General features: G+C 37.2%; 1 non-coding gene and 1 pseudogene across 1 annotated transcript; both read left to right on the top strand.

Annotated features, from left to right (window-relative positions):
* Positions 1-26,370: 26,370 nt before the first annotated feature.
* Positions 26,371-26,501, top strand: LOC136327412 (small nucleolar RNA SNORA63). The gene has a single exon (XR_010729634.1). It is a non-coding gene; the product is annotated as a small nucleolar RNA SNORA63 (small nucleolar RNA).
* A 10,240-nt stretch (positions 26,502-36,741) lies between these two features.
* Positions 36,742-69,538, top strand: LOC136322595 (E3 ubiquitin-protein ligase ZNF598-like; annotated as a pseudogene).
* Positions 69,539-72,089: the final 2,551 nt, after the last annotated feature.

The raw sequence follows: 72,089 nt of genomic DNA, 5'->3' as shown, positions 1-72,089 counted from the left end.
TGCACTCAGCACAGGGCATGAAGCAATATTTATTAAATTTTTATTTTAATGATGTTGTATTATTTATGAGTCTTTAGTAGATATGTTCCACAGAGGGTCTCACAGAGCAATGCAACATAAAAGTCTCATAAATGATTAGGGTTGGAGGTATAACTATGGGAACCAAAAAATCATTTTTATAGTTTCTGTTCTCCATCTTAGCTTCTAAGAGATACGTTCCTCAACCTAAAATTATCAGACACATATTTTGGCCTATTGGGGACCCATAAATGACAAAACAGAGGACATAAAACAAGGCAGTATATTTTTCATCTCTATCAATCCTTGAAACACTGCCTCTAGAAGGCAGGGGAAATTTCTAGGGAGCACATCAGATTGCCACAAGTGCTGTGATATTCATAGAGCTGTAGCAGTTCATTTCCAACATGATGCCTTCCAGGTTTGAAAGATAAATGAGAAGATAATTCTGTGGAACACTGCACGGGTGTTTCTCAATGTGTGGTGTGTGTGTGTGTGTGTGTGTTTCACTGTTACAAATATGCCTGTGACACACAGCCTTGCACAGAGCCTAGAAGTGGTCCTTCCTCCATACACACTTACTGACTGATGATTTAAAACTTCAATCCCAAACCTTAGAAAACAAAATTTTTTTACTTTATCTCCTTTTACTTCAAGTCACCACCCTCTGTTTCCATTTATTCCTACCAATTTTTTTAAATGAGTTTCTGCTTTAACCCTGCACTTTATATTCACGCTTTTACTGTTGTAAAACTCTCCTCTTCAGGTTCACTAATGAGTCAGCTGACACAATATTTGGAATATTTACTCTCTGCAGAGCATTTTATAGTGAGTTAATGAAGTAGACCATTTTGAACCTTGCATGTATCATTAACCTCTTGGAAGCACTTAACATGATCCATCCTTAAATAGAAACACATAGGATTTTTGGTTTTAACAAAAATGTAGGGTACATTCTCCTTCCTGTTTCTCTTTCCTCTCTTTTCTTTGCTGCCCAATCTTTTACTCTGACTCTATTTAGTACACCAGCTTTTTAAAAGCTGGCATGTGTTCTTTTTCTCCAACATATGACTTCTCCATGGTCATCTCATACTCTTGAAGAACACAGCTGCATTTACATCTACACAGAAAATTTATCAAAAGCTCCTCTACTCTTTTGTTTATACTTCATATATTTTTTTCACCTTTAAGTGCATACAAACCATTCAGATGGAATAATAAGAATTAAAACCTAAGTATCAGCTACACATTGTGACAGCACTGGAAATTGCAACATAAAAACAAAACAAAAACAACTCATCTTGGATTTTTCCCATCACATTACCTTACTGTACTCTAAAAAAATATGTATTATTACCTTTATTTATACTTTTCTTGTATTATATCTGTTACTGCATGGTGCTTTTCAATGTTGTGATTTTTGATGTTTACAGTAAGGTACATGATTCTCCAACACATTTAAAATCCTTGACCTTTTCTTTTATTGTAGTAAAAGATATATAACATGATATCTACTCTCTTAATACACTTTTAGAATACACTATTATTAACCATAAGCTTAATGTTATGCAACAGATCTGTAGACTGTATCTTGCATGAATTAAACATTATATCAACTGAACAGCAACTCCCCCCTTCCCTCTCCCTTCAGCCCCTGACCACTCCCATTTTACTTTCTGTTTCTATGAGATGACTATTTTAGATATATCAAGTAAGAGGATCATGCAGTATTTGTCCTTCTGTGACTAGCTAATTTCTCTTATACCAATGTCCTCTAGGTTCACTCATGTCATAGCATGTGACAGGAATTTCCTTGTTTTTAAGGCTAAATAACATTTTGTATATAATATCAATCACATTCTCCTTATTAATTTGTCGACCGATAGATACCTTAGGCTGCTTTTACTTTTTGGTGACTGTGAATAATGCCATAATTAACAGGGGAGTGAAAATATCTCCCTGAGATCCTGATTTCAATTCTTTTGGAAAAATTCCTAGAAGTACAACTGCTGGATCAAGTGGCAGTTCTATTTTTAATTTTTTGAAGTACCTTCAAACTGTTTTCCAAAGTAGCTACACCAGAAAGTACAGGCTACAAAGGTGAAAATAGACAAGTAAAACTATATCAAATTTAAGAACTTCGTGGCCCTGGCCGGTTGGCTCAGCGGTAGAGCGTCGGCCTGGTGTGCAGGGGACCCAGGTTCGATTCCCGGCCAGGGCACATAGGAGAAACGCCCATTTGCTTCTCCACCTCCCCCTCCTTCCTCTCTGTCTCTCTCTTCCCCTCCCGCAGCGAGGCTCCATTGGAGCAAAGATGGCCCGGCGCTGGGGATGGCTCCTTGGCCTTTGCCCCAGGCGCTAGAGTGGCTCTTGTCGCGGCAGAGCAATGCCCTGGAGGGGCAGAGCATCACCCCCTGGTGGGCAGAGCGTTGCCCCTGGTGGGCGTGCCGGGTGGATCCTGGTCGGGCGCATGCGGGAGTCTGTCTGACTGTCTCTCCCCGTTTTCAGCTTCAGAAAAATACAAAAAACAAACAAACAAACAAAAAAAAACTTCTGAACAGCCTAAGAAGCAATCAGAATGGCCTGACCAGGTGGTGACACAGTGGATAGAGTGTCAGACTGGGACACGGAGGACTCATGTTCGAAACCCCATGATCAACAGCTTGAGCGCAGGCTCATCTGGTTTGAGCAAGGCTCACCAACTTGAGCCCAAGGTCACTGGCTTGAGCAAGGGTCACTTGGTCTTCTGTAGCCCCCCCCCCAGTGAAGGCACATGTGAGAAAGAAAGCAATGAGAAACTAAGGTGCTGCAACAAAGAATTGATGCTACTCATCTCTCTCCCTTTCAGCTTGTCTGTCTCTATCTGTCCCTCTTTCTGTCTCCCCCGTTTCTATCACACACACACAAAAAGAAGCAATCAGAGTGAAAATGCAACCTACAGAATATATCTTTTTTAGAAATATATTTTTGAGAAAATATCTGCAAAACATACATTCTATAAAATTAATACAGTATGTCCTTAAAGTCGTGGTGCACTTTTGACCCATCACAGGAAAGCAACAAAAGATGATAGAAATGTGAAATCTGCACCAAATAAAAGAAACCAGTTTCTGTATGATGATGTGGCAGCATATGCACATGCGCAGATGATGACATAACACCGTGTATACAGCGGAGCAGCCCACGGCCATGCCAGTCGAGATGTGGATGTTACAGAGGAAAGTTCAGTGTGTTCTGTAGCTCGCTAAATTTGAATCCATGACCAAAGTGCAGTGTGAATATCGGCGCATTTATAACGAAGCACCACCACATAGGAATAACATTACTTGGTGGGATAAGCAGTGGAAGGAAACAGGCAGTTTGGTGGAGAAACCCCGTTCTGGTAGGCCATCAGTCAGTGACGAGTCTGTAGAGGCTATACGGGATAGCTACCTAAGGAGCCCTAAAAAATCTGTGCGTGAGCCCACATCGAACTGCACTGAATAGGTATGAAACTGGGAGAGTTTCCCTTTTATTTGGTGCAGATTTCACATTTCTATCGTCTTTTGTTGCTTTCCTGTGACTGGTCAAAAGTGCACCATGACTTTATGGACACACTGTATATAAATTGATAAGGAATTTCTACGACTCTAGAGCAAACACACACACAACCATCAAAAAATAAAAAACTAATTTTTAAAATGGGTAAAAGAGTTGAATATATATTTTTCAAAAGAAGACATGCAAGGCCCTGGCTGGTTGGCTCACTGGTAGAGCATCAGGCCAGCATGTGAAAGTCCTGGGTTTGATTCCCAACCAGGGCACACAGGAGAAGCACCCATATGCTTCTCTACCCTTCCTCCTTTTTTTTCCTCTCCATCTCTCTCTTCCTCTTCTGCAGCCAATGCTTCATTGAACCAAAGTTGGCCCAGCCGCTAAAGATGGCTCCATGGTCTCCGCCTCAGGGGCTAGAATGGCTCTGGTTGCAACAGAGCAATGCCCAAGATGGGCAGAGCATCATCCGTTAGTGAGCTTGCCAGGTGGATCCCGGTCAGGCACATGCAAGAGTCTGTCTCTCTGCCTCCTTGCTTCTCACTTTAGAAAAATACAAAAAAATAAAAATAAAAAAGAAGACATGCAAATGACCAGTAAGTATATGATAAGATATTCAATATTACTAATCATCAAAGAAATGCAAATCACAACCACAATAACTTATCACCTCTTATCTGTTAGGATGACCATTATAAAAAAAAATACAAAAAGATAATGTGTTGGCAAAGGAATGGAGAAGCTAGAAACCATGTGAACTACTGACGGAAGTTTTAACACTCTTTACTTCTAAAAACAAACACCATTATCATCCTCAAGATGTTGTGACATCCAAATACAATTCTTCTTTTCCAAATACATCCCAGAGAAATGAAGAATATGGAGAAAGACAGATGGTTTCAATTAGAGGAAAAAAACAGGAGCATTAAATTTAACAAAAACTCACTTTGGCTAATTGATGGAAAAATGCCTTCCAACAGTACACCTTGGGGCAGGTATTCATTGGCAGGTTATTATAATAGTCCAGGTACATGATGATGTGGTTGTCTAAACCCAGGTAAAAAATTTTAAAAGTGAAAGGTTTAAGAAGCATGAGGAATTTAAAGTCAACATATATGATTTAGATGTGCTGTGGACCTAAAGGAGATGGTGGAATAAGTTTGATTCCAGATTTCTGGCTTGGGTATGGGTAAAGAGACCACTCTTAGACTTAGAAACATCAATTTTGGTAGAGCAGATCCTAGCTGAGTGGGAAACAGACATACTATCTCTACTCCATGATAATTTTTACTTTTTCCATTTATTGAACTAGTTTTATGAAGTTCCTAGAATTTCTCTCTTTGACATAGATGGAATCATCCATTGAACCTTTAAAACATAAAAATGCCAGACAAATTAGAGCTTGAGAATGCAGATGAAGCTGTCTTTCAGGTGCATATTTAAAGAAAAGAAGGAGGAGGAGGGAAAAAGATGAAGAGCAGAAGAGAAGAACAGAAGGGAAAAGAAGACGAGGGGAGAAGGAAGGAGCAAAGGAAGAAGAGAGGGAATATATAATAAATAAGTGAATTCAGGAACACTGAACTTAAGAACATTTTACTTCACATTTGCTTTTAAAAATACATAAATTAATGTTTTCATTTTTGCCAATTTTTAAGTGAATCTCACATTTTTATATCCATTCATCCTTTTATGGACACTTGGGTTGTTTCCATGTCTTGGCTATTGTTAATATTTTATTTTTATTTTTATATCCTTTTATTTAATAAAGATGGATAAATAATATATTTGCTATGTAACACAAAAAGAAGTTCTTTTTGAATGATGAATAGCAAAATAATCATTACACTCAACCTTAGTTCTATATTTTAGTGATTTTCAAGGGAGGGAGGTGTTTAAGGTGGCAGGAATGTGGATACTGTATAGCCACTTTTTTTTTTTTTTTTTTTTTGCCTGCCTCATAAGATGTTCCCACTGAGGTCAAAATGGGCTTTTGAAAAGTGGTCTTAGTGTTACCATAGAGAGAGAGTTCCAGTCTCCTCCACTGATCAAGATGGCTCCAGGGGTGGATCATACAAGAAAGCGACAAAAACTAGAAACATGAATGGACAGGGTCCAGCGCATGAAGAGCTAGCAAATTACTGGGTAAGAAAAAACCCTGTTCTCCCTATTCCTTTAAGAGCCACAGTGTTGTGCAGAAAGAGGAAATGGTCTTTGAGACGGGAGTCTACCGTTTTACCAGGTCAAGGCACCTAAATAAACCTTTTTCCTTTTGCACCAGCATCTATCATGATGTTGACTTTTGTTGGGGAAGGCAGCCAATCCTGCATTTGTGATTTCAGTGACACCAGCAGTTTAGCTTCCTGTCAGTAATTAAAACTGCAACTGTGGTTGATAATAAACCACAGTTTGCAATCCACACATTCTTTAAATAAAATATGTCAAACAGTAAAGATACATTGTTGAAATGGAAATGTGATATGTCCTGAAATCTATTTTGAAAGCATGATCAAAATGAATTCTGGATGATCTAATAAAACACATGGTTTTTATTGACAAAAAATCTTTTTTTTTTTAATTCTTGAATTCATGTGTGAATATGGAAATGATATGTAAAAACACTATTTGCTATATAACACAAGGTGTATTTAATATGAGTTCATTTATAATAATAAATTATATAAGAATCATCAAATCAATATAGCAGTTTCATATACCAGATATATCTACAATATAAATATCTATATATTCATATATACTGCTCACAAAAATTAGGGGATATTTCAAAATAAATATGAAGCTATAAAATATCCCCTAATTTTTGTGAGCAGTATATATAGAAATAATACAGATTAAGTTCAACTATTTGTGTTAAAGCCTACATTAATTCTTCTGGGAAACAACAATATCATTAAAGCAGAGTGAAATGCGGATGAGCCTTCATTCCTTTCTTGGAAAGTATATGCTCAGAAAATATTCATTATTTAACTTAACATACAGTAGTTGTTACATCAAGAGTAATTAATTCTGCAGGTAAAAGATATTTATCTTTGAGAACAAAGTGATATAAAATCAAAGCAAATATTTGTTCCCAACTTTCCAAGTATTGTAATATTCGTATTAAACAATTGTGCCTATGATAAATAAAATCTAGAAAGAGATTTGGGGTTTTTAAAATTTTTAATAATTTCAACTTGCCAAAATTAAAAATATATAATAAAAAAGTGAGTTCAGGCCCTGGCCGGTTGGCTCAGTGGTAGAGCGTCGGCCTGGCGTGCAGAAGTCCCGGGTTCGATTCCCGGCCAGGGCACACAGGAGAAGCGCCCATCTGCTTCTCCACCCCTCCCCCTCTTCTTCCTCTCTGTCTCTCTCTTCCCCTCCCGCAGCCAAGGCTCCATTGGAGCAAAGATGGCCCGGGCGCTGGGGATGGCTCCTTGGCCTCTGCCCCAGGCGCTAGAGTGGCTCTGGTCATGGCAGAGCGACGCCCCGGAGGGGCAGAGCGTCGCCCCTGGTGGGCAGAGCGTCGCCCCTGGTGGGCGTGCCGGGTGGATCTCGGTCGGGCGCATGCGGGAGTCTGTCTGACTGTCTATCCCCGTTTCCAGCTTCAGAAAAATACAAAAAATAAAATAAAATAAAATAAAGTGAGTTCAGAAACATTGGACTTAAGAACATTTGATTTCAGTTTTGCTTTTAAAAATATATAAATTAATATATTTCATTTTTGCCAATTTTTAAGTCAATCTCATATTTTTATGCCCATTCCTCCTTTTACAGACACTTCTTTCCATGTCTTGGCTATTGTAAATATATATTTTTAAATTTTTTATTTGTTTTTAGTTAATAAAGATGGGTAAATATTTGCCATGTAACAGAAGGCAAAGAAGTGCATTTAGAATGAATAGCAAAATAATCATTATGCTCAACCTCAATCCTATATTTTAGTGATATTCAAATCTGACTTAAATTAGAATCAACTTTGAGTTTCAGTTTTTGTTTGATTTCCTCTCTCTTTTTTTTAATACCACCCTTGGTCCAGGCTGCCTCCCAATTAAATAAAAATATTTGAGGTGGAATCAGGTACTGGTAGATTTAAAACACTCCTCATATGATTCTACTTTTCCTTTAAGGTTAGTAACTATTGGTGCATGTGATCACCTAGATGCAGCAAAATCACAGATTGGTGGAAGGACAAACACTGGAGAAAAAAAAAGTATGAGAAGGCCTCTTTCCCACTATTTTATTTTCCAGACATCTATACTTTAAAAATAATACACAAATACAAATCCACAATTAATGGATGATTCTAGTGGGTGAATAGAATTATTGAACATGATTCTAACAGGGTATACAGTGCATGAATTATAGTCTACTTTTACTTTACACCAGCATGTATTGACAAAAGTATACGTACTTGCCCTGTATGATCTGTAAGAGATGCTCTATTTTCCACTCATAATTGTATTGAATAGCATAGCGCTTGAGTCCAGACAATTATTAATATAGTTTCAAATATAAAACAAAACTTTAGTAATCTAAGAACAATCCAGATTAATTTAAGAAAAAGTTAATTTTCCTTCTTTCAAGAACCTGTAGTAAATAGACATTATCCATGTGTTAAATAATGAAGATTCACTTGGTTTTGATATAACAAAACAAAAATTAATCACCTGTAATATTTAAAGCTTATATGTAGTCAAACTTTGTGCTAAATCTGTATACAATCTATTTTTCATGTATTGCACAGAAATACATTATAAATTTCTGCATGTTTTACTTTATTATTTTTTATTTTATGAACAAAATAGTTTCTAAAATTACTAATTCTGTAGAATGGGAATTTCATACTATGTAAGTGCCAGAAATCTCATCTTAAGGATTCCATTAAGATCTCAGAAACTGAAGTAGAATGGCTACTCGACAACAGATTTACATGCTATTTCATTTATTCATAAATGTATATATACCTAAGTATATGAGGCATTTTGCTATGATAGAATTTTCTCTATGTGTTCAATTTAAAAGTCTCCCAATAGAGATTTATCAACTATTACTACATATTCATGGTATTGCTCAATGAACATTATGGACATTGTCATTTTATACTTACTAGAGCTTACAAAGGCCATATGGAATGTTGAACTATGAATAAAAACCAAAGCTTGAGTTTCAGGTAAGTGCTGATAAAACCAGTTTTCCAGATTGAGCTCATTCTACTGTGTTCTTGGAGAGGCTAACACTTTAGCATTGTTAAAGTTGGTAAATGGAAACAGAGTTGGAATTTTCCTTCCAGAATCCAGATACTCAAAATGGCTTTTAAAGGAAATTATATTAGAAATAGCCCTGCAATTCAGGCAGTGTCAAAGTGCTTTCTGGCGCTACCAGTAGGATGATCTCTCCTGTCAGAACAAGCAAGAGAGCTTTGAAATTCCACAGACCATCAGAGATACTCTAAATTGCTCTTGATGGTCCTCTAGAAGGTGTATCTACTTTTAGAACTTGAACTTCCACTACTGACATCTACCTTGAGAAAAGGATGATAGAATTCACCAAGTACCAGTACCATTTCATAATCGTACAGTTATTTACCTTAGAATATGTAGTCGGTAGTCAATGCTATTTTACATGCTACTACTGAATGAAAATGCAGATCACTCTGGAAGAGGGTCCTAGTCTGTGACGATATCTTCCATAATATGTTTGCACAAAATTACATTTTACTTTAAAATTCTCAATCCAACCATTTGTAATTCCTTGTTGTTGTTGTTTTTTCTTTTTACAAGTGAGAAGAGGAGAGATGGAGAAACAGATTCCCGCTGTGCCCCAACCAGGATCCACCCAGCAACCCCAGCCTGGGGCCGATGCTCTGCTCATCTGATGCCATGCTTATAACGGAATTATTGCTAGCACCTGAGGGGAGGCTCCACAGAGCCATCCTCAGTGCCCTGCCCCATGCACTTGAACCAATCAAGCCATGGCTGACAGAGGGGAAGAGAAAGAGAGGGAGAGAAGGGGATGGTAGAGGGGTGGAGAAGCATATAGTCGCTTCTCCTCTGTGCCCTGACCAGGAACCAAACACAGGACTTCCACATGCCAGGTGGATGCTTTACCACTGAGCCAACCATCCAGGGCTGTAATTCTTATAAAAAAAACTGAACCAGGCATGAAAGCCAGCTTGTGGCAAAATAAAGTTATGTAAAAATGCAGGGCTGTAATTCTTATAAAAAACTGAACCAGGCATGAAAGCCAGCTTGTGGCAAAATAAAGTTATGTAAAAACGCGTCCCATCATGCATCGAATCTGCCCATCACGGTATCATTAATAGGAGCTAAATGAATGCTTCTTCACCTGGAACATCAGCCTAGTCGTTTTAAATTTAAATACTTGCTATTGGCTACCTGCAGTAGATTTAACTTACATAATATTGTGTTTTATGTGGTCTCATAGGGACCTTTGTCTTGTTTTTCACTCAAATATACAGTCTATTATTGATACCTTTCTGTTGTTCAGTTTTAGCTACCAAAATAATTTTGATCAATGGAACTTAAAAAAAAAATAGGCCATAAAAATCAATGGTTGTTAGGAATGTTTCTGTCATTTTCAAAACTTTCAAGTATTGAGAAGTGTAGTACGTTTCAGTCCTTCCTACTCTTTATAGACCCTCTGTGTGTTTCTGCTGGACTATTAAATTCAAGCTGCATATGAGCACTTTTAGTTCATCCTTGAAGACGCACATTGAATGTGAAGTTATTTAACGCTACCATATAAACTTCTATTTGAAAGTATTTCTAGTTCCATCCTGAAGTGTATAAAATAATGGGGCAGAGCTAGAAGCATGATTTAACGCCTTCCTACAGAAGCAGCTCTGCCTGCAGCAGAAAAACTAGATTAAAAAAATGAAAAACGAAAAGAAATTGCTACAGCATTTTTTCTCGTTGTGAACTCCTAAAGGAAATGGTTAATTGTCTTAATAAAAGTCAAGAGAAAGAAAACAGTAAGATAATTTTACAATATCTTCTAAGATGGTTTCTTAACGATACTGTTTGCAAAGTGTTTTGATAATAAGACCTGTTCTTGGCCTTACAGTAGTTTAAGCCTGTCAAGTTACCAATTGTGCCTTCTGTTATTTTTATTTTGTTTTTAATTCACAAGGGCAATTCCAATTATATATTGTAGAGGTTTCTTAGAGAGTTGTTGACTTCCACTAACCCTGGGCTCCAGATCATTGCAATGTTTTGCAATAAAGGAACCCTCTTCAAAACTTGATAGTGGATTTGTTCAGGAAGATCTCCTGAGCTATGTAAAAATATGAACTTCAGCTACTCTGAGTCTTCATTAAACTAGATAAGAGCATAAGGCATTCTAGAAAACCAAGCACTTGCTTCTCCTACGGGGAAAATTAAAGGTCAAAAGTCAGTAAATTTCAGTGATCCGGCACAGAAGAAAATGCCTCAATTCATTTAAACACTGGTATTTGTTTTAAAGTGATCCCTAGGGGAAAAATAAATAAAACTTAGAACAGAAAGGTATTTTATCAGAAAAATGTTTTAGTACAACAGCATAACTTGTACTGAATTTTGCAATCTCCTCTGATTTCTAAGGATTATATTTATTAGGAATAATGTTACTAAGTTTTATGTTTGAGGCTAAGAAAATTAAGATTAAAAATAAATTTTTTTAAAAAGTGCTTCTTATGGTTCTTAAAAGCATCTTCTTTAATATGCTTGTGTTTCTATACTGGTCTCAAGGTCAAAATTATTGCACGGTTTCAGAAAGGCATGGGGGGATAAATGCTAATAGACAAGCTCAGGGGTAAACACACAATATGGTATGTATAGAAATGTATTGTAAAATTGGCACCTGAAACCTGTAGAATTATGCTAACCAGCATCACCCCAGTAAAATTCAATTAAAGAATTCATGTCGCCTGACCAGGCGGTGGCGCAGTGGATAGAGCGTCAGACTGGGATGCTGAGGACCCAGGTTCAAAACCCCGAGGTCACTGGCTTGAGCGCGGGCTCATTAACATTAAGCACAAGGTTACTGGCTTGAGCATGGGGTCACTTGCTCTCTGAAGCGCCTGGGTCAAGGCACATATGAAAAAGCAATCAATAAACAAACAATCAACAAACAACTAAGGTGCCGCAACAAAGAATTGATGCTTCTCATATCTCTCCTTTCTGTCTGTCTGTCCCTATCTGTCCCTCTCTCTGACTCTCTCTGTCTCTGTCCAAAAAAAAAAAAAAAAAAAAAAGAATTCCTGTGATTCATTCACCTATTTAGCAATTCATATTTTACACCGCTTCCTACGGGAGCACTATATTATCTACATTCACTTTATACAGTTTATGTTCTCAGATTTGCACAATGAGTAAAGTTACTCTCTTTGCACAGTATTGCATCTGTAAAAAGAAATGAAACAAAATTAATAAACACTAAAAAATATTTTTTAGAAAACTTAAACCAAATATCTAAGACATATTTTGTCTGATTGGGTTTTTGCTTAGTTTTTGTTTTGTCTTTTTTTTTGTTTTTTAATCAAATGAACCTTTTTTAAACAACTCTGGGCTACCAAAAACTTCTCAGTTGTACTTTGCTGACTTTTCCTTATTTTTAAATGGTGGGACAATAACCAACCAGTAAAATACACAAATATTAAACACATATCCCAGTATATATTTACTTATATATGTTTATGAATTTGCATGTATATACAGGGATAGAGAGGTAGAGATAGTGACAAAAATATGATACGTGTCCATGAAAGCACTAATCATATCAACACACAGACCATTTCCAGAACCCATCCTAGTCATACTCCCTTTTAGGTAACAACTATTTGGAACCCAAGTATCATGGATTAGTTCTGTCCGTCCTATAATTCGGTAAATGGCACTATACAGATATATTTTGTTTGAATTATTTCATTAATTGTGGTATTTCATGTAATACCATACACTTTATTACATGTTATGCACATGTAGTCTTATGTTACATTAATATCAAACAATTTCTTTATACATTCTATTGTTGATGGACATTTGAGTTACTCTAATATTTTTCTCCTAACACATAAAGCTTCTGTGAACTTTACTGCATATACCTTTTGGTCAAACATGCATTTATTAATCTTGGGCACACACCCAAGATTGGAATTATTTTTAGGAGATATTTGGTTGGTGTAAATTTAATAGAAATTGACATATATTCTTTCAAAGTGATTATTTCATCTGGCTATTTTTAAATATATGGTTAAATGGCAACATTGACTTCTATATTAGGATCTTTATGTTGTTATATTTCTTGGAAGTAGTATCATTTTTATGTTATGGCAAATAGGAAGTAGTTGCTGATTATCAGTGTTCTAGAGTAGGAGTGAGCAAAATTTATTTAAGAGAATAGATATATTTTCAGCTTTGTGATCTTTTGACACAATTACTCAATTTTTCATGTGTCACAAAATATTACTCTACTTTTTATTTTTGTACAGCCATTTAATAGGATATGCCATTTTTATCTCTCAAACTATTAAAAAAAATAGCTTGGTCTGAGCATCGGCCTCGGGTGCAAAAAATAGCTCAGTTGAATCAAGCATTGGCTCTAGATTCTAAGTTGTGCCTCCTCTCACTTAAAAGAAATGGTTTGCCAGCTTCAATCCATAGGCTGTAGCTGGTTGACCCAGAGCAAAGAGTCTAGCTAAACAACTGACCAACAAAGACTTGTGCTGTGTCATCAGTCTTCCCTTCACTTTTACAACTGAAGAATAATATACAAAGTAAAGGAAAGATTATATTTTTAAAAACTTTGTTATAAATATGCTTGATAAGGGGAAAAATCAGACATATTCAAGAAGATATTAAATATTCTTAGATAAATTCTGCCTTTGTTATAAATAACATTTAAAGACCTTCCGGCCCTGGTCGGTTGGCTCAGTGGTAGAGCGTCAGCCTGGCGTGTGGGGGACCCAGGTTCGGGTCCCGGCCAGGGCACATAGGAGAAGCGCCCATTTGCTTCTCCACTCCCCCTCCTTCCTCTCTGTCTCTCTCTTCCCCTCCCGCAGCCAAGGCTCCATTGGAGCAAAAGATGGCCCAGGCACTGGAGATGGCTCCTTGGCCTCTGCCCCAGGTGCTAGAGTGGCTCTGGTCATGGCAGAGCGACACCCCAGAGGGGCAGAGCATCGCCCCCTGGTGGGCAGAGCGTCACCCCTGGTGGGCGTGCTGGGTAGATCCCGGTCGGGCGCATGCGGGAGTCTGTCTGACTGTCTCTCCTCGTTTCCAGCTTCAGAAAAATACAAAAACAAAAAACAAAAAAATAAAAAATAAAAAAAAAAACCTTCCATGTCTAAGTGGTGCCCCATGAAGAATAGAGAAGGCCTATGATGAACTTAATCAGCATTTCTAAAAATAAATAAATAAACCGTAACACTCCTAATTTTAGTTCAGTAAAGTAACATTTATGAATATATAATTTAATGAAAAATTTTTTACTTATGAAAAATATTTTAATTTGATTTTTAGCAAACATTCCATTACCTATATCGTTTTTTATTACTTTGTTTTGTTTTTTGTTATTTTGGCCTCCACAGAAGGACTACAAACTGAATAATCAAGAAATACAATCTCCTCCCTGGCCGGTTTGCTCAGTGGTAGAGCATCTGCTTGGCATGTGGATGTCTGGGTTCAATTCCTGGTCAGGCCACACAGGAGACATGACCATCTACTTCTCCACCCCTCCCCATCTTCCTTCTCTTTCTCCCCTTCTCCCACTGCCATGGCTCAATTGCTTAGAAAGAGTTGGTCCCTGGTGCTGAGAATGGATCCATGGGCTCTGCCTCAGGTGCTAAAAATAGCTTGGTTGCCAAGCAATGGAGCAATGGCCCAGGGGGGTTTGCCAGGTGGATCTGTCCAGGGCCATGTGGGAGTCTGTCACTCTGCCTTCCTTCCTCTCACTTAATTAAAAAAAAAAAAAAAGAAAAGAAATACAATCTCACTTTACTTACAAATTTTTTAAATATACATTTATTAAGTTATTTCCATATGCAGATAAGTGCTGGAGGAAATTATATAAAAAAATGACCCAGTGATCAGGGTCAGCTACCCATTTTAGATGCATGCATGCTCTCACCCTCCCCCCTCATATATGTATGTATTTATATATATGATTATATATCCCCTGGAACCAACCACAGTTTGCATATTGCATTCAGTCATTAGATTTCTTTAGTCTCTTCATCTAGAACAACCCTCTTGAACTTCTTCTTTTTTTGTTTTTGGTTATTACTAATTTTCTTAATAATATTATTAAAAAGGTATAAGAGGATTATTTTGAAATGACATACATACTGTATTTTTTCAGATGCCTATCATGTTTTCCATTAATTTTTACTATAAACTCTGCCAACTGAGAGTTCGATTTAGAGGCTTGATAAAATTCAGGTTTCTTCATGGCAACAATATGTCTTTGGTGATTTTAGGTAAATTTATATTGTTTTACCTTAAAAAGCAAACAATTTTAGCCTGACCTGCGGTTGTGCAGTGAATAGAGCCTCAACTTGAAGTGTGTAGGTCAGTGGTTTGAAACCCTGGGCTTGCCCAGCCAAGGCACATATGAGAGACAATCAATGAACAACTAAAGTGAAGCAACTACGAGTTGATGCTTCTTGTTCCCTCTGTCTCTATCTATCCTCATTCTCTCAAATCAATAAATAAAATATTTTAAAAAAATAAATACCAAATACTAGGTTGACCTATTAATTAATAACAATATGTTTGATAATTTGGATTAATTTGGTACAATTTAAGGCTTCTTAATATGTAATTTCAATAATTATAGTTCTATAGAAAATAAACCAATTAATTACACTTACTTTTAAAATACATATATAGTTATGTATATTTGTCTAATAGATCTTATATCTTTTAAGTACCTCATGACTCACTAAATCCTGCTTGTGATGGCTAATTTGTTAGTTTTTGGATATTTACTTTTTTGTTAATTAGGTTTACAATTGTTTTAGAAAAAAATCACTATTAATAACTTCTACTATTTTCCACTAATTAATTTTTGCTTTATCTCTGCTAATTTTCCTTTCGCTTTCTTTCAGTTTAGTATGTTGTATGTTCTGTATGTTTTCATGTTGAGACTTTAATTTAATTCAATCATCTTTATACTATTCTATATTTAGATACAAATATTTAAAGTTTCCTTACTCCAATGATCATAACTTTAACTGAAATCCACAGCTATTAAATATTCAGTGTTTTCATTATTAGTATGCATTAGAAATTCTGCAATTTGGTTGATTTAGAGTTTGTCCTAAGAGTTGCTCAATACAATCATCATTAATTCCTCAGTGAAATAATTTTATAAGAGATTTTAATCATCATAAAGTAATTTCAGCAAGATATTTATTCCTAAACAAACTTTTTTTAAATAATATAATTAGATTATAAAAATTTGTGACAATAGTACATAGAATCCCTATATGTCCAATACACGTTTCCCCTATTAAGTAATACTGCATCTATTACAATGAAGATGCCAATGTTAATATAGTAATATGAATTAAAATCAATACATTCTTAGTTTTTTATGCCTAGCATTCTTTTCTCTATTCTAGGATCCCACCCAGAACACCAAATTGCATTTCATAGTCCTATATCTGTAAGTATCTCTTGGAGCCTAAGTTTCTTAGATTGTCCTTATTTTCGATTACCTTGAAATTTTTCAAAAATACTGATCAGATATTTTGTAGGAGTGACTTTGTTGGGAAATTTGGGTGATAGTTTAGTCATGATTAGACTAAGGTTAAAGATTTGGGAGAAAAATTATGGGTATAAAGTACCATTTTTATTACATCTGTCAAGTGTACCTGCTATCAACACGATTTATCACGACTCATGTTGACCTTGATCATTTAGCTGAAGCAGTGTTTTTCAAATGTCTGTGCTGTTAAATGACTCTGAAACACATACCCCCTTCTCTATACTGTAATTTTTGAAAGAAAATTACAAGATGCAGCCCAATTTAAGGGGGGAAGATTTATATTCTATCTTATTAAGAACAACAACAAAAATAGTCTACATAATTTAGAATTATTCTGCATGAGAAATATGTCTCTTCTACTTCATCTATTAAATAAGTTGATCAGTTACTTATATTAATATAAAAACATGGATTTACTTTTATATTTAGATATAATGTAATACTACTTGAGTGTTTTTCTGCTAAATCTTCCAGCTTTGGCCATTGAGAGCCCTTTCCTTAAGCTTTGGAACATTTCTGACATGCATTCAGAATAGTGAGTTTTGTTTTTTGTTTTTGTTTTTTTGATCACTACAGGAGATATTCCAGATTCATATTTTATATTTACTACCCAAATTTTGAATCAGACATTTTTCAAAGACATCTATCTTTATCCAGAAATTAGGATTTTGTTATCTAGAATACTCTGGGTGTATTTATAAATGATTATTCTTTCCAAAGTTAGGGAGGACTTTTGTATTTTTATTATGAGAAGTTGTCAGAAGTTAAAACCTACAAAATTATGCTGTTACTCATAATACAAGGGCCTTGGGAGTTTCTCAGTTTCAGAATATTGTATACTCGGCCTTGAGCAATTCATCATATTTACAAGAAAGTGTTCCCACCACTGAACAGCTCCAGTGGCTTCTGTTCTAAGTAGCACATCTATGCTGTGACTCTGCATTTCCTTGTATTGCAGGATTTCTGGGTGTTGGGTTGCACTCTCAGTTCTCTGATTGGTCCGCGAGACATCACTGATTTTCACTCTAAGTTTTTTCCTGATTTTATGAAGGTGTAACACTGAGTTCTTTAAATGTTATATTTGAAACAGTGCAGTGAGGTCTTTTAAAATTATTTTTAATTTGTATTTAGAAATAAAAAATATTTCTAAATCTTGAAAGTAAAGTAAATGAGAAAACTTCTTGAATTACTTGAAAGTAATTTGACAACTCCTTGCTTCAATGATTTCCTCTCTGGGTTTGTAACTCCTGAGAAAGTGAGAAGTGGGGTTGCAGTTAGTCTTCCTGTGCTTCCTGTTCCTTCACCTTATCCAATCCCCATGTAACTGATGTCCCATCTCCACAGCCTCCCCCATTAGGACATCTTCTCTCTGCTTTGACTCTATGTATTATGTCCACATCTTGCATTTAAATGCCTTCTTACTCTGAGTTACAATATGCCATGCCCAGCAATCCCACCATAAAGATGCACTTCACATTGTAATTGAGTTTTTTATTTTATTTTTTATTGATTAATTTTAGAGAGACAGAGAGTACGAAGAATCCATTTGCTGTTCCACTTAGTTGTGCATTCATTAGTTGTTTTCAGTGTGTACTCTGACTACAATCAAAACTGCAATCTTAGTGTATTGGTAATATGCCCTGACTGAGTTAACTGGCCAGGGCCTGTACTTGGGCTTTGACAACCCTATTGGGCTGCACTCATACATGAATGCCATTCTGATTTTTTTAGCCTATGACATGCCAAGCCAGGCCACTCCTTCCTGGGAACATTGTCTTTATTCTGCTTCTGCCTCTAGAGTCCACAACAGGTCACCCCTCATATTTTGGGTTTTATAGTTGAACTGTGAGTTTTTATAATGTGTCCAAAGAGTCAGAGATAGTCAATTTCATTACTCTTACAATGTTCTTTGAGAGCAATTCTGAAAGTTAGTATATAAGAATTAAGCTTCGGGTGGGCTGTGTAGCTCCCCCTGTACTAAATCTCACACAGACAACAAAGGACACAAAGAGGCACTGTAGAGCTTAGGCGTATAACACAGAGAAGTCAAAACTGTAAGAAAAGAACATTAGGTGCCTACCCTATTTTTTACTGCTATGACTCAATAGAATGACCCATACAACACTATGCAGATGACCAACAATCGGATAAGCACACTCGCTGTCTTAAAGAATTAGAGGACAAGGTTTGTAAAGCCATGTCCTAATTGGCTGGAAATTGTGGAGTTGAATTTCAAAAAAGAAGCCCATAGAAGGAGAGCACAGATTCAGTACAAACTCTTTCTTTTTTTTTTTTCTTTTTTCTTTTTTTTTTATTGTATTTATTTTTAATGGGGTGACATCAGTAAATCAAGATACATATATTCAAAGATAATATGTCCAGGTTATCTTAAAGTTCAATTATGTTGCATACCCATCACCCAAAGTCAGATTGTCCTGTCACCCTCTATCTAGTTCTCTTTGTGCCCCTCCCCTTCCCCCTTCCCTCTCCCTCTCCCCCCTCCCCCCGTAACCACCACACTCTTATCAATGTCTCTTGGTCTCACTTTTATGTCCCATCTACGTATGGAAAAATGCAGTTCCTGGTTTTTTCTGATTTACTTATTTCACTCCATATAATGTTGTCAAGATCCCACCATTTTGCTATAAATGATCCGATGTCATCATTTCTTATGGCTGAGTAGTATTCCATAGTGTATATGTGCCACATCTTCTTTATCCAGTCATCTATTGATGGGCTTTTTGGTTGTTTCCATGTCCTGGCCACTGTGAACAATGCTGCAATAAACATGGGGCTGCATGTGTCTTTACAAGTCAATGTTTCTGAGTTTTTGGGGTATATACCCAGTAGAGGGATTGCTGGGTCATAAGGTAGTTCTATTTGCAGTTTTTTGAGGAACCACTATACTTTCTTCCATAATGGTTGTACTACTTTACATTCCCACCAACAGTGGATGAGGGTTCCTTTTTCTCCACAACCTCTCCAACATTTGCTATTACCTGTCTTGTTAATAATAGCTAGTCTAACAGGTGTGAGGTGGTATCTCATTGCAGTTTTGATTTGCATTTATCTAATAACTAAAAAAGATGAGCATCTTTTCATATATCTGTTGGCCATTTGTATTTCTTCCTGGGAGAAGTATCTGTTCATATCCTCTTCCCATTTTTTTATTGGATTGTTTGTTTGTTTATCGTTGAGATTTATGAGTTCTTTGTATATTTTGGATATTAGACCCTTATCTGAGCAGGTGTTTAAAAATATCATTTCCCAATTAGTTGGCTGTCTGTTTATCTTGTTATCAATTTCTCTTGCTGAACAAAAACTTCTTAGTCTGATGTAGTCCCATTCATTAATTTTTGCTTTCACTTCTCTTGCCTGTGGAGTCAAATTCATAAAATGCTCTTTAAAGCCCAGGTCCATGAGTTTGGTACCTATGTCTTCTTCTATGTACTTTATTGTTTCAGGTCTTATGTTTAGATCTTTGATCCATTTGTACAAACTCTTTCTACTAGGTTAACTGTTCTCAAATTTTTCCTTGAGAAATTAGTTCTCAAATTCAACTTTGCCAATAAAAAGCAAAAATTATTTACATCTCCAGGGCCCACATTTGCCTTCAAAAAGAATAAAGAATAATTATACTAACATGTACTATTCCTGCCCAATATAAGCTCAAAGTAAGAGACAAGATAGGTAATCCATCCTGAAATGCCTTCCCAGCTCATATATAATGTGGTTTCTGTACACCCCTTTCCACCACCTGTAGCCAAATTACTGTCACAATTAGCAGATGCACTGGTTACTCTTTGTAGTCAGCTGAATCATGGCTCAGAATTTTAACAACAAAAATTATTATAGATCTAGATTTTGTCAACATTGAAGAGTTTCACTTAGCGTTCACATTAAACATCAAAGATAAATGACAGTCTATTAACTAATTTATAATTCTTAGTTCTGATTTACAGCATTATCTCTTCTCCTCCTAGTCACAATGTGGGATGGCATGTCACTTGAAGAGCTAACAAGATATGAGTTAAATAACTTTAAAAATCTCTGGAGTAAAGCTTCCAAGAGTTAATGCATTTTCTATCTTTCCTTCCATTTCCATAGTTACTATTGATGTTTCAGAAGCAGACACGTGTGACCTGATAGATCAGGAGTCCCCAAACTTTTTACACAGGGGGCCAGTTCACTATCCCTCAGACCATTGGAGGGCTGCACTATAAAAAAAAACTATGAACAAATCCCTATGTACTCTGCGCATATCTTATTTTAAAGTAAAAACAAAACAAAACAAAAAAACAGGAACAAATACAATATTAAAATAAAGAACAAGTAAATTTAAATCAACAAACTGACCAATATTTCAATGGGAACTATGGGCCTGCTTTTGGCTAATGAGATGGTCAATATCAGTTCCATATTTGTCACTGCTAGCCGTAACAAGTGATATGACACGCTTCCAGAGTTGTGACATGTGCATCCCGCGTCACCGGAAGTAGTACTGTATGTAAGCGATGCCGGGTTTTGCTCCTCTCACTGACGACCAATGAAAGAGGTGCCCCTTCCGGAAGTGCTGCGGGGGCCAGATAAATGGCCTCAGGGGGCTGCAGTTTGGGGACCCCTGTGGTAGATGATAACCCAGGGAAAGAGTAAGAAAGGTGTAAAGAAAAGGAGATGCAAGAAAGCACGTTCTCTAGCTTCACACAGACTTTCAGAAGACAAATATTTCCATAAACTGAAATGAGAGGGGGAGAAATGTAGGCCACTGCAGAAAAGAGTAAGCCAGAAAGAAAGAAGGAGAAGACTTATTGGTGCCTCTGGTGGGAGTTGACTGAGTCCAACAAACTAAACAGAAATTCTCTAAAATCCCCTTCTCTTTCCCTGAATGTAAACCAAAATATGGTTTTTATGAAACCTTTTTATTATATGACCACATATGGTTGTCAATTTAGAAAGTGGCTTTCTAGAGTTCCTAGTCACAGAGAAAGTGTAGAAAACAATCGCATTATTTGCCAACCAAACCATGAATTCTGCAAAACACTTTCAGGATGGCGAACTGGAAGATGACACTCACAGCATGACTCTACCATACTGTGCGCAGATGAGTTCTTTCTGTAACTGGTATTTTAAAAGGCAGTCAATCCCCATCAGCTTCTTTACATCTCTCTCAAAATGCATAAAAAAAAAGACTTAGCAGAAATAAATACTTATTTTAATCTACTATGCTTGGTTGGTTAGAGCATAGTCCTGAAGCACAGAGGTTGCTGGTTTGGTCCCAGGTCAGGGCACATATAGGAACAAATCAATGTTTTTCTCTCTCTCTTTCTTCTTCCTCCTCTTCTTCCTCCTTCTCCTCCTCCTTCTCCTCCTCCTCCTCCTTCTCCTCCTCCTCCTCCTCGTCTTCTTCTTCTTCTTCTTCTCTCAAATCAATAAAATGAACATTTAAAAAGTTAAAATAAAATATTGACACTGCTATCCTTTTCTTCTACAAAATTAGGTGCGGTGGATAGCACAGAAAAGTTAACCAATAGTTCAGCAATATGCTCCTCTCTTAACAGAACAGGAAATAATTTTCCAGGTTCAAAGGAAAATGAAAATCACAGATGTTATTTAATAATTCAGGTTCTATATGCAAAACAGACCATAATGTGCATAATTTAGAAAATGAACAAATCTAAATGTGAGAGGGCTCTAATGATATAAATTGAAGCAGTCCTACTTCACTGAATATGGAACTGAGGAAACACATAAAAATATGAGAAAATGTAAGCAGAAATACAGATATGACAAAGGTTCAGAAATTCCCTAAATTGTTCAGTCATTCACCTTAGATTTTCATTCTGTGTGTGTGTGTGTATGTGTGCGTGTGTAGAAAAAGATCTTGAATATAAAATTCCAAAATATGTGAGCCTTTTGTTCTTGCCTGTTTGACTATTCACCCATATAATATATGTGACAGAAGTTATTTTTCTAGACATACTTAGCTTGGCTGGACATTCACAGAGCATAATTTTCTATTTTCCATGGGTCAGTAAGAACAAGCTTTATCAGAATTCCACTAGAACACAAGTCCTCACTTCAAGTAAAATGTATTTGCCTTCTTGCTTCTCTTTCAAGTTTAATTATGCAAATATTATTGAATGAAACTAGACTCCTGGACTCCCTGTGTAGTCCTGTCTACTACTATTGCCTCTCTAAATATGTTCTAAAGATTCCTGTGGAAATGTTTAGACAAGAATAATAACATCTAAAACAAACAAATAAATAAATAAATAAATAAGAACTAGAAACATCTTACTTAGGAAATGCTTACTACGTATCTATATGTCAATCCCTATAATACCAATCAGATATTTCATAGTATTTAAGAATAGTTCTGACTTGAACACTTTGTCTTCAAGCACCTTAAGTATTTATACAAAAAAAAGAAAAGAATCCCAAAATGTGTTTCATATTATAAACAATAAGAATATCAGAGAGGAAAAATAATTAGAAAAAAAATCATTAAAAATATGGACTCTCATCATTGGTCAGTCATTACTTACATCATATGATCAAAACAATTCACTAAACTTGAGAGACCTTATGCTATTTTCTATGTAATAGCTTGGATTTAAATATATTCTATAGATGAGTAGGAACTCATGAGGTCTGGAAAAACAGATGAAAATATTGGTATAAAATTTAAGTTTCTACAAGGCTTATAGGGGAAGTTATATTTAACTATAATATAATTTCACTATTGTGCAACTATGACAGATGAGTATGATTTCGACTGTGGAAGGGAAAATGAAATGGCATACAAAGAGCCTGACCAGGCGGTGGCACAGTGGATAGAGCGTCGGACTGGGATGTGGAGGACCCAGGCTCAAGACCCCGAGGTCTTCAGCTTGGGCGCGGGCTCATCTGGTTTGAGCAAAAGATCACCAGTTTGAGCCAAAGTCGCTGGCTTGAGCAAGGGGTTACTCGGTCTGCTGAAGGCCCGCGGTCAAGGCACATATGAGAAAGCAATCAATGAACAACTAAGGTGTCGCAATGAAAAACTGATGATTGATGCTTCTCATCTCTCTCTGTTCCTGTCTGTCCGTTCCTATCTCTCTCTCTCTCTCTCTGACTCTTTCTCTGTCTCTGAAAAAAAAATTAAAAGAAAAAAAGAAATGGCATACAAAGATTAAAATGACATAGCTTATGAGGTTAAGACATCAATCAGTAGGGGACTGCTTTAGAGAAGTGGTTAGGTATGAATAAAAATTTAGGATAATTTATACATGATAAGGTATATTAAATATACACTATAGCACTCATTATTATCGAGTGCATGAATATTAAATTAGATACACTTTCAATTTGAGTATATAGACTCATTTTGATAGTGTTATTTTGATTTGTTTTTCCAAAAGATGAAAATAAGAAAACCAGCTCTAAAATAGTATAAAAGATAAACTGGAGAGAGAAGACACCATGTTAATACATTATTGACAAATATTTTTGTACAATACTTTATGCAAGGAGTTTAAGGAAAACCTAATTCTTTGATATGTTCATAAGAACTATATTAGATGAAAAGAAAATGAGCTAAAATACAAGGATATTGTTATAGAACAAAATACATAAATTGTGTGTGGTTAAATAAGGTTGGATGAAATACTGAGTTACAAAAATTTAGAAAAAATTCTTTACCAGATTATAAATTAAAGCACATTTTTTTTTCAAAATTAGAATGTATGCAGAATTTGTAAAATGCATACATTTCCAAATAGTTTTTTTTTTTTAATAAATTTTTATTAATGGTAATGGGATGACATTAATAAATCAGGGTACATATAGTCAAAGAAAACATGTCTAGGTTATTTTGTCATCAAATTATGTTGCAAACCCCTCGCCCAAAGTCAGATTGTCCTCCGTCACCCTCTATCTAGTTCTCTGTGCCCCTCCCCCTCCCCCTAACTCTCTCCCTCCCTCCCTCCCATGTCCTCCCTCCCCCCCCCACCCTTGGTAACCACCACACTCTTGTCCATGTCTCTTAGTCTCATTTTTATGTTCCACCAATGTATGGAATCATGTAGTTCTTGTTTTTTTCTGATTTACTTATTTCACTCCTTATAATGTTATCAAGATCCCACCATTTTGCTGTAAATGATCTGATGTCATCATTTCTTATGGCTGAGTAGTATTCCATAGTGTATATGTGCCACATCTTCTTTATCCAGTCTTCTATTGAAGGGCTTTTTGGTTGTTTCCATGTCTTGGCCACTGTGAACAGTGCTGCAATGAACATGGGGCTACATGTGTCTTCACGTATCAATGTTTCTGAGGTTTTGGGGTATATACCCAGTAGAGGGATTGCTGGGTCATAAGGTAGTTCTATTTGCAGTTTTTTGAGGAACCACCATACTTTCCTCCATAATGGTTGTACTACTTTACAGTCCCACCAACAGTGAATGAGGGTTCCTTTTTCTCCACAGCCTCTCCAACATTTGCTATTACCCGTCTTGTTGATAATAGCTAATCTAACAGGAGTGAGGTGGTATCTCATTGTAGTTTTGATTTGCATTTCTCTAATAACTAATGAAGCTGAGCATCTTTTCATATATCTGTTGGCCATTTGTATCTCTTCCTGGGAGAAGTGTCTGTTCATGTCCTCTTCCCATTTTTTTATTGGATTGCTTGTTTGTTTGTTGTTGAGTTTTATGAGTTCTTTGTAAATTTTGGATATTAGGCCCTTATCTGAGCTGTCGTTTGAAAATATCAGTTCCCATATAGTTGGCTGTCTGTTTATTTTGATATCAGTTTCTCTTGCTGAGCAAAAACTTTTAATTCTGATGTAGTCCCATTCATTTATCTTTGCCTTCACTTCTCTTGCCATTGGAGTCAAGTTCATAAAATGTTCTTTAAAACCCAGGTCCATGATTTTAGTACCTATGTCTTCTTCTATGGACTTTATTGTTTCAGGTCTTATATTTAGGTCTTTGATCCATTTTGAATTAATTTTAGTACACGGGGACAGGCTGCAGTCGAGTTTCATTCTTTTGCATGTGGCTTTCCAGTTTTCCCAACACCATTTGTTGAAGAGGCTTTCTTTTCTCCATTGTGTGTTGTTGGCCCCTTTATCAAAGATTATTTGACCATATATATGTGGTTTTATTTCTGGGCTTTCTATTCTGTTCCATTGGTCTGAGTGTCTATTTTTTTGCCAATACCATGCTATTTTGATTATCGTGGCCCTATAATATAGTTTAAAGTCAGGTATTGTAATGCCCCCAGCTTCATTCTTTTTCCTTAGGATTGTTTTGGCTATTCGGGGTTTTTTATAGTTCCATATAAATCTGATGATTTTTTGTTCCATTTCTCTAAAAAATCTCATAGGGATTTTGATGGGAATTGCATTAAATTTGTATATTGCTTTGGGTAATATGGCCATTTTGATTATATTTATTCTTCCTATCCAAGAACAAGGAATATTTTTCCATCTCATTGTATCTTTTTCGATTTCCCTTAACAATGCTTTGTAATTTTCATTATATAGGTCCTTTACATTCTTTGTTATGTTTATTCCTAGGTATTTTATTTTTTTTGTTGCAATCATGAAGGGGATTATTTTTTTGAGTTCGTTTTCTAATATTTCATTGTTGGCATATAGAAAGGCTATGGACTTTTGTATGTTAATTTTGTATCCTGCGACCTTACTGTATTGGTTTATTGTTTCTAATAATCTTTTTGTGGAGTCCTTCGGGTTTTCGATGTATAGGATCATATCATCAGCAAAAAGTGATAGCTTTACTTCTTCTTTTCCGATATGGATGCCTTTTATTTCTTTGTCTTGTCTGATTGCTCTGGCCAGAACTTCTAGCACCACGTTGAATAAGAGTGGAGAGAGTGGACAACCCTGTCTTGTTCCTGATTTAAGGTAGAAAGTCCTCAGTTTTATGCCGTTTAATAGGATGTTGGCTGATGGTTTATCATATATGGCCTTTATCATGTTGAGATATTTTCCTTCTATACCCATTTTGTTGAGAGTCTTAAACATAAAATTGTGTTGTATTTTATCAAAAGCCTTTTCTGTAGCAGGATTCAGACTACAATATAGCTGTTAAGTGCTGTGTTGTCGTTCCCCCTGCTCAAAATAAAGTTGTTTCTTAACTATACCTGTCTGCTATACTCTTTAGCAGCCAGGTACGCTTGGTCTCATACATGTGAAACGAAAACGAAAAAAGAAAAGAAAAAAACAAAAAACAAACAAAACAAAACAAAACAAAACAAAAAAAAAGCCTTTTCTGCATCTATTGATAAGATCATGTGGTTTTTGTTCTTTGTTTTGTTGATATGGTGTATTACGTTAACCGTTTTGCGTATGTTGAACCATCCTTGAGATTCTGGGATGAATCCCACTTGATCATGATGTATTATTTTTTTAATATGTTGTTGTATTCGGTTTGCCAGTATTTTGTTTAGTATTTTAGCATCTGTATTCATTAGAGATATTGGTCTGTAGTTTTCCTTCTTTGTGCCATCCTTGCCAGGTTTTGGTATGAGGGTTATGTTGGCCTCATAAAATGTATTTGGAAGTATTGCTTCTTCAATTTTTTGGAAGACTTTGAGTAGAATAGGAACCAAGTCTTCTTTGAATGTTTGATAGAATTCACTAGTATAACCGTCTGGGCCTGGACTTTTATTTTTGGGGAGATTTTTAATAGTTTTTTCTATTTCCTCCCTGCTGATTGGTCTGTTTAGGCTTTCTGCTTCTTCATGACTCAGTCTAGGAAGGTTGTATTGTTCTAGGAATTTATCCATTTCTTCTAGATTGTTGTATTTGGTGGCATATAATTTTTCATAGTATTCTACAATAATTCTTTGTATTTCTATGATGTCTGTGGTGATCTCTCCTCTTTCATTTTGGATTTTATTTATTTGAGTCCTGTGTCTTTTTTCCTTGGTGAGTCTTGCCAAGGGTTTGTCAATTTTGTTGATCTTTTCAAAGAACCAGCTCCTTGTTTTATTGATTTTTTCTATAGTTTTTCTGTTCTCTAATTCATTTATTTCTGCTCTGATTTTTATTATCTCCTTTCTTCGGCTGGTTTTGGGTTGTCTTTGTTCTTCTTTTTCTAGTTCCTTAAGGTGTGAAGTTAAGTGGTTTACTTCGGCTCTCTCTTGTTTGTTCATATAGGCCTGAAGTGATATGAATTTTCCTCTTATTACTGCTTTTGCTGCATCCCAGAGATTCTGATATGTCGTATTTTCATTTTCATTTGTCTGTATATATCTTTTGATCTCTGCGCTTATTTCTTCTTTGACCCATTCATTTTTTAGAAGTATGTTGTTTAGTTTCCACATTTTTGTGGGTTTTTCCCCCTCTTTTTTGCAGTTGAATTCTAGTTTCAAGGCTTTATGATCAGAAAATATGCTTGGTACAATTTCAATTTTTCTAAATTTGCTGATATTGTCTTTGTGGCCCAACATATGGTCAATTCTTGAGAATGTTCCATGTACACTAGAGAAAAATGTATACTCTGTCGCTTTGGGATGAAGTGTCCTGTAGATGTTTATCATATCCAGGTGTTCTAGTATTTCGTTTAAGGCCACTATATCTTTATTGATTCTCTGTTTGGATGACCGATCTAGAGCCGTCAGCGGTGTATTGAGGTCTCCAAGTATGATTGTATTTTTGTTAGTTTTTGTTTTAAGGTCAATAAGTAGCTGTCTTATATATTTTGGTGCTCCTTGGTTTGGTGCATATATATTAAGGATTGTTATGTCTTCTTGATTCAACTTCCCCTTAATCATTATGAAATGACCATTTTTGTCTCTGAGTACTTTTTCTGTCTTGTAGTCAGCATTATTAGATATGAGTATTGCTACACCTGCTTTTTTTTGGGTGTTGTTTGCTTGGAGTATTGTTTTCCAGCCTTTCACTTTGAATTTGTTTTTATCCTTGTTGCTTAGATGTGTTTCTTGTAGGCAGCATATGGTTGGATTTTCTTTTTTAATCCATTCTGCTACTCTGTGTCTTTTTATTGGTAAGTTTAATCCATTTACATTTAGTGTAATTATTGACACTTGTGGGTTCCCTACTGCCATTTTATAAATTGCTTTCTGTTAGTTTTGTATCTAGTTTGATTCTTCTCTTTTGTTTTTCTATCATTTGTTTTTGTTTGTTTGTGTTCCATACTTTTTTCCTCTGTTGCTACCTTTTTTAAGTCAAGTGTTTTTGTGGTGGTTTTTTTAAGGGTGGTTACCATTAAGTAATGAAAAGGGTACCTACCATATTCATTGTAGTACCCTATCTTATAAGTATTTCTGCACTTCATCATCCTTTGCTACTGTTAATCTCCATCCTCTCCCCCCTTTTTTTCCTTTGTTGTCACAGTTTAAGTTTGGTTTTATTGTGTTCTTGGTGGAGCTGTTACTTGTGGTGTTGTTTTCTTTTGTTCTTTGAATCTGGTTGGAAAACCCCCCTTAGTATTTCCTGGAGTGGGGGCTTTCTGTTGATAAATTCTCTCATCTTTTCTGTATTTGTGAATGTTTTTATATCTCCTTCATACTTGAAGGATAGCTTTGATGGGTATAGTATTCTTGGCTGAAAGTTCCTCTCTTTCAGGGCTTTAAATATTGGGGTCCACTCTCTTCTAGCTTGTAGAGTTTCTGCTGAGAAATCTGATGATAATCTAATAGGCCTTCCTTTATATGTTGTACTCTTCTTTTCCCTGGCTGCCTTGAGAATTTTTTCTTTGTCATTGGTTTGTGTCATCTTTATTATGATGTGCCTTGGAGTGGGTTTGTTGGGGTTAAGAAAACTTGGTGTTCTGTTTGCTTCTTGAATTTGAGGCTTTAGTTCCTTCCACAGGCTTGGGAAGTTCTCGTCTATTATTTGTTTGAGTATATTCTCCATTCCATTTTCTTTCTCTTCTCCCTCTGATATACCTATTATTCTTATGTTATTCTTTCTGATGGAGTCAGACAATTCCTGTAGGGCTTTCTCATTTTTTATTATTTTTGAGTCTCTTTCTTCTTCTCTCTGTTGTGCCTCAAGTTGTTTGTCTTCTATTTCACTAATCCTATCTTCAATCTGGGCTGTTCTGTTAGCTAAGCTTGTTACCTCGTTTTTCAGCTCGTGAATTGAGTTTTTCATTTCTGTTTGATTTGTTTTTATAGTTTCAATTTCCTTGGTAATATATTCTTTGTGTTCATTGAGTTGTTTTCTGATCTCCCTATATTGCCTTTCTGTGTTTTCTTGTATATCTCTGAGTATTTTTAAGATTTCTATTTTAAATTCTCTGTCATTTTGCTCCAAGGCTTCCAATATGTTAAGTCTTTTCTCCATAGATTTTTCCACATCTATTTGTGTTACCTCTCTTTCTTTTGTATCCATAATATTCGATTTCCTCTTTCTTATCGGCATCTGAGGGTGGTCTTATTGATAGCACTAATTAGAATTAATAAAGAGTAAAAAGAAAAAAAAAAAAAAGGGTAAAACACCCAACAAAAGAAAACAGTAATAATTTATTATTTCCCCCTTTTTTTCTCTCTTCTCTTTCCCTCCTCTCCCCTCCTCAGGGAAATATCGTGCCTATAATGGAGGGCCTGATTTGGGGTGAAGAGTTTAAGGGGCAAAAAAAAAGGGAGTAGGGACCTACTAAATGCAAAAAAAAAAAAAAAAGGAAGAAAATCTTAGACAAGCATAAGATGATTTGCTTGTAAGTGATGGTCAACTAAGAGATATAATGAGAGGGATAAGAGGGAATCAGAAAAAAGGACCAAAAAAGAATAATAAAGAAGAAAAAATAAAAATAATAAGTAAAAATCTGTTGTATTAAGTGGAGCAAAGACTAAATACAATGGAGACCTTGGGTTGGGAGGACCCAAAATGCCACAAAAATAAACAAACCAGAGAAAAAAAAATAAAAACAAAAGCAAAAAAGAGAAATAAAGCCAAAAAAAAGCCTTGAGTCCCAAATTAACTAATTTGTTCGTGATTGAGGATTATATGGGAGGAAAGTAAATGAGAAAAGAAAAAACGAATAGAAAGGAAAAAATAAGAAAAAGAGAAAAACGAAGGAAGAAATAAAAATAGGAGGAGAAAAAAACAAAATAAAGCAAGACAAAAAAAAAACAAAAATAAACAAAAGAGGAGAGAGTGAGAGTTAAGTGTTTTGGAGTATAACCTTAAAGGAGGGTGAGGATGAAGAAGAAAAATAAAATGCAACACTCATGGGTAGTGTAGTTCAAGAAAGGGGAAGCATAAGATGGGCCGAGAATAGATGGACCGAGGTGGAGGAAATAAAGGCAAAAAGATAGAAGAAACAAACAACAACAACAACAACAAAAAAATTAGTGGATCAAGTTGTAAAGTCTGTGGGTTTTTCTTGATTTTGAGAGGTTAACTTCTTCCTTTTTCTTTTCTCTCCCTCTTCCTAGTCGGTGACTCTGTACCCCAGGCTCTGCCCCTGTGTCACTCTTAGGTAGGGATTTGCAGTTGATGGGATTCTATGGCAATGTCATATAATTGGCTTTAGTCTTGCTGGAAGTCAAGGCTTGTTGGCGTTTGCAGGGTCCAACGATGAGAGAGTTTGCTTTCCTGGATTCTCTCTCCTAGTCCCCCCTTTCTAAATTAGCAGCCTGGTGATCCAGCTATAAGGCTGCAACTGCTTCTGCCTGGGGAGTAAGAGGCTCAAAGAGCTGGGAAATCCCCACTCTATCCCCACGCAGTGCAAGGCTTTGGGAAAGGCTCTGGTAGTCATGGCCTCCAGTGTAATCAGGCGGGGGTGGGAGTCAATTGTTGTCAAGGTGACTGTTCAGCGCCTATCATTTAGTTGGACCTCTCAACCCAGGCTTTCCACACTTTGTAGCCTGTTTTTGCAGGGAAGAAGAGGCACTAGTCTCTGCTTACGACTAGTGTAGTATAGACCTTATTATCTGCCAAGTCCTTCTTGTTAGCGTTTATCCCTGAATATGGAGGCTCTATCAATCAGAAGTTGCCCCCGCCCCTTTAGCGAGAGGCACTAAAAAATATCACGCCTCTTGTCTTGGATCGCTGAACTGAGAGAGATCTTATCAATTAGAACCGAGGGTGCGCAGATTTTATGGGTTAAGCTAATTTCAGTGATTGGGTCGCAGCTGTGTTTCTGAAGGTGTTTTAGGCTGCCTGCGCGCGCCCCTCCCCCAACGCTTGATTGTTAGCTTGAATGGCTGGGTGAGGTGCCCCGCCCACGGAGAGAATCTCCCAAGCCTCTCCCGCTGGCCCCGCCGCTGGCGGCTGGACCGCACCAGGCGCAGGATAATGGAGCCCCCTGGGTGTGCGGGCCAGCAGGGCGCCCTGGGCGCGTGGAATGCCCAAGGCACGCGCGTGAATGGGGCGTTCTGGGCACCGGTGGCCGGCGACCCCCACTCGCAGTGTGCGGGTCGCTGGGAACGTCAGCGGTGCTCAGGTGCTCAACCGGACCTGGCGCGCGCACGGCTGCTCCGGTGGCGGTTCGCGGCGGCCGCTCGCGGCAGCGGCTCGCGGGGGCGGTTCGCGGCGGCCGCTCCCCGCGGCGGCTCGCGGGTGCTCGCGGCGGCTCGGTTCGCGGTTCCCAAGTATATGGGCTGACTCACCGCAGGCGCACTCCCTCGCGGCTTGAATGAGCGTCGCTTGCGGTAGCTTCCTCCACACCCTCGTCTCTCAGATTCAAGTGATAACAGTCTTTTTGCTTTCAGTTTGTGTGGAACTCCGGAATGCTCCGGGGATAAATTTTTCTGTTTCTAGTTGATAAATTTGTTGTGATTTAGGGGAGAGCTGTCGGACGCGCTTCTCACGGCGCCATTTCCGTGACGTCACTCCTCCAAATAGTTTTTGAGTAGCATTTGATGGAAACTGTATTCTAACACAATTTTAAAGCAGAGCTTTTAAATTATTAATTATATAATATAAAACTTTCGAGCAATGTCACAAGTGGCTATTATAATTCCTCAGTACTTTATAGAGCTTCAGCATCAATATGTTTTAACTCCCAAGACCTTCTTCTCCTTCCAGGGTCTGAAAAAATCCACTTAATTTAGGGTATGTAGTGATTTATCTGCAAAAACTAGGAGCTACTGTCAACTACAAATTTTTGGTGGTGTAATAATGAATCAAGTATAGTAGAATAGAAAATTCATTACATTTCATCTCACTCAAAGTGGGTTTAATGTGTCTCTTTCTTCTTCAGTGTACTGAACACATTTAATGTATACAATTTGAAGAATTTGGACATATGCAAACATTCATGATATCAGCACCACAATGAAGGTGTTAAATATATAAGACACATCCCAAATTTCCTTCTGCCTCCCTTTTTCTGTGGCAAGAACGCTTAACAAATTTTGAAATGCAGAATATCATATTGTTAACTATGGGCTTCATGTTATACAGAAGATTTCCAGAAGTTAATTCTTCTAGCATAACTAAATTTTATACCCAAGGAGAAACAACTCCCCATTTCCCCTCCCTTATCCCCAGGCAATCACTTTGGTATTTTCTGCTTTATGAGTTTGACTATATTAAATACCTCATATAAGTAGAATTATACCATATTTGTCTTTCTGTTACTGATTTATTTCACTTAGAATAATGTCCTCAAGTTTCATCCACATTATTACAAATGTCCAAATTTCCTTATTTTTTTTAAGACTGAGAAGTAATCCATTTTGTCTATTTACTACTTTTTCTTTACCCACTCATTTGTTGATGAAAACATGGGTTACTTTCATTTCTTGAATATTGTTTAAAGTATTACAATAAACTTGGGAGTACAAATATATCTGCATGGTCCTGATTTCAATTCTTTTGGATGAAGTGGTGACCTGGGTAAATTTGAACCCTTGTGGTGGGAGTATAAAATGGTGTAGCAGCTATGGAAAAACAGTACGTAGGTTCTTCAAAAAATTAAATCTAGAACTACCATATGCCCCTCTCTTCCTGAGAATAGTGAACATGCCAAGGAAACGGAGGAGAGAGAAAAATCAAAAACAAAAAACAAGGACAAAAGGCATTAAGAAAAAATGGAGCAATTAGATAATTTCACAGATCAACATCTAAAGCCAGGGGCTAGCATTTAAACAGCATAATGATATGAGAGACATAAAATGCTACTCATACAAATTTTCTGGTAGATTGATATTAAAGACTACTTGTCTTGACCTTCCAATGCTCCAAATAGGCCATATTCTTTTCTTCTCTATATCACTATATATAGGTCCCTATGTTACATAAATCTAATCTATTGGGAAAAATTCTTCTAAGCATCTCTTTTTCCAGAATACAGCATAAATGAATATAATTTCTGCTTTTGTGTGCTATAATTTAAACAATCACAATGAGAATTTGATCAATTGTATGAGATAAACTAGATAACCCTTGAATGGGAAAACATGTAAATGTTCACTGGAGAAGTACACATAAATCTAAGGTACAGTTGCTCTGATATTTCTTCCAAGTCAAGGTTATGATTTGGGAATCAGAGTTGCAAATGTGTGACTTAGATTATAAAAAGCATAAACTATGTATTTACTTAGAAATATTTATTTTCTTTGTATCTGAGTTCATGGCTCAATCGTTCTCTTCACATAATCTGAGGAAGAGTTTCATTTTCTACTCACACAAGCTGCATTTGAGGACAGAGAAACAGTCTCCCGCAAGTCACTGTGAAGAAAGAAACCACACTCATCATAATTCACCCATGCTGGGCTTTTCACTTTTTAAAGAATTTTACCTGAATGTTAAATTGGAGAAAGTAGAATGACCTAAAAGGTGAGAATTATATAAAAGGCAAGCAGAAGGAATTCTTCAGAGACGCACAGAGCATGATACAAAGCAATGAGGCATAAATGTGGATGGCAGGGAGGAACAGCAGCACCTGGGACGGATGAAAGCAGTCGCGGCAGCATGACTCTGCCTGAAGGAAGACACCGCACCGCAAGGTGAGGAGCAGCATCTCGGAGACACAGATGCACACCTGGCAGGGTCTGAAATAGTAACTTGTCAGATGGCCTGCCAGACTATCCGACCAGACGGGGCAGCTAGTCACTAGGCTTTCTCACAGTTGTCCATACGAGCCATAATAATAGCAACCCATACCATCAGTTGAAGGACAAATACATAATTAAATTATCAATAAAATACATATGCATATAAAGCTACAATAAATCAACCCTAGGTATCTGGGTTAACACTTATTTTTTTAGATTTTTGCTCTATGTATACCATTTATTTGTATAACATAATATGTTTAATATATTATATGAGATAATTAAAATATAATGTTATCTTGCACAAGATGTAAATTTTGTAAGCTCACATCTTGCACAAGATGTAAACTCCGTAAGTTCCGGGGCCCATGACTATCTGCCTGGTCTTTAGAAATGTTCAATTAATATTTACTGAATGAGTGAATACTGACTTGTGTATTTTATTTATTTATTTATGTATGTATGTATGTATGTATTTTGTGTGACAAGACAGAGAGAGACATAGGGTCAGACAGATGGGAAGGGAGAGAAATGAGAAGCATCAATTCTTCTTTGCGGCTCCTTAGACTGGGGGGCTACAGCAGATCGAGTGACCCTTGCTCAAGTCAGTGATTTGGGGCTTAAGCTGATGAGCCTTGCTCAAACCAGATGAGCTCTCACTCAAGCTGGCGACCTCTGGGTTTCAAACCTGGGTCCTCCGAGTCCTAGTCCAAGGCTCTATCCACTGTGCCACCACCTGGTCTGACTCATGTATTTTCACTCTCATATAATTCTCCTCCATGTTCAGGGCTTAGAAGAAAATAAAGAACCAATAATTCTCCACATATTTACTCCTTTCCCAACTATTTTCAATTTATTTTTATTCATAAAATTAAAAAATGATTACAGCACATATATTTAGGGGTTAGTTTCCTCTCATTTCAAAAACAAACTATTCAGGGTGGAAATGTCACAGCAGCCAGAGGTCCAGGGAAGTTGAGAGGTATGACCAGGAGCAGCCATGATCGGGTCCCAAGCAGCCAGATGCCACCTTGCTGCGGGCAGCAGGGGCCTTGAACAGTGTAGGGGCTTCCTGGTGACTGTCAGTGAAGATCACCGGGAAGGGCTACGGGACTACAAGAAGGGGTCCCAGGAGGAAGGACCCCTGAGGAAGCACTGCTGGCTCAAGGCCAAGAAGCAAAGAAGATTCTGTCAGAGGCTCCCAAATCACGGTCACCTTATGTCTGCTTCCCGAGTGAGGGGCCAGCTGATCCACCAGTGCCACCCCAACCCTTTCCTGAGATCAAGATGCTGGCACACCACAGCCATGGGGAAGCAGCGGCCCCTGGACCAGGCCTTGCCCCAGCCGATGCAGCAGCAGTACTTGGAGGAGCTGCGGCCATAGCAGAGGTGGAAAGCAGAGCAGACACAGACTCTTAGATACAGAAGCAGCACTGGGGGGGGGGGGGTTGGGGGACTGGGTGGATAAGTAGAAGCCATAAATAAGTTTAAATTGTTAGTCACAGAATAACCAAGGGGATGTAAAGCACAGCATAGAGAACATAGTCAATAATATTGTAGCCTGACCAGGCGGTGGCGCAGTGGATAGAGCATCAGTCTGGGACACGGAGGACCCAGGTTAGAAACCCAGAGGTCCCGGGCTTGAGCACAGGCTCATCTGCTTTGAGCAAGGCTCACCAGCTTGAGCCCAAGGTCACTGGCTTGAGCAAGGGGTCACTTGGTCCACTGTAGCCCCCCAGTCAAGGCACATATGAGAAAGCAATTATTGAACAACTAAGGTGTCGCAAGGAAGAATTGATACTTCTCATTTCTCTTCCTTCCTGTCTGTCTGCCCTTATCTGTCCCTCTCTTTGTCTCCTCTGTCTCTGTCACACACAAAAATAATAGTAATAATATTATTTTAATAACTATGGATAGTGACAGGTGGGTGGAGACTTGAAAGAAGCGAGGAGCACTTTGTAAAGTCCATGATTGACCACTATTCTGTGCGCCTGAAACTAACACAGGATAATACTGAATGTAAACTGTAATTGAAAAAGTAAAAAATAAATGAATAAAGTAAATAATGATAAAAAAAAAAAGCAGCGTGATGATCCATCAATTGATTAAAATGTACTTATAGCTGATACACTTTATTCTTAAAAAACATGGTCACATTTAATAGTACATTTCTGCATCTGGATAAAAGTAACTGAATGTTTATCTGTTACATCATTCTCCATAAAGACTGAACTTGATCTAATTCTGTGTAATCTTTGGCAGCCCATAAGGCTGTGCTTGGAGCTGGGTAAGTGCTCAGATGTTGATTGAAATTACTACACTGCTTCACTTCTCATTAGTCCTGTAGATTAGACTAAAGCTTGCTATGTACCGGCATTCTTTTTTTCTCACTGTAATGCTCGTGGCCAAGGTCAGGCAGGTTCACACTGAATTTGGGCAGACTGTACAGGAACTATGGAGCCGGAAAGCGAAGGGCTGTGCTCGTTCATTGGAGACTCTCAAAGGTAGGCGAGTGAATAAACAGAGGAAAACCTGCTTTTCATAGTGGAGGGCAAGGGATCAGGAAAACCAAACCTTGCAGCGGCCGGAGAGTGATCCGGGAGAACTGCCTCTGAAGGAAAGCACCCATAGCTTTTCATAGAGACCCACATGTGGCTTTCTGCCACGTGCTCATGCACTAATTGCACAAAGTGCTTGTAAATCAGTGAGCAAACCTAACACAGCTATTTTCCCCACACTCTCTCAACTGTTCTGTAATGCGTTCAAGGTTGTATTGATAATTCTTAGTCTTACCAGTGATGACTATAAATTTGGTCATTGTATTGACTTTTTAACATATTCTGTCTAAAAATCCCTGCTCTAGCTTCATTCTGAGGTCCAAATATATAGAAGATAACAGCTGTCAAATTTCACTATAGGGGCTGCCTAATTATTTTCCTATAATTCTGGTAGGGAGCATCTATACAACACAACTGCAAATATCCAAATGCTTATCTGTATTATATTTAAATAACTTTTAATATTTGAGAGCATTAGTCTAAAACCAGGTAAGAACATAAGGTTCCTTTGTAGAAAGTATCATAACAACTGGCTTGATATTTTTAGTTCTTTCATGTCAACAATTTGGATTCTGCCCTCAGAGACTAACAACGCCCAGATGATATAGGAAAACAGAACTCTGACCTAAAACCTCTGCAGCAACCAACACAGGAAGGCAAAGAAGATCCTTTATAATAATTGGCCCAGAACAATCAAGATCTGGTCACTGCCAGCTTCCCTAATGTTTCCCTCTACTTCCAACTCAGGACCAGCTAGAGAAAGAAATAAATACGCTCTCCAAATCAATTTTATAGGATGTTGTGAGTCCAGTTTTCCCTCCTCCACCTTCCCATGTCAATAATAGCCAACCAGAGCATAACAGAACCTTCTACAGTATTTTTTTTCACTGTGAAGCTTTCCTACTCCCTGGCTTCCTTTGAGTCTCTGACAACTGCAAGTTATGGCTGCTGACACCCACGGTATAGCACACTCTGAATAAATAGCCTCAGTTCTCTTTAGGGTTGCTTTCATTTATTTCTACAGCCCCAAAGCTGTTCTGTTTTTTTCAATATCCTATTGCAGACTGAGAATGAAGATAAATGACTGACTATTGTTTTTACATGGTGAGAATTATCAAAGAGGTTTTTTCCCACCTTAATTTACTGATTGAATGCTTCCCAGCATTATACTAATTTTTTTTTATTTACAGAGGTAATGCTATAATAAGATCATTGTTTCAGGGTTGATTTAATGTGTATAGTATTAATAAGAAACAAAATGTTGGTATTCCAAGTTTCTAATCAATAGGGCAACTACAAGAAGCAAAAACTTCTCCATTCAAACCTGATCCATAAAACTTTGGCAAAATTTTTTCATAATACATAGACTAGAAGAAAAAAGGCATGAGATCAAACTTAGCAAAATTATTTTACCTAAAATGAGTGGCTTTGATTGACTATCAAGTACTTATGTTCCATATCTGATGTCACTTAATAGGGATGGCAAGTGAAAGAAAATGCAGAAAGTGGAAATGTGAGATTTATGTTTATTTAAAACTATTCATAAACTTCAATTCCATAAACCTGTGTCTTTGCTTATCTTTTTAAGTTGATTTTAGAGAGAGAGAGAAACATCCATTTATTGGTCCATTTATTGACGCATTCATTGGTTGCCTCTTGAATGTGCCCTGACCAAGGATCAAACCACAACCTTCGTGTATCTAGACAATGCTCTAACCAACTGAGATCCCTGGCCAGGGCCTGTCTTTGCTTTTTAATTCAATTTGGATAGAACTAGTAGGAAAACTTTGCTCAATTAAGGACATTTTCGTTCTGCTTAAAGTTTCACCTTAATTTTCTGTCTTGCCTTCCTGTTCCTCAGTACTGACACTGAATATGAGTGAAATGGCTCCCAGGTTATAGCTGAATATTAAATGACAAAGTTCGGTGAAATTCTGCAGCAAGGCAAATACAGGAGTTGATACTTCCTGCTTATCCTCTTTCTTCTCTCTCTCTCTCTCACTCTATTTCTCTAGTTCTCTCCCTCTTCTCCATAAAGTGAATAAATACAATCTTTAAGAAAATAAATAAAGACATCTCCATAACCACTTTCTGCCTTCTCCCACTGAATCAGAAGTTCAGAGAGGAGACTAAGAAAGCCTATATTAAAAATGCCTCTAATGCTTTACATCCAGACATTGGAAATGACTGTCAAATCATACTGTCCAAACTCTGTATTAGTGGATGATTTAAAAGCTCAAAGACTAACTTATCTGCTCAGATCCCCCAAACATACCACAGTAAACAGGAGCCCAGTTTCTTAACTCCAACTTGTTCCTCTCCATAAGCTGTTTCTATATGATATAGATACTTATTATGGAGATACCATTTCTATCAATGTACTTGTTGAAAAATCAAAATGTCAATCTGTCTACCAAAGGCTTCGTTTCTATACTAATCCCAATACTTCATCTGTTATCATGAAACTCTTTACTCTTATTTCTGGAGTGTAAAAGTAAACAAATAAGTAAATCTTAACTCAGTAAAGGACCTGAAATATATGTTACTACAGACAGCTGGATTTATTAGTATGAAAAGGCTAACCAGTCCTCTCCCTAAATAAAAAAGTAAATAACACTGTTCAAAATTGTCATTTACAACCATTTGGGGGCTCTAGACATCAATGGAAGGAGAACTACAGATTGAACAGCATTTACTCCTAAAAACTGATACAAATTTGCATAGTAACAGTGAAAATGTGGCCCTTTCCCAAGTTGCTATCTTCCCAACTCAGCTGGTAAGAACTGATTTTATCAGTACAAGAAAGGATGAGGAAACTAGCAACAACGTTGGCAAGGGTGGTGAAACTGGTTTTCAGAAAGGGATTTAAACCAGTAGAGACCTTGTCAATAAATGTAATAAACTGACTAAGAAACGGAAAACCTTGCGATCTGCTAGCCTGACCTTTCAATCCAAGACAGACCATTTAGCAGTCTCTGAGAAAAATTTTTTAGCATGAAGATTCTTAAATGAGAGCCAGAAAGCCAATGAAAAGCTCACCATAGTTTCCTAGCTGACTGGGACGTGTGTAGACTTGAAGAGAGACATAGCTATCCCAGCTGAGAGTGAGAACTTAAGAACATTTGACAATTGGCTGAATTGTCAGTGTGTCTGAGTGGAAGATATGAGAAGCTGCAAACTGTAAAAAGAAAATAGAGGAGGAGGGCATTTTCCATAGTTTAAGTCCACACCTGCTACCAAATAAAAATAGGAAGGAAGAGACAGGGGAGAGAAGGGAAAAGAGATAGAATGAAAAAGAAAAAATAATTCAAAATTCAATATATACAATTTCAACAAAAATAATTTGAGACATGCAAAGAAATAAGAAAACGTGACCTATACTCAGGAACAAAACAGTTAATAAAAACTGCACCTGGGAGAAGATACTGGAATAAGTATTCATGTGTTTGTGTATATCATACAAAGTGATAAAATATCCCCTAATTTTTGTGAGCAGTATATATACAAGATGGGTCAAAATTAGGCTTATGGTTGTTTGTATGGTAAATAAAACAATGAATAATAAATAATAAGCTCTTGGCCAGTTGGTTCAATGGATAGAGCATAGCCCTGGCACATCTAAATCAGTGGTTCCATCCCTAGTCAGGGCACATAGGAGAAGTGACCAATGAGTGCACAACTAAATGAAATGAGGAACTTTCATTCTATGGAATGAGTTTATATTTCTCTGTCTATCCTCATTCTCCCTCCTCTCTTTGTCTTAAATCAATGAAAAAATTTTAAAAAATAATAATAATTCAAGAATATATTCTGTGTTTTGCATACTCACAACTGTAAACCTACTTTTGACCCACTCGGTATACAGAAAGTTGAAAAGAACTAAAACTGAAATGAATATTTAATAATTTACTAAAAAAAGTCAACATAAGATTTGAGAACAAATCAGTAAATGAAGATGAATAGATTATGAAATCTGAAGTAATAAAAAAGTGATAAAAATACACAGAACCTCAGAGACTGCAGGACTACTTCTAGTATAACAACATAATCACAATAACAGAATCAGAAGGAGAAAAAAGCAAGAAAACATAATATTTAAGAAAATAATGTTTAAAAGCTTCTGAAATTAGATGTAAAACATTAATCTGATTGTTCAAGAAACTCAATGAACTCCAAGTAGAGTCACACAAAGATCAATATGTAATAGAAAATATTCAAGCTGCTAAAAGACAAAGACAAGAAAAAAAATCTTTTTTTTCCTTTACTGATTTTTAGAGAAAGGAAGGGGAAGGCGTGTGTGTGAGAAAGAGAGAAACGTTCATTTGTTGTTCCACTTATTTATACATTCATTGGTTGATTCTTGTTTGTGCCCTGACAAAGGATATAACCTGCAAAGTTGGTGAATTGGGACTATGCTCTAACCAAATGAGCTAGCTGATCAGGGCAGAAAATAGTAAAATCAATGAGAGAGAGTGGTCCAATGGAATATGTCAGAGTAGGAAGTTTTAGTAATTCGTTCTATCACCAAAAAACATATCAAAGAGGTAATAACTGTCTAAAGAAATAATGTCCAGAAACTTCCAAAATTTGATGAGAGATACAAATCTACACATCCAAGAAACTCAACAAATTCCAATCAAATACATTCAAATAGATTTACACAGAATCCCATTATAATCAATAAATAAATGAATGAACAAATTATGGCATACATACAAAGAAATAGTATTTAGTTATACAGTAAAAACATAAGAAACATTGATAAATGCTAATACTTAACCTTCAAAACATTATACTAATCAAAAGAAGCCAGACCTGACCAGGTGGTGGTGCAGTGGATAGAGCGTCAAACTGGGATGCAGAGGACTCAGGTTTGAGACCCCGAGGTTGCCAGATTTGAGCAAAGCTCACCAGCTTGGACCCAAGGTCGCTGGCTTGAGCAAGGGGTTACTCGGTCTGCTGTTGCCCCACAGTCAAGGCACATATGAGAAAGCATTCAGTGAACAACTAAGGTGTGTCAACGAAAAACTAATGATTGATGCTTCTCATCTCACTCCATTCCAGTCTGTCTGTCCCTATCTATCCTCTCTGACTCTCTCTGTCTCTGTAAAAAAAAAAAATAATAAAATAAATAAATAAATAATAAATAAATAATAAAAAATTCAAAAGAAGCCAGATAAAAAGGTCACATATTCTATTATTTGCTATATATAATTGATCCAGGATATACAAATTTGTAGAGACGTCATGGTTACCATGAAATACGGGCAAGGTTAATGGAGACTGATTATGTAAATAGTATAATGAGTTTTATTGGGTGATAGATATATATATATTACAGAACATTGTAAAAAGACTAAATATCACCTAAGATTTTATCAAGCATTAATTATATTCTCATTTTTATGGCACAAAGTTTTGGTTGAAGATTGAGCAATTATATAATACTAATTACATAATTTATATTATATAGAGGTCTAATATATATGACAATATATTCACTTCACTATAGCAAACTTAAGCAGCTGTGCTATATTTCATCAGAATTAAATCAGTATTAATTTGAAATTGATTGTGAAAAGTAAGATTTACATTTCAATCTCTAAAGCAACCAGTAAGTAAATAACAAAAAATATAATTCAGTATCTATTAACAGTTAAAATTGTATACCATAATAAATGTATCTTACTAAAATATAAAATTAGAAAGAAAAAAACAAAAATACATAGAAAATAAATAGTATATTTTCATACTTAAATCCAACCATAACAATATTTATGTTAAATGAATGGAGATGTTCAAAGTGAATAAAAAGTAAGATTCAACTATATATATTCTGCAAGAAGCATATATTATATTAAATAAAGTAAAAAGATTAAAATTAAAACTTAAATTAAAAAGATATATCATAAAACCACCACGAGAAAAAGGGAGTATGTAAACTAGAAATTTTCAATCCTTTTCCTCTCACAGCACACATAAAGTAATTACTAAAATTCTGCAGCACACCAAAAATATATATCTTTTGTTGATCTGACAAAAAAAAATAGGTATGATTTTGATGCATTCAGGCCAGATGGCTATTGTTGTGTTGGCTGTTGTCATTATTTTATTTGACAATTTAAGGGAAAAGAAGTCAGTGCCCCTGATCAACTGGTCAAGTCATATTTTAAATATTGTTAGAATGGCTGTCATCAATAAATTAACAAACTAGTGCTGGTGAGGATGCGGAGAAGAGGGAACACTCTCGCAATGGTGGTGGGAACACAGATTGATATAGCCACTATTGAAAACACCAGAGAGATTCCTCAAAATACTAAAAACAAAACTGTGTGATGACCCAGAATTTAACTTGTGTGTGTGTGTGTGTGTGTATTTGAAGAAATCCAAAGCACTAATTCAAGAGAATATACATATCTTTATGTTCAATGCAGTGTTATTTTGGCAATAGCCAAAATATGGAACCAACCCAAGTTTTCTTCAGTAATCTATTGGGTAAAAGACTGGTCTACATATGTACAATGTAATATTGTTTGGTCATAAAAAATAATTAAATCTTACCATTTCATAGTATGGATAAATTTAGGGTATGTTACGTGAAGTAAAATAAGTCGGTCAGAGAGAGCCAAATACCATATGCTCTCATTTACATGTGCAATATAAAAAACAATATGAATGAATAAACAAAAGAGGAACACTCATAGATACAGGGACCACATCGATGGTTGACAGAAGGGAGGATATCAGGAGACTGGGTGAAAAAAGGGAAGGGATTAAGAACTAGAGATTGGTCGTTTTACAAAATAGTCATGGGGATGTTGAGTACAGCTAAGGAAGAGGATCAATAGGACTGCAATAGCTCTGGAGGGCACCAGGGGGTACTGGGAACATTGGGGGAAACACGTTATGAAGTATATGACCACCTCACCACTACGCGGTACACCTGAAACAAATACAGAACATTACTGGGTGTAAACTGTAATTGGAAAATAATATTTTTAATTAAAAAAAATAGCAGATTCAAACTCAGGTCATCTGCCCCCAAAACATTCTTTCTTTTTACCAGTTAACAATATGTAAATAATTACTATTAGTAAAATGATATTATTTTAATATTCTTATTTTAAATTGATAATTACCAACATCATATTAAATTAACAATTACACATTACTGATTCTGGGATTTTTTTTTAAACTAGTGAAAGCTAGAAAATATTTCTTCTTTCTGACACTTGATTTTCATTAAAATTGTGTCTCCAAAATGTACTGATCACAAAATTTTATAGTATTCCAGGTAAATATATTTGATATGTTTATTGTGGGATTTCTCTTCCTTTATGGTGGTAGAAACTTAAAAAGTATTCCTATAGCTCACCAATATATAATCTAAAAAAATATCACTATAGCTCACCAATATATAATCTAAAAAAATATCAGAAGTTTGCCAGAGAAAGTACTTAAAGAACTTTTAGGGTTTCTAATATTTTTTAAAATCTGACTGGGTGCTTTATCTCATAAACTGAAAAGCCCAGTGACTCATCTACAGCCTAGCTAGGAGTACAGATGTGATTTGTTTTAGCGAGAAACTGAAATCCCACTAACCTATGTTTAATGTGCAGTTGTCTCCTTGGTGTTTTTGCACAGTTTTTTATGTTAAAATGGTTTTGATTTTATAACTAAGTTCATAACCTCATATTGCTGATTCCTCCAAACTTTGTCAAATATAGACAAAGTCCAAACTACTAAATCTAACACATTTTTGTACTTGCAAAATTCCCAGCAATTAATCATACACTAATCATAGGATTAATGACTCTGTAGAGCTAATGCACAGCATGAACACTATGGTTAATAATACCATAGTGAATACTGAAAATTTTCTTAGGAGATTTCAGATACTCTCACTATACGCTCAAAGATTGGAAACATATGAGATATGTCAATTAGCCTAACTTTAATAATTATTTCATTTCATCGCATGTAAATGTGTATATATCAAATCATAACGTTGTACACTTTAAACATATACAATTTTTACTAAAGAAACCCAAAGTTAAAAACAAAAAGCAGAATTACTCCATGAATGCTTAAAAGATTCAAACTCGCATGTTCTAATATTACATTAGTACTGAAAGAGGTAAGTTATTTTTAAGTTTGTTGATCTAATTTCAGAGAAAACCAGCTTCAAGTAGTAAGTATGCCGAAATAAATGATCTGAGACTATCTGGAACTTTTAGTTCTAATAAGTTAACCTAAAGACATTGTTCAAAGAAAGTCTTTAACTCCATCTGAAACAAAATTCACATGGAAATATTTCATCCAAAAGAAAGAACACTAGGTACCTCAAGGACACAAACTCTTATTAGAGAATCTAACACATTTGTTCCTTTTGTCTAAAAGTAAGCAATATATGAAATGCCAATGAAGAATGAATTTGTTTTATAACAGACTGTGAAGGGATTCAATTCTCAAGTGGTCCACACAATCCCACTCTAACCTGCAAGGTAATTTAGAGACAATATACAGGGACTAGCTACGTGGGCAACAGATCCAAGCTCCCTCACAACAGGCAGAATGAAAAAGAAACACTGTCTTCAACGCCTATTTTCTACATCTCCCAGAGGATTCTGACTCTTCCCTCACTCTTTATATTCATGTGAGAAACAGGTATTTTTAAAAATATAATAACCATAGGCCCTGGCCGGTTGGCTCAGCGGTAGAGCGTCGGCCTGGCGTGCGGGGGACCAGGGTTCGATTCCAGGCCAGGGCACATAGGAGAAGCGCCCATTTGCTTCTCCACCACCCCCCTCCTTCCTCTCTGTCTCTCTCCTCCCCTCCCGCAGCCAAGGCTCCATTGGAGCAAAGATGGCCCGGGCGCTGGGGATGGCTCCTTGGCCTCTGCCCCAGGCGCTAGAGTGGCTCTGGTCATGGCAGAGCGACGCCCCGGAAGGGCAGAGCATCGCCCCTGGTGGGCGTGCTGGGTGGATCTTGGTCGGGGCGAATGCGGGAGGAGTCTGTCTGACTGTCTCTCCCCATTTCCAGCTTCAGAAAAATACAAAAAAAAAAAAATATATATATATATATAATAACCATAATAATACAAATTTTATTCATGATGCCAAGTGAAAAATCTTCTATACCTTTTCAGGGGTCATTTAATCCTGTTAACAACCAACAAGCCAATGCCATTACCGTGTCTTCATAGATGAGGAAACTGCCGCACAGATTTAGTGACAGGTCTAAATTCACACGGTTGACAAAAGGAAGAACCAAAATTTGAACCTTGGTGTGGATGACTCCAAGGTCTGTGCTTTTAAAAATCTCACATTCCTGTTGAGGAGGATATGGCAGTTTAGGACTAAATCCTAATTCCCATTATTCACTGATCTACTCCACATCTCACTGGCATGCAGAAATCCATAAACATCAAAAATGATTAATACTTTTAAATAAAGAACAGTAAAGATCCAGTTCACTAGATATTTTCACTTACTATGAAGGTGAAAATAGGTAAGAAAATTTGGTGGTTGATCATTACACACATTATTTATTATTGCACAAAAAATATGAAGTATTTATATTTTCAGACACCAAAATAGTACATGTGGCAATTCTCAATACATATTTTTGTAATATGTGTGAAGTAAATGTTTTATATGATCACTCATTTTTTGTGCATATTTTTGTATTTCATTTACCAGTATTTTGATTCTTGCAAAAATGACATAAAAACAGATGGTTGATTTTAAAAGTTTTACCTCCTGCAACAAACATATCTCTGTCCAGATGGACAGTAGGCTTCAGTGCCAATATTGGACCTTTACCATATGGACAATAAGATCTATGGCAACAAAGACTACGTTCAGCTTTGAACTTCAACACAAATCATGTTTGATCAATTTTCAGCCTCCTTTAGTTTTTGTGGTCAGGTAATCAGGAAGTAACAGACCATTTAAGTAAAATATCAAAAACATTATCTTCAAGATATCGAACTATATATATTTTTGGCAAAAAAATTTTTATGAACTTTTTAAAAATTCATTTCAGAGAGGAGAAAGAAGAGAGAGAGAGAGAGAGAGAGAGAGAGAGAGAGAGAGAAAGAGGGGAGTAGCTGGAAGTATCAACTCCCATATGTGCCTTGATCAGGCAAGCCCAGGGTTTTAAACTGATGACCTCAGTGTTCCAGGTTGACAGTTTATCCACTGCGCCACCACAGGTCAGGCCTTGGGAAAATTTTATAATCCATATGAATCTCAAGGTGATAGAAGTTAACTGTTTTATTCAAATTTATTGAGATATAATTTACTTTGAGTCACTCTTTATAGGGACACAGTTCTATGAATTTTAACAAAGATACAATCATGTAACCACCACCACCACAATAAGGACATAGCACCTCGCTCAAAGCAGTCTTCTCATGTCATGTATTAAAATGATGAATTGCTTTGTTTGGTTTTTGAATGTTATACCAACCTTGTTTTATAGGATAAATCTCACCCAGTTTTGAGTTAATATTTTTATATGTGAAATTTGAATTTAATTTACAGAAATTTTGTTTAGAATTCTATATCTGTATTCACAACAGATATTGACTTACAGTTTTATTTTCTTGCAGTGCCTTAGTCTGATTTCAGAATGAGCTTAATGCTAGTCTCATAGATTAAGGAGAATATCCCACACTTTTTAAATTTGGGGAATGTTTTGTGTAGGAATGGGATTTTTTTTTCCCTTGAAAGTTTAGTGGTGCTCACCAGTGAAGCCATATTTCCTGAACTTTTCTATATGGAAAAGTTTCTAGTTATGTGTGTAACTTCTTTAAGAGAAAAAGGACTATTTAGTTTATTTCTTCTTGAGTTAACTTTGATAAATTGCATATTTCCAGAAATTTGACTATTATATCAGAGTAGTCAAATTTATTAGCATAAAAATTTGATAACAATCCCTGTTATCTTTTCAATAATTACAGGATTTGTACTCATGTCATCTTCTTATTCTAGACATTGTTATTTTGCGTTTTCACTTTTATTCCCATCACCAGTAGCCTAGAGGCTTAATAATTTTACTGGTCTCAAAAAACAGTTTCTGGTGTCACTGATTTTCCATGTTAATAGTATATTCTGCTTCAATTTCATTGATTTCTGCTCCAGTCTTGATTGTTTTCTATTTTCCACAATTTTGCATCAGATACCCTCTCTGTTCTTAGTATTTTAAATTTTAAAGTGTAAGTGGAGGTCTATGATTTGAGATCTTTCTTATTTTCCAAAATAGGCACTTAAAGCAGGAAACTCCCTTTTCAGCATTGCATAACGACCATCCCAAACATTTTGATAGGCTATGCTTTTATTTTAACTCAACTTTCAATAGTTTTTCATTTTGCTTCTGACTTTTAGGCCCTCAAAATATTTAAAACTGTACTGTTTCCAAGATCTGGGGACTTTCCAGTGATCTCTGTTACTGATTTCTAATTCAATTCCACTCTGGTCAGAGAACATACCTTATATAACTTAAACTCTTAAATTCATTGGTAATTTTTATGGGCTAGAATATAGGCATCCCTGTACACTACAAAACATGTGTTGTGTTTCATAAACATCAGTTAGGTAAAAATGGTGAATAGTAGTAAGTAGTTCAAATCTTCTCTATTCATGGTTATTTTTGTTTACTTGTTCTATCAATTATTGAGATAATTGAAATATAATTTTGACCAATATAGATTTGCCTATTTTTCCTTGAATTTCTATCAGTTTTTACTTTACATATTTTAAAGATCTGTTATTAGATGCATAAATACTAAAGTTATTACATACTCTCAATGAACCATTTTATCATTATGAAAAGACCGTTTCTATTCCTAGTAATGATCTTTGTTCTTAAATCTACATTTTTTATAGTAACTCTCTTTTGATTAGTGGTATCATGGCATTTTTTTTTCATTATTTTAAAATTTTTATATTCCTTTATAATTGCATTTCATACACACACACACACACACACACACACTGCATTTCTTGTAGGAAAAACCTACTTGGGTCTTTTTAAGTTAACCTGACAACTGCTTTCTAATAGAGTTTCTAGACTACTTATATTTAATTTGATTATTGATATGGTTTATCCATTTGAAATCAATACTATGGTATTTGTTTAATACACTTGGAGACTTTCAAAATGCTTTAACATCATTTTCCTTACTCACTTTATAGAGTGCCTTCAACTTCTCATGACAGAGTATAATCTAGAAATATGTGAAGAAAATTTTGAGTGGCCTTTAAGAAGCTGAATTAGACCCCTGCAAGCCCATATTATGTAGAATATGAATGACATTTTCTTTCTTTCTAGACTGAAAAATTTTAGAATTAACTTTTGTTTTATAAACATTTTAAATTAGCACTTTAATATTTATTTGGAACAAATGCTCTGCTGATTTGAACCTTCTGTCTCCATTGGCAGGTGCCCTGCATCTCGCACTGGGCTCCATTTTACACTCATTCCAGTGACTTCTGTGAAACACTTACTACCCAGTAATCATTTTAGCTCATTTACAGCTGTGCTAAAAAATAGGCTCCATTCTGACTGTGACTAGCAAGTGTCCTCTTCTCTTTCCTTCTGTACAACAAAGAGATATTTAAGATTTTACACTATTCATCTCAGTTTGTTTTTGAAGGGGGGAAGGCCCAGACAGTTTTAATAAATAGTTTTCCATTGTGTTAAATAGGATTGTCAAACCTTTGAACACAATTCATTTTTTCTAAGGCACCAATTTTATTTTGCGGTAATGAATGGATAGAATATCCCCACACAACTGCAAGAGTTCTTTATCTGTGCCAAACTGAGAATCAGGGGATTTTTGTTTGTATTTCCTCCCTCCCTCCCTCCCTCCTTTCCATCTTTCCATCCTTCCCTCATTCCTTCCCTCTTACCCTCTTTTCTTCCCTCCTTCCTTCCCTCCTTCCCTTCTTCCTTCCTCCCCTCCTTCCTTCCTTCCCTCCATCCTTTCTTCTTTCCTTCCTTTCTTTCCTGTCTCAGTAAAAATAGCAGTTTTAAAATATGGAGATATTTATAGTTCTATACTTTCTATATTCAAATAGAAGGAAAATGATATTTATATACTCTTTTGTTTATAGCTAATGGGTAATGAAATGAGTTAAATCACACGAGTAATGTTCTTTGATAACCCTTAAGGTCCACATATAGGAGCCAGACAAAATGAGTGTGCGTTTGCACATTCTTGGGCATGGATTGGCTTAGGAATACCCATTTGTGTTAATTTGAGCTGGACAAAGCTGAAAATATTTCAGTGAAGCTTTAGGTATTAAAAGCCTCTTTAAAACTGGGAAAAATATTGCAAAAATACTGGAATTTTGAGTCAGACGAACTTTAAATTACTTCTCAATTTTGCCATGTAATGGCTGGATAAACATGTGCAAGATACTGAAATCCTTTGACAAGTTAGAAGTTCATCATTATGCATACATTCCAGGGACAGTGTAAATATAAAGTATTCAATATGTATCACAGATAGCACTCTAAATGTCCTGTTAATATTGAAACACACATTATATATGTTTACATCTGTGCTTTTCCATAGATCCAGATTCAGCCTTCCCAATCATTTCTGGATTAAAGCATAGGCAGTTGTTTTTAACAAAATTAATATACTTAGTATTTTACAAAAGTTTCAGGTGTACAGAAAAAGTTAATACAAAGTACAGGTTCCCTGTTGATATAGCAGTAAGTTTCCAGGGGAGGGGAAATATTCTATAATCCTAAAATTAGCTCTAGTCTTTGATAGCCTATGTCCCAAGCTCAGTTATTTATCATGGTAAATAAAATGGTGCTTTTAAAACTCTAGTGAACTATCATACATACATTTTTTTTTTGGCTACCCTTTTACAGGAATTGAAGGAAAAATTACATGCTATGAATACATGGAATTTTATACTAGTTTATGTGTATTTCTAGTTTAACTTCTGCTTGTGTCATAGATTTACTGTAAAGTTTTAGAATACAGTGAAATATCCAATTTAGTAGCACTTATTTCAAATTTGATTATCCCTTGTTGATTCCTTACATCTCTGGGAGATATTTGTGTAATTGATTAGGGGACTTAAAATCTCACTTAACATCATATTTATTCAAAAGTTTTTCAGTATCCTCATCTTATTATGACAAAGAGAAGAATTTATAACTAGGTGGAGATAGTTTTGATAGCTTTTAAGAATCTAAAACAAAATTTTAAGTTCATATAAAAAGTCGATGTACTATAATATGAAAGAATTAATAAAAAGCCTATATAGTCAGATGCATTTCACATATTTTTCTAAAACTGATTATTTATCTTATTCCTAACTTATAACAGTTAATCAGAATCAGTAATGATAGCTCAGCAGAGAACAAAATAGAAAAAGTTTAGAATCATAACAACATTTTAAAAAAGAACAACATACTTTCTCAGGTTGCACAGTGGCAGACGGCTTTACTGGCCAGGATTGGTCATATTACAAAAACAAAAAAATGATTCTGAAGATTACCTAAGTTTTAGGAAGAATATATATACATAATTTCCATATGTGTGGATGTTATTTGTGTGGAAAACATTTTAGAAATATATGTATGTGGCTGTTTGAACTTTGTTGGGACTTTTTTGGGAATTTCACTTTGAGACCTCTGGTTCTCTGGAAAGCAGTGATATGTGATGTTGTTCTATATAAAATAGATAATATGACCCAGATAAATTCTGACCTTCAGCAAAACTAGACGTTTAACTAGAGCATATGAACAGAATGCGAGTCATAGAAAAGGACAGAAAACTAAAGTAAATGTGACATTTCCCCACCAAAATGTCATATATAAGTGGTAATTCTTATTTTTTGTATTGTTTCTATATTTGGTTTTCTTTGGTTTTGTACCCTCAAATTTCTTTTAAAAACAATTGTTTAGTAGTGGTCTGCTTTTATACAGAGGGACGTAATCCTTGTAATTTTAGAACTTCTCCTCCCTAGTGTGTTTGAGAGGATATAAAAATGTTCCTTTTTATTTTAACCAAACTTTTGAAGTCCTCTTTCATTATGTATAAAAAATTTTTTTTGGTAGAATTATTGTTTATGGCTATGCTTTTTAGAAATGTATACCTTTCCTAATATAAATGTACATATTTACGGTAAGTAAATAACAACTAAATAAACACCTTATTTCTTATGTACTAACTTTTAAAATAAATAATTTTATTTAAAAAAGTTATGGAACTATAAATATTGGTATAATAATGATGGATAAGTAAAACACTATAGCTGTTATTAATTTGGTATAAAAACAAGAAATAATTATCATTTTACTGTCTGGACAAAGACAATGAGATTGAGGTGTGGAGATAAATAGTGTCTGAGCTTGGAGCCCAAATCTATTGTGAAAATATTTGGGCTTTAGGGATGTTAATTCCTCAGCTGGAACTTATATCTTTGGCTAGAAAATGACCACATATCTACCTTCTGTGAGGACTACAGAAGACAGAGAACTAAGAACTAAAAGCATGTTAATCAACAACAAGGCAGGAAAAAAATAAAACAAAACTGTACATATCCTAGAAGTTGAATCGCTGACAGAAAGAAAAATCTTTAAGTAATTGCAGTAAATGAGAAGGAAAAGAAAAAAGAGAAAAGGTTGATAAGTCAATGGAGCACTAGCAGAGATGAGCAAAAGGGTATCTGTAGGTTCTAAGGTAGTAAATCCAATAAATAAGATTTTAAAAAGTATTCAGTGTTGTAATGCTCTACCATATAAGAACTATAATGTTATTTTTTTAAGAGCCTTATTAGATTTATACATAAAATACTCTTGTCATCTATGTATGGGGATTCTTTAAATTACTCCACATTCTTAGATACAATGTGGGATAATTTCCCCATAAATACTTCAAGAATGTATTTCTCACTTTATAATAAAAATTATTGTAAAACTTTTAACATAAAAATTCATGTGATAGGAACACTTATTTGGTGAAGAATTCATTTCAAGTATTCTCACCTGGACTCTAAAAGCATCAAATTAATTAGAAAAAAAAAGGAACATGAAAAATAAGGAATTTGGATTATTAGGAGTTATTTATACATACACACAAATACACAGTAGGATCCTTTGTCAGCTAGGGACAATTTATAATTATCCCGCTTTATCCACAATCTTTGTTGAAATATACTTAAGAGCCCAGAATATGCTTAAAAGCCAGAATGGATGTTTTATACTTGCCTACCCCATTAAACTGTGAGCTACTTGAAGAAGAATAAAGCATTCATTTATATGTCTTGAAAATTTGGCACAATGTCTGCAGTAAGATTCTCATTAAATGGTAATTTTTTAAAAAGGAAAAATGAAACCATGCACTACAATCAAGGAAACAGAAAAGGAAAGGAGTAAAGAGACAAAAATAAAAATAATATATTTTTAAGCAGAAGTGTTGTCTTCAAAATAGTAGGTAAAGTAGGTGGTAGCCTCCACTCGGAATACAGCCTGAACATACCTGGCACGGCCATTTGCTCAACCCTTCAATGCAACACCATCTGCTCAATAAATCCTCACTGTAAACACAAGCTACTCATGGCAATGTGCTAGGTGAGGAAATTGTTTTCCAAGAAAAAAGAAACTTATGGGACAATTTTTGTTTCTACTTTTTAAGAAGTACAGTATTCTATATAACATACTCCATGTGCATATCGGAACACAGAGTTAAAGAAAGCATTGGAAGGATTTTTCATGAATAAACAACAGAATTCAGTAAAATTTTCATTCCTATTTCCTGATCCTGTGCTCACTCTGGTACAAGATTATTTTTACATTACTTCGCCTTTTTCAGAATGTTTAAAAAATAAAAACTGCCACCTCCTCCCCAAAAAAGAGAAGGTTAAATTATTCAATAGTGAAAATCTAGGAGTGACCTCACGGAAATGGCGCCGTGAGCAGCGCGTCCGACAGCTCTCCCCTAAATCACAACAAATTTATCAACTAGAAACAGAAAAATTTATCCTCGGAGCATTCCGGAGTTCCACACAAACTGATAGCGAAAGGACTGTTATCACTTGAATCTGAGAGACGAGGGTGTGGAGGAATCTACCACAGGGACGTTCTTTCAAACCGCAAGGGAGTGCGCCTGCAGTGAGTCAGCCATATACTTGGGAACCGCGAGCCGCCGCGAGCGGCTGACGCGAGCCACCACTGCGAGCCCCTGCGAACCGCCGCCACCGTAAGCCACCGCGAGCAGCTGCTCGCGCCCGGACCGGTTGAGCACCGCTGACGTTCCCAGCGGCCCGCACACTGCGAGTGGGGGTCGCCTGCCACCGGTGCCCGGAGCGCCCCATTCGCGCGCGTGCCTTGGGCATTCCACACGCCCAGGGCGCCCTGCTGGCCCGCACACCCAGGGGGCTCCATTATCCTGTGCCTGGTGCGGTCCACCCGCAAGCGGCGGGGCCAGCGGGAGAGGCTTGGGAGATTCTCTCCGTGGGCGGGGCACCTCACCCAGCCATTCAAGCTAACAATCAAGCATTGGGGGAGGGGCGCGCGCAGGCAGCCTAAAATACCTTCGGAAGCACAGCTGCGACCCAATCACTGAAATTAGCTTAACCCATGAAATCTGCGCACCCTCGGTTCTAATTGATAAGATCTCTCTCAATTCAGCGATCCAAGACAAGAGGCGTGATATTTTTCAGTGCCTCTCGCTAAAGGGGCGGGGGCAACTTCTGATTAATAGAGCCTCCATATTCAGGGATAAACGCTAACAAGAAGGACTTGGCAGATAATAAGGTCTATACTACACTAGTCGTAAGCAGAGACTAGTGCCTCTTCTTCCCTGCAAAAACAGGCTACAAAGTGTGGAAAGCCTGGGTTGAGAGGTCCAACTAAATGATAGGCGCTGAACAGTCACCTTGACAACAATTGACTCCCACCCCCGCCTGATTACACTGGAGACCCTGACTCTCAGAGCCTTTCCCAAAGCCTTGCACTGAGTGGGGATAGAGTGGGGATTTCCCAGCTCTTTGAGCCTCTTACTCCCCAGGCAGAAGCAGTTGCAGCCTTATAGCTGGATCACCAGGCTGCTAGTTCAGAAAGGGGGGACTAGGAGAGAGAATCCAGGAAAGCAAACTCTCTCATGGTTGGACCCTGCAAACGCCAACAAGCCTTTACTTCCAGCAAGACTAAAGCCAATTATATGACATTGCCATAGAATCCCATCAACTGCAAATCCCTACCTAAGAGTGACACAGGGGCAGAGCCTGGGGTACAGAGTCACCGACCAGGAAGAGGGAGAGAAAAGAAAAAGGAAGAAGTTAACCTCTCAAAATCAAGAAAAACCCACAGACTTTACAACTTGATCCACTATTTTTTTTTTTTGTTGTTGTTGTTGTTGTTGTTGTTGTTGTTGTTTGTTTCTTCTATCTTTTTGCCTTTATTTCCTCCACCTCGGTCCTTCTATTCTCTGCCCATCTTATGCTTCCCCTTTCTTGAACTACACTACCCATGAGTGTTGCATTTTATTTTTCTTCTTCATCCTCACCCTCCTTTAAGGTTATACTCCAAAACACTTAACTCTCACTCTCTCCTCTTTTTTTTTTTTTTTGTCTTGCTTTATTTTGTTTTTTTCTCTTCCTATTTTATTTCTTCCTTCGTTTTTCTCTTTTTCTTATTTTTTCCTTTCTATTTGTTTTTTCTTTTCTCATTTTACTTTCCTCCCATATAATCATCAATCACGAACAAATTAGTTAATTTGGGACTCAAGGCTTTTTTTTGGCTTTATTTCTCTTTTTTGCTTTTGTTTTTATTTTTTTTTCTTGTTTGTTTATTTTTGTGGCATTTTGGGTCCTCCCAACCCAAGGTCTCCATTGTATTTAGTCTTCGCTCCACTTAATACAACAGATTTTTACTTATTATTTTTATTTTTTCTTCTTTATTATTCTTTTTTGGTCCTTTTTTCTGGTTCCCTCTTATCCCTCTCATTATATCTCTTAGTTGACCATCACATACAAGCAAATCATCTTAGGCTTGTCTAAGATTTTTTTCCTTTTTTATTTATTTTTTTTTATTTTTATTTTTTTTGCATTTAGTAGGTCCCTACTCCCATTTTTTTGCCCCTTAAACTCTTCACCCCAAATCAGGCCCTCCATTATAGGCACGATATTTCCCTGAGGAGGGGAGAGGAGGGAAAGAGAAGAGAGAAAAAAAGGGGGAAATAATAAATTATTACTGTTTTCTTTTGTGGGGTGTTTCACCTTTTTTTTTTTTTTTTTTACTTTTTACTCTTTATAATTCTAATTAGTGCTATCAATAAGACCACCGTCAGATGCCGATAAGAAAGAGGAAATCGAATATTATGGATACAAAAGAAAGAGAGGTAACACAAATAGATGTGGAAAAATCTATGGAGAAAAGACTTAACATATTGGAAGCCTTGGAGCTTAGTGACAGAGAATTTAAAATAGAAATCTTATAAATACTCAGAGATATACAAGGAAACACAGAAAGGCAATATAGGGAGATCAGAAAACAACTCAATGAACACAAAGAATATATTACCAAGGAAATCGAAACTATAAAAACAAATCAAACAGAAATGAAAAACTCAATTCACGAGCTGAAAAACAAGGTAACAAGCTTAGCTAACAGAACAGCCCAGATTGAGGATAGGATTAGTGAAATAGAAGACAAACAACTTGTGGCACAACAGAGAGAAGAAGAAAGAGACTCAAAAATAATAAAAAACGAGAAAGCCCTACAGGAATTGTCTGACTCCATCAGAAAGAATAACATAAGAATAATAGGTATATCAGAGGGAGAAGAGAAAGAAAATGGAATGGAGAATATACTCAAACAAATAATAGACGAGAACTTCCCAAGCCTGTGGAAGGAACTAAAGCCTCAAATTCAAGAAGCAAACAGAACACCAAGTTTTCTTAACCCCAACAAACCCACTCCAAGGCACATCATAATAAAGATGACACAAACCAATGACAAAGAAAAAATTCTCAAGGCAGCCAGGGAAAAGAAGAGTACAACATATAAAGGAAGGCCTATTAGATTATCATCAGATTTCTCAGCAGAAACTCTACAAGCTAGAAGAGAGTGGACCCCAATATTTAAAGCCCTGAAAGAGAGGAACTTTCAGCCAAGAATACTATACCCATCAAAGCTATCCTTCAAGTATGAAGGAGATATAAAAACATTCACAAATACAGAAAAGATGAGAGAATTTATCAACAGAAAGCCCCCAATCCAGGAAATACTAAAGGGGGTTTTCCAACCAGATTCAAAGAACAAAAGAAAACAACACCACAAGTAACAGCTCCACCAAGAACACAATAAAACCAAACTTAAACTGTGACAACAAAGGAAAAAAAGGGGGGAGAGGATGGAGATTAACAGTAGCAAAGGATGATGAAGTGCAGAAATACTTATAAGATAGGGTACTACAATGAATATGGTAGGTACCCTTTTCATTACTTAATGGTAACCACCCTTAAAAAAACCACCACAAAAACACTTGACTTAAAAAAGGTAGCAACAGAGGAAAGAAGTATGGAACACAAACAAACAAAAACAAATGATAGAAAAACAAAAGAGAAGATTCAAACTAGATACAAAACTAACAGAAAGCAATTTATAAAATGGCAGTAGGGAACCCACAAGTGTCAATAATTACACTAAATGTAAATGGATTAAACTTACCAATAAAAAGACACAGAGTAGCAGAATGGATTAAAAAAGAAAATCCAACTATATGCTGCCTACAAGAAACACATCTAAGCAACAAGGATAAAAACAAATTCAAAGTGAAAGGCTGGAAAACAATACTCCAAGCAAACAACACCCAAAAAAAAGCAGGTGTAGCAATACTCATATCTAATAATGCTGACTACAAGACAGAAAAAGTACTCAGAGACAAAAATGGTCATTTCATAATGATTAAGGGGAAGTTGAATCAAGAAGACATAACAATCCTTAATATATATGCACCAAACCAAGGAGCACCAAAATATATAAGACAGCTACTTATTGACCTTAAAACAAAAACTAACAAAAATACAATCATACTTGGAGACCTCAATACACCGCTGACGGCTCTAGATCGGTCATCCAAACAGAGAATCAATAAAGATATAGTGGCCTTAAACGAAATACTAGAACACCTGGATATAATAGACATCTACAGGACACTTCATCCCAAAGCGACAGAGTATACATTTTTCTCTAGTGTACATGGAACATTCTCAAGAATTGACCATATGTTGGGCCACAAAGACAATATCAGCAAATTTAGAAAAATTGAAATTGTACCAAGCATATTTTCTGATCATAAAGCCTTGAAACTAGAATTCAACTGCAAAAAAGAGGGGGAAAAACCCACAAAAATGTGGAAACTAAACAACATACTTCTAAAAAATGAATGGGTCAAAGAAGAAATAAGCGCAGAGATCAAAAGATATATACAGACAAATGAAAATGAAAATACGACATATCAGAATCTCTGGGATGCAGCAAAAGCAGTAATAAGAGGAAAGTTCATATCACTTCAGGCCTATATGAACAAACAAGAGAGAGCCGAAGTAAACCACTTAACTTCACACCTTAAGGAACTAGAAAAAGAAGAACAAAGACAACCCAAAACCAGCCGAAGAAAGGAGATAATAAAAATCAGAGCAGAAATAAATGAAATAGAGAACAGAAAAACTATAGAAAAAATCAATAAAACAAGGAGCTGGTTCTTTGAAAAGATCAACAAAATTGACAAACCCTTGGCAAGACTCACCAAGGAAAAAAGACACAGGACTCAAATAAATAAAATCCAAAATGAAAGAGGAGAGTTCGCCACAGACATCATAGAAATACAAAGAATTATTGTAGAATACTATGAAAAATTATATGCCACCAAATACAACAATCTAGAAGAAATGGATAAATTCCTAGAACAATACAACCTTCCTAGACTGAGTCATGAAGAAGCAGAAAGCCTAAACAGACCAATCAGCAGGGAGGAAATAGAAAAAACTATTAAAAATCTCCCCCAAAATAAAAGTCCAGGCCCAGACGGTTATACTAGTGAATTCTATCAAACATTCAAAGAAGACTTGGTTCCTATTCTACTCAAAGTCTTCCAAAAAATTGAAGAAGAAGCAATACTTCCAAACACATTTTATGAGGCCAACATAACCCTCATACCAAAACCTGGCAAGGATGGCACAAAGAAAGAAAACTACAGACCAATATCTCTAATGAATACAGATGCTAAAATACTAAACAAAATACTGGCAAACCGAATACAACAACATATTAAAAAAATAATACATCATGATCAAGTGGGATTCATCCCAGAATCTCAAGGATGGTTCAACATACGCAAAACGGTTAACGTAATACACCATATCAACAAAACAAAGAACAAAAACCACATGATCTTATCAATAGATGCAGAAAAGGCTTTTGATAAAATACAACACAATTTTATGTTTAAGACTCTCAACAAAATGGGTATAGAAGGAAAATATCTCAACTTGATAAAGGCCATATATGATAAACCATCAGCCAACATCCTATTAAACGGCATAAAACTGAGGACTTTCTACCTTAAATCAGGAACAAGACAGGGTTGTCCACTCTCTCCACTCTTATTCAACGTGGTGCTAGAAGTTCTGGCCAGAGCAATCAGACAAGACAAAGAAATAAAAGGCATCCATATCGGAAAAGAAGAAGTAAAGCTATCACTTTTTGCTGATGATATGATCCTATACATCGAAAACCCGAAAGACTCCACAAAAAGATTATTAGAAACAATAAACCAATACAGTAAGGTCGCAGGATACAAAATTAACATACAAAAGTCCATAGCCTTTCTATATGCCAACAATGAAATATTAGAAAACGAACTCAAAAAAATAATCCCCTTCACGATTGCAACAAAAAAAATAAAATACCTAGGAATAAACATAACAAAGAACGTAAAGGACCTATACAATGAAAATTACAAAGCATTGTTAAGGGAAATCGAAAAAGATACAATGAGATGGAAAAATATTCCTTGTTCTTGGATAGGAAGAATAAATATAATCAAAATGGCCATATTACCCAAAGCAATATACAAATTTAATGCAATTCCCATCAAAATCCCTATGAGATTTTTTAAAGAAATGGAACAAAAAATCATCAGATTTATATGGAACTATAAAAAACCCCGAATAGCCAAAACAATCCTAAGGAAAAAGAATGAAGCTGGGGGCATTACAATACCTGACTTTAAACTATATTATAGGGCCACGATAATCAAAACAGCATGGTATTGGCAAAAAAATAGACACTCAGACCAATGGAACAGAATAGAAAGCCCAGAAATAAAACCACATATATATGGTCAAATAATCTTTGATAAAGGGGCCAACAACACACAATGGAGAAAAGAAAGCCTCTTCAACAAATGGTGTTGGGAAAACTGGAAAGCCACATGCAAAAGAATGAAACTCGACTACAGCCTGTCCCCGTGTACTAAAATTAATTCAAAATGGATCAAAGACCTAAATATAAGACCTGAAACAATAAAGTCCATAGAAGAAGACATAGGTACTAAAATCATGGACCTGGGTTTTAAAGAACATTTTATGAACTTGACTCCAATGGCAAGAGAAGTGAAGGCAAAGATAAATGAATGGGACTACATCAGAATTAAAAGTTTTTGCTCAGCAAGAGAAACTGATATCAAAATAGACAGCCAACTATATGGGAACTGATATTTTCAAACGACAGCTCAGATAAGGGCCTAATATCCAAAATTTACAAAGAACTCATAAAACTCAACAACAAACAAACAAGCAATCCAATAAAAAAATGGGAAGAGGACATGAACAGACACTTCTCCCAGGAAGAGATACAAATGGCCAACAGATATATGAAAAGATGCTCAGCTTCATTAGTTATTAGAGAAATGCAAATCAAAACTACAATGAGATACCACCTCACTCCTGTTAGATTAGCTATTATCAACAAGACGGGTAATAGCAAATGTTGGAGAGGCTGTGGAGAAAAAGGAACCCTCATTCACTGTTGGTGGGACTGTAAAGTAGTACAACCATTATGGAGGAAAGTATGGTGGTTCCTCAAAAAACTGCAAATAGAACTACCTTATGACCCAGCAATCCCTCTACTGGGTATATACCCCAAAACCTCAGAAACATTGATACGTGAAGACACATGTAGCCCCATGTTCATTGCAGCACTGTTCACAGTGGCCAAGACATGGAAACAACCAAAAAGCCCTTCAATAGAAGATTGGATAAAGAAGATGTGGCACATATACACTATGGAATACTACTCAGCCATAAGAAATGATGACATCAGATCATTTACAGCAAAATGGTGGGATCTTGATAACATTATAAGGAGTGAAATAAGTAAATCAGAAAAAAACAAGAACTACATGATTCCATACATTGGTGGAACATAAAAATGAGACTAAGAGACATGGACAAGAGTGTGGTGGTTACCAAGGGTGGGGGGGGAGGGAGGACATGGGAGGGAGGGAGGGAGAGAGTTAGGGGGAGGGGGAGGGGCACAGAGAACTAGATGGAGGGTGACGGAGGACAATCTGACTTTGGGCGAGGGGTTTGCAACATAATTTGATGACAAAATAACCTAGACATGTTTTCTTTGAATATATGTACCCTGATTTATTAATGTCATCCCATTACCCTTAATAAAAATTTATTAAAAAAAAAAAAAAAAAAAAAAAAGAAAATCTAGAAAATAGTATAAAGGGGAAAAAAAGAGAAAAAGAAAATAAAGAGAAGAATTTACCTCAAATTAAGATTTTCTGAATACACACTCCTTTCTGATATGAATTATAAAAACACATCATATAAACTAAAGAGAGATTTAAATGTTTAATTACAAACTTTTATGCAATGGCAGCACTAATTGATGATGATGATGATGATACATCCCTTTTCATTTCTTCTTCCAATGTTATACTAAGAAATAACCTCGGGTGCAACATATTCCCCACAAAGTCTCCTTGAATTCAGCTCAGTCCTCAAAACTAAGGGTCTTTGTAAGGTTTACTCATTCAGAGGCTGAGCGGACCCACCTGCTTTTCACAAGTATTGGCTGCCATCTGGCAACAGAAGAACATCTGTGGATCAGTTGTGGGACCAACAGGGTGTTTGTCTGTAGGCTGACATTTTGTAAAATAAGGAAAAAGTAATCCTTCAGAATTACAACAGTGATGCTAGGCTCTAAGAGGCCTTAGGGTAGGAAGGACAAGAGAAAGCAAAAAAAAAAGGATAGAACAAGAAATAGATAAGCCAAGCAAGACAAACACCAAACAAATGTATCACATGGTCGAGAGAAAGGATGTCATAGCAAACACAATAGAAATGAGAAGAATGAAAGGGAACACAAAGGGCAGCACAGAGTGGCAGACAGACGGACGCACAGGCAGCAGGGCAGGTGTCCCAGATGCCCAGCTGTGTGTTTTAAAGGAGACAGGCAATGTGGTTTTTCCAGCTCTGCAGGTCCATAGTTCCCAGAGCGTCACACAAAACTGACTCTGAACATTCAATTTAAAAGATAAACAAGAAAGCTTTATAGTTCAAGTTCAAAGATAGACCAAAAGGGACAGCTCATCATTTTAAAAAATATCAAGTCTTCCAAATTTGAGGGCAATAGGTAAGTCTACTTAGGTCATTTGAGCTGTCTCAATGCAAGGATGTTTATTATAATGCTCAATTTTCTGATCCTCTGCCCGGGAAAATAATGTGCAGTCAGTGGGAAAGCATTGTGATGTTAAATAAAAAGTAGAATGTAGCTTTTAATCCTGTGTATGCTTAAAAGAAGCTACATAAATTCATTTTGCAGGCATGCTTTTATCTGTTTGCAATTGAAATTGAAAATTGCAGTGAGCTACTTAAAAGGAACACGATTAAGTGGAACTTGTTATATAATAGAGCTACTTTTAAATGTGCCATTGTATAACTTAGGGCTAGCACCAGCCTTACACATTGTATATAGTATAAATGAAATCAGAGGCCAGCATATACTAAAGATATTTAAGAATACAGTTATGAAGTAGAAATTATGGGCAGAGGCTGTGCTTCTTTCTAACAGTGAAAAGAAATATAAACACTTTCCTTGACTCTAAGGTATTTGAAGTTAAATTGCTTTACTGGCAGTAAAATGTATATCCTACTAGTTGTTTTAGTTAGTAGGTACTAAGAAAACTAAAAAGAAAAATAGATAATGATCCATCCCTTAACAATTTAAAAAGGTTCTACAGTATGTTTTGATGACCCAGTGCTGATAACCCGGCTGTGAATCTGGACCAACAAATTCAACTCCTGGTCTTGAAACCAAAATTTGATTTATAACGGGCTTAGTTCATTCATATTTATTGATGTTTATACTGTTATACTGGGGAGGTGTTCTCCAGGGAAACAGAACCAATAAGGGAGACTAGGTAGGTAGGTATGTAGGTAGGTAGGTAGGTAGATGATAGATAGATAGATAGATAGATAGATAGATAGATAGATAGATAGATACATACATACATACATACATACATACATAGAAGATAGATAGATGATAGATGATAGATAGATAGATAGATGATAGATTGATAGATAGATGATTGATAGATAGATGATAGATAGATAGATAGATAGATAGATAGATAGATAGATAGATAGATCAAGGAATATGACTCACACATTTCTGTAGGTGCTGATGAGTCCAAAATGCATAGGGCAACCCAGTATGATGGAAATTCAGGCAGAGTTTCTATCTTGCAATCTAGAAGAAGAATTTCTTATTCAGGAAACATTAGCCTTTAATTTTTAGACTTTCAACTGACTGGTCAAGTCCCACACACATTACACAGAAGACACTGTGTGTTATTTAAAGTCAACTAATTCTAAATGTTAATCACATTAAAAAAATACCTTCACAACAGCACATATATCAGTGTTTGCCCCTAACAACTGGCAACCAACTAGGTACCAGAGCCAAGCCAAGTTGACACACAAAATTAACCATCATAGTAAATCTTAAAAAACCTGTCTAATCTAGGGTTGAGTTTTTTACACAGTGAGAGGTTCCCAGAAAATTTTGCTTAATTACAATACTAAAACTAAACAATTTAAGCACATATTTTCATTAAACTTATCACTTAAGACAGAGTCTAGAGAAAAATACATGGGCAAGAGAATACAAATGACTTTTTCACACCAAATTTTTTCATTTTTTTTCCTTATTCTTTGTTGATTCTGTCTCTGTTTTGATATCAACTTAGAGAGTAATAGAAACACTTCATTTGTTTTTGTAAAAAAAAAAAAATTGCTCCCTGAAAAGATGTAAGAAAAAGATCTGATGGACAGAAGTGCCCAGATGTGTTAGCTTTCTATGGGAAATCACTCGAAAGAGCCACTAAAGCAAAGTGTCAAGGGCTATCAAATTTCAGTCACCCCAAATAAGTAAGTTCTAGAGATCTGATGTACATCATGCCTATAGATAGTAATGCTGTAGTGTGTACTAATAAACCTGCTCAGAGGCAGATCTTAGGTACAGTGTTTTGCCTCATCGAATAAAAAGTGTATTCTTCGTGTGTGTACTCCTCCCTTCACAGATTTTTAAATATTTTCTTTTTTTTTTAATTTTTTATTTATTCATTTTAGAGAGGAGAGGGAGAGACAGAGAGAGAGAGGGGGAGGAGCTGGAAGCATCAACTCCCATATGTGCCTTGACCAGGCAAGCCCAGGGTTTTGAACTGGTGACCTCAGCATTTCCAGGTCAATGCTTTATCCACTGTGCCACCACAGGTCAGGCCTTCTTTCACAGATTTTTAAATATGAGAAAATATCCACAGACATCACTCAACACTGTCTACTATTTTACACAAAATAAAAGAAGGAATAAAAGGTAAAATGAGCTTTGTAAGTTTATAAGGAAGAAATAGGTCCAGCTCCAAACTAGCGTTTTTGAGAACTAAATGAAATGGAGACACTTCATAAGCCATCAGATTTCTGCCTGCTCGGGTGCACTGACTTGCACTGTCACCTGGCCTGCTTTTCTCAGAACCTGTAAATAGTGCCAAAGGAACCATTAACTTTGCCTAAAAATGCTCATTTACTACCAAGTGATGACAATTACTTGTCTCCTCCTCCTCATAGACTCTTAATCTCTAAACTGAAAGTGCTTCCAGAGAAATTTAGAGATGTCCTCATTTGAGACAAGGACATCAAATCCACCCAGTATGCCATGCACTGAGTTTGCCAGCCAACCAAGCACATGACACAGAAAGTAAACAACACAGGAAAGAACCCAACAGGCATCAAAGTCAACTGCCGGCTGCCAAGTGATGGTTTCCCGATTAAAGGCAACGGGCCAGGCTCCAGGAATCAGATTAGAATTAAATGATTAACCCACAGGGTTGGAAGAGCTCACTGGGACACCAGCTAGAATCACAGTGCCTTCTGGGATCCCCACAGACAGAAGCAGCTGCTGCTTCTGCTCTAAACCTTCACGCCAGCAGCACACTCGTCACATCCCCTGCCATTTCCTCACGTCTAATTAACACTGGGAAACTGTTATATTTTTACCCTGTGTTCCATCAAAATATAGATTAGATTGTTTCTTCCTTTCCTTAAGTGTCATTGTAAATATGCTTCAGAATTTCTCACTAAGAGCTCTCTGCAGCCTGAATCTCTCTCCCATGTGGAGAGAAGTTGAATCCAGTCCATTTCTGGTCACCGTCTCCTTACAACAGGCAAGCTGTACCCTGGGATCCCTTCCAGATTCCCGGCCCTTTCTCCTGGCACAGGAGACAAGCACCTTTGCTCTCAGCTGTCTAGTTCTCCGTCTTCTGGGAGATGAGGGAGCAGGGGGCCCCGCCCTCCCGGGGCCCCACCCTCCCAGGCCCCACCCACCCCCTTCTCTCCTAAGCTTCACTGCTTTGGAAGCATCACTCCGACTGCCCTTTCCCTTCTCCAGTGAATACTGTATCTGGCCTATATGAAATCATATGCTTTAATACCACTTAGCAGTTTTCAAGGTGGCATCACCTTATTGTTTCATTTCTGCCTTGAATTTAAATCTGCTATAAATTAGGGAGCAAATGTAATTCTCACTATAGATAGGAAAAAAGAAGGCTGGAAAAATTAGCAGACTTCCTCAAGAACACAGTTCACACCGGAGCAATTTTGTGATGCAGGTTGGGTATTTGCGTCTCTAGGCTTGCTGCTACTTCCTCTTACCCTCGCTTGCTTTGTAGAGTCAGTGTGCCCCTCTGAAAATGTACGTAAAGGGCTCTGGCACTCAATGCAATATGATACACATGATATGTGATCAATAATCTGTGGGCTGTCACTACAATACAGTCAGAAAACTCATTCCTTAAAATTCATAAATATAAAATTAAGTCATTTAAGTGACTTTGATTAGAGAAGACCACAATATCAGTGCCAGAAAAACAGAGACAGTTTTTCCTTTTCTATTTTTTTTTTTTTTAATTTAAAAGGCAATGTCATCAATGCTGTGATCCTTGGATGTCTTAAAAAAAATGCGGTAAATAGAATGTCTTCATGTTGGTTCTTGCAGCAAGCATTTTTCTAGGTATACCCACTAGGGGTAGGCACAGCAATAAAGGCCCACAGTGACACATGGCTGTGCAATGAGGAAAGAATCAACAAAGAGCAAGTCCTTTCCCCTGCCCTGTTTCAAGACTACCTTGAAATTTTCACAAACCACTGGAACAGATCTAGTGCATGCTGTATACCAGTGATTTTTAACCAGTGGGCCATAAGATCATACCAAGCATGCAGTGCCCAGGGCAGTGATGTCCCAGAAGGGGTGGGCATGCCAGGAGACTGGCCAGGATGCTATAGCCTGGAGGAACCAGGGCCTTTACCAAGGTCCTGGGCAGATGGCACGTGTCCCCAGAGGCGGCAACAACTGCACCCCGGTGAGTAAGGCGCATGCTGTTCCCCAAGGGCCTGGAGGCCAAGGCACTGGGAGACTGGGCCCACCCAACATGCTACTGCTGCTCCACTAAGATGTGGGTGTTATGCGGACAGTGAACAGTGATGCTGTGCTAGGTGGTCTTGGGAAAGAAGCTTCGCACCTTCACCACAGTCCTCATCCACCAGCTGCAGCATGCGAAGAATGATATACACTCTACTGACAGAAAAGTGCTTGCCTTGTACAGGCAGCTGGCCACGGTGCCATACGCTGCAACACTTCGACCTCAGGGACCTGGCCCAGCCCTGCAGAAGCAGCGTGATTTCTGCCGCCACAAGCTGTGCCTCCAACACCTCAATGTCTTCACAGATGAGTGCACAGGTCACGCGAGGACCTGGCACAGGCGTACCACTTGCAGGGTGACCCACAGACACATCACACTGTGAGCACGCACTCTATATGTTCTGAACGTGCACTACCTCGACAATGAGGAGCTGCTACAGCACCTGTGTGAGATGACTTCTGCCACTTCCATGATTTTTGCAGGGCCCGGGACACCAACAAAGGCTATTCTTATCTGGGTGAGCCCTTCCCTAGGACTTTCTGAGCAACAAAGGCCGCAATGCTGAGCTCTTTGCCCAAACCTTCTGCACCCAAAGGCCCTCACGGCCCATGGGACAGACTGCCACAGCTGGAGACTGTCATAACAAGCAGATAGTCCTGCAATTCAGCTCCATGTCCTTGCCCAGCACTTGCCAGAAGGAAGGGATCAGCAGCAGCAAAGACTACAAGGAGGTGGACAGGTACAACTGCCAGGACCAAATGGGCCAGGCCTGTGGCCACAAAGTCCAGCAGATCCACAGAGGACCCTGAAGGTACAAGAGGGAAGAAGAGCACGGTGAAGGGGCAGCTGTCGTCCGGGCCTCAGCGGCCGTGCAGCAGCAGGGAACACGTAGGAGTGAGTATCGGAAAGAAGCAGCAAACTCAAGAAGGAGGAGGCAGGGCCTGTTCCAGACTCAGAGTTAAGGCTCAGGCTGCAAGGAAGCTTCAACAAATGGTCCTGTGAGCCAGGAGGGCTTCCCAGCCACCAGTCCAGCTTCAGGGGACTTCTGGGTAACCTCTCGCCTCCCACTTTGAAGCTCAAGAACAAAGATTTCCCCTGTCTCTGTAGCTCTGCTTCCTCCGGCTGCTCCACGCAATCGCAGGCCCTGCAAGGCTGGCACTGGCGTACCAGTTCCTGCCAGGAGCAGGAGCACCTTCCAGGAAGATGACTTCCCTGCCCAGATGTCCTCCACCTTCAAGCCAGCACAGCCTGGACCAGCCTCGTCTTTGCCTGGAAAGGCAGCAGCAGCAGGAAGGTAGCATAGCCCACCCAAGGGGCCCAGTCTGATGGCAGGGACAGTCAACACCCTTGGGAAGCTCGGGAAGGGGGAAGGGAAGAAAGGGGGAAGGGCAGGAAAAAGGATGGGGCACTGCCCACAGAGGAGGAGGAAGATGAGGACAGTTGCATGTCCTCACTGCCCAGGAGCAGCAGAGTATGCCAGCAGGGTCCTTGTCTTCTCCCTGCTGGTGCTGGCCTCCCCCCAGACCTTCACCAAAGTCAGCAATAAGAGGAAAGTGGGCTCCAAGAAACTAAGTGCTGTCACCCCCACCACTACCCCTGCAAAAGACGGGCTTCTTGGGGCTGAGCACGACCACCCTGCTCCCGCAGGCAGAGCCAAGGGGCCAGTTACTGTCTTTATCAATGATCACACTGAGGGGCGGCTCCAGGTCAGAGTGTCCCCAAGGAACACCCTGGGTTTTTCCAGGAAGAATTGCAGTGCTCAGAGGTCCCTGCACACTCAGAATGCTCCTCTCCCAGCTTGAGCACTATGGTGGTCATGAAGGGCACTCCCCCTCACCTCTGCTGGGTGTGGTGCCCAAGTCAGCAAGCCACCTTCCTTCCCCCTCGCCAGCTTCCCTGACCTGCCCAGCCCCCACCCAGGCTGATGCCAGCACCCGAGGCCTGCCTGGTTCCCGAGAACACCCAGGAGAGGAACGTGCAGCTAATCCAGTCCACCCAGGACTTCCTGCAGAGTGACAAAGCCCATGTCAGTGAGTTCAGGAGTCACTCAGGGAGTTTAGCCAGGGTGTGATCTCCACAGCACAGTATTGTAAGAGCTGCTAGGACCTACCTGCTCAGGGAGAATTTCCAGAAGATAGTGAGCGAACTATTGGTGCTCCTGCTTGACACAGTTGAGCAGCAGGAGCTGCTGTCTGCACGCACAGACTTCCCAGGCCCAGAGAGGCTCCTGGCACCATGGCTGAGAACAAGAGCACGTGGCAGGCCAGCACCTGGCAGGCGAGCCTGGACTCCTGTGTGCCCCACCTGCGAACAGGTGCTCCAGCATGATGGCATCAGCAGCCACGAGCCTCTGCACACTGCCCTGGATGGCGACTTCCCCTCCCTGCAAGCAGTTGCCAGGACCCTCACCTACCTCCTGTTGTTTGGGCAGGAGCTGGCATACCACGGGCCTCCTTTGACCCTCCTCATCCTCAAGGCCCTAAGGAGGCCATCTGCTCAGGCCCCTTGGTTGTGCAGCTCATCAGGAGTCACAAAGACTGGTCACCCCACCATGTCAGCACACTGTCAGACAGAAGTCACCTGGTTTCCTCCTGGGACCTGGGAAGACATCTCTGCCTCAGGGCTGGACCAGTCTTGGTGTGTATCTCTCAATTTCTGAAGGTGCCAGGGGAGGGGAGGGGAGGGTGGGATGCTGGGACTTGTTTGTGCAGTCTGAGCCGGTGGCCAAAGCAGCCATTCTGAGACCTCCTGAGCCCCAGGGCCAGAGCACCATGGCCCCCCTGCTGGAAGCTGTGGGACCACGGGCGCTGGAGTAACACAGTGTGTTGTGTATACAGTTGGCTGTTTCATGGCTCAAGAACGCTCAGGATTAAAAGCAGATATATTATTGTGCTCCTTGAAGTTAAATCTTTCTAGGAGACAAGCTAACTCTGGGATCTAAAATTGATTGTGACCTTTCATCAAAGAATTTATCTTCAAATAAATTTATTTTGCAATAATGCAGAAAAAAGAAAAAGAAACATTTAATACCTATTTAGTCAGAGACACTGAGACCTCTTTTACCTTATATTATCAAATAAAAATATGACAACAGCAAAAACAATAGCCATCTGGTGTGAATGAATCAAAATTATACCTATTTTTTTCAGATTAGCAAAAATATATATTTTGGTGTGGCACAGAATTTTAGTAATTAGTTTATGTGTGCCAAGAGATGAAAAAGGTTGGAAATTGCTGCTTCACCCAATAAATTCTCACTTAAGGTCCTCAATAGGTTCTTGGAAAATGCAACTTTAAGAGAAACAATATATAAAGAAAGCAGTTTTATGGTAGTTTACTTAGTATAAACAATAATTAAGTTCCTATGGCATATTTCCAATCACCAAAATACCTCCAAACTCTAAATAAAGACCCAAAACACTTCTAATAATAAAAATTTAAATAAATGTGAGCTATATGTATACTCAAGAAGGATTAATAAAAACAAATAAGATAATTTTTGCCAACCAATGTATGCCAGTTCAGGGTTGTTGGTGTTGAGAGACTAAGCCAGCAGCTCAGGGCACGAGATGCAAACCGACCCTGGCAACGCCCTTCTATAGCAGGGACACTCACACACACATCACCCCCATTCACACTGGGACTATTTGGACATGCCAATTCCTCTAAAATGCACATCTTTGGGATATGGGAGGAAAATGGAGAATCCCTTCCACAAAAAACAAACAACATCAACAACAAAAAATATACAGACTTAGGGAAAACATGCAAACCTACTCACAGGTCCTGGCCAAGAATCTTTTTCTTTTCTCATCAACAGTATAACAAGATATCACTGAATAAAAAGGCATTATATGAGGACCTACTATACCTAGTATTTGCAAGATACTATGTTGAACACTTTACTGGTCTTACTTCATTTTATAGATGAAAAACATAAGAATATAAATTTAAGCAACCAACTCATATTTTCAAGTGGCTAAGAGTCAAAATGAGTTCAAATGACAGTGCAGAAAGTCCTCACTTAAAATTGTTGCTAGGTTCTTGGAACTGGCAAGCAACATATAACAAAAGCAATTTTACCACAGGCTAATTGAAATAAACAAGTTCCTGCAGCATCTCATCAATGTTTCAAGGGGATGTCCTTGAAAGAAACAATGTTATTCCAGGACCTGCTGTATACATAAAGCAAAAGACAAACAGACAAAAAAAAAAAAAAAAAACACAAAAAAACCCCCACAAGTTTACTGACTTCTTTGACCCAACTTATTTGTTTCTTGAATCTTTTCAAATTAATATCCAAAATAATGAATCCAAAAGCCCAAAAATATTTTCAAATAAACTAACAATAGTCACCAAATTAAGAGAACAAGAGACAGCGCCCAGATATGTATGAAAGAGAGATATCATTACAATGCTATTGCATCTGATAATCAGAGGAGGCAAAACCTAATCTGAAACACCACATGGTAAAGGGGAAAGGAAATAGTCAGTTCCCAATGTGCCCAGTCCATGCATTAAAAGACATCTTATGTCAGGGCATGGAAGAGACAGGAGAGCCGTGCAGTAAGAGATCTGCACAGAGATGGGGCAGAAAGGACAGCGAGGCAATGCATCCCAAGAGCTATCTCTTTATCACAACACAGATCCCTTATCATGACAGCATCAGTAGTTGTTTAGTTGCAACACGAAAACCACCAAAACTATAACCATACCCCATTAATCAATATGAACATCTGCAGCTATTGTTCATGCTCACACAGTGAGTAACGACTTAGCAACTGTGATGCTAGAATGAGCTTTAAGAGATTTGGAAAAGAAGGATAATTCACATATCATTCGGTCAAAAAATTCAGCTTGTATGATTTTCTTTTCCCCCCTCAAAAAATAAATACAAATGATCTCTCCTAAAGAAAAACTTATTTTATTATTTTGGCTGTAAGCACTGCCCACTCCATCCAAAAGCAGCAGAATACATATTCTTTTCAAGTGCACATGAAATATTTCCCAGGATAGATCATACATTAGTCCAAAAAACAAGCTGTAATAAACTTAGAAATATGTAAATCATATCAGTATCTTTATGGATCACAATACTATAAAACTAGAAAGCCACTAAAAGAAGAAAAATTGGAAAATTCACAAATATGTGGAGATTAAATAACCTCTTCAGAACAACAATGGGTCAAAGAAGAAATCACAGGTAAATG

Source organism: Saccopteryx bilineata, chromosome 2 (assembly GCF_036850765.1).
Source record: "Saccopteryx bilineata isolate mSacBil1 chromosome 2, mSacBil1_pri_phased_curated, whole genome shotgun sequence".
In the NCBI taxonomy this organism is placed as follows: Eukaryota; Metazoa; Chordata; class Mammalia; order Chiroptera; family Emballonuridae; genus Saccopteryx; species Saccopteryx bilineata.
Note: the sequence above shows the minus strand (reverse complement) of the source record. Positions and strands in the feature narration are given on the sequence as shown.